Source organism: Quercus lobata, chromosome 2, assembly GCF_001633185.2.
Source record: "Quercus lobata isolate SW786 chromosome 2, ValleyOak3.0 Primary Assembly, whole genome shotgun sequence".
Taxonomy (NCBI): Eukaryota; Viridiplantae; Streptophyta; class Magnoliopsida; order Fagales; family Fagaceae; genus Quercus; species Quercus lobata.
In genome coordinates this window covers 66,375,497-66,447,585 of record NC_044905.1, presented here as the reverse complement: position 1 = coordinate 66,447,585, position 72,089 = coordinate 66,375,497, and the positions used below count along the sequence as shown (strand labels likewise).

At 34.6% G+C, this 72,089-nt stretch overlaps 3 protein-coding genes and 1 long non-coding RNA gene across 5 annotated transcripts in view; all 4 read left to right on the top strand.

The window, feature by feature from the left end:
• Positions 1-3,881: 3,881 nt before the first annotated feature.
• On the top strand, positions 3,882-4,810 carry LOC115968677 (metalloendoproteinase 5-MMP-like). The gene has a single exon (XM_031088141.1). The coding sequence runs from the start codon at positions 3,905-3,907 to the stop codon at positions 4,808-4,810; it is 906 nt and encodes a 301-aa protein (XP_030944001.1). The 5' UTR covers positions 3,882-3,904.
• A 33,652-nt stretch (positions 4,811-38,462) lies between these two features.
• Positions 38,463-41,654, top strand: LOC115976266. 2 transcript variants are annotated; one of them, XM_031097444.1, is made up of 8 exons: positions 38,463-38,585; positions 38,678-38,799; positions 38,899-38,951; positions 39,429-39,492; positions 39,589-39,631; positions 39,743-39,790; positions 41,191-41,347; positions 41,534-41,654. In XM_031097444.1, the coding sequence occupies exons 1-7, from the start codon at positions 38,505-38,507 to the stop codon at positions 41,344-41,346; spliced, it is 567 nt and encodes a 188-aa protein (XP_030953304.1). In that variant the 5' UTR covers positions 38,463-38,504; the 3' UTR covers position 41,347; positions 41,534-41,654. The 2 variants fall into 2 exon arrangements, with proteins under 2 accessions (XP_030953304.1, XP_030953303.1); XM_031097443.1 differs by having other exon boundaries at positions 38,464-38,585; positions 41,191-41,654.
• Positions 41,655-56,281: 14,627 nt separating this feature from the next.
• LOC115968654 (metalloendoproteinase 5-MMP-like) lies at positions 56,282-60,395 on the top strand. The gene is made up of 2 exons (XM_031088104.1): positions 56,282-56,555; positions 59,998-60,395. Exons 1-2 carry the CDS (start codon positions 56,282-56,284, stop codon positions 60,393-60,395), a joined length of 672 nt encoding a protein of 223 aa, XP_030943964.1.
• A 7,645-nt stretch (positions 60,396-68,040) lies between these two features.
• LOC115976265 overlaps positions 68,041-72,089 on the top strand; it is a 7,832-nt gene continuing 3,783 nt past the window's right edge. Inside the window, exons 1-2 of the long non-coding RNA XR_004088270.1 lie at positions 68,041-68,268; positions 69,454-69,518. This is a non-coding gene — a long non-coding RNA (uncharacterized LOC115976265). The remainder of the gene's footprint in view (positions 68,269-69,453; positions 69,519-72,089) is intronic.

The following is a 72,089-nucleotide window of genomic DNA, read 5'->3' as shown; positions in this document are numbered from 1 at the left end:
TGGGTTGTGATTTTAATTTGGCTTAGATAGTTTTTCCAATTCCATATTATAGCTTATGTTAATTTTCCACACACTAGTTGTTTGACATAATGCTTGAATTGGTTAAGTTGTAATTTGGGGGTCTAAACGTTCAAGGGTGTTTATACACATATTTGAACTTTCAGTATTGAATTGTAAAACAAAATATGTGATGTTGGGCGTATCCTAGAATGGTGTTAAAATAGAAAAAGTAGGTTTTTAATATGTTAAAATAGCATTTTTTACAAAAGTTGATGCTAGTGCTCTTATATAAACCACCTTTAATATTGAGTTCTAGTTAACTCAACTGGTAAAGTCTTTGATAGTTGAATAAGAGATCTGAGCTCTGGAGTTCAATCCCCACCTACACTAAAAACTTATCAGTGTTTTTGTCCGATAATAAAGAGCACAATCACTAGAAGCAGACATCATAGGTTTAAAACTCTATCAAAAAAAAAAAAAAAAAGTTCAAGTTCAACTATATAATGATTCTAAAATTATTATAAAAAAAGAAAAAAAAAAGAATCAACCATATAACTATGGCAGTATAACTAACATTTTTTTTAGAAGAATATAACTAACAAAGTAAATAACAAAACTTGAATACAATTAAATACTAAACTTTGCTTGACTGGTTGGAATTTCAATCTTGTGTTTTAAAAAGAAAATGTTATCATTATAATATTTTCACAATACTTTTATAATCTATAAATATTATATAATCTATAATCTATAAATACTAATAACTGAAGTTTTTGACTTTATTTATTTATTTATTTTTATTTCATGAATTAAAGCTCTCACAATTTTCCACATCAGCACTAAATTTCTTTATTAATTGAAGTTTTGAAAATTCAAAATTCTAACTTGAAATTCTGACTTTATGCTCTATAAGCACTCACCCCCTTCCCCAACTCTCTCTCTCTCAAACGAGTCTAACTAGATACTGTTTATGACATCTCTCGCAGTCTTGTGTGTTTACCCTCTCTCTCTCTCAAACATCAGCCTCTAAAAATTTATGTTCCGTTCCGAAATTGTGTGGATCTAAAGATGAAGAAAATGAAACAAGATATTCAATTAGGCACTACCGTTGTGGTAAAAAATTAAAGATGAAGTTAAAGATGCTATGGGGGAGTGGTTGTTGGAAGAGGATGAAGTTAAGGAGTTTGTTAGGAATGGATTTCATGAAGTCTATCACAGGAACAACATCCTCTCCAATGATAAGTAAATGGTGTTATTCAATTTTCTCTCTAGAAAGACTTTAGGTTTGAATTCCTATAATCCATTTATTGTAAACCCCAAAAAAAAGGAAAGAACGGTTTAGGCATCAAAGATTGGTTCAAACATTGCGTGAATGTGTGCCTAACATGAACAAAGGTCTTCTTCAATAACTAATAAAATAAAAGTAATAAACCCTCCCTAGAAAATGATTTAAGAAGATGATACTAAAATCATTAAATCAACAAATTTGGTCAACCAACAGAGTTAGCAGCTTCAACTAAACTTGAACAAATCAAACCTAAAAAATAAGAGAGATATATTGATACAACACTAAGGCCAATATTCATTCGTAATTCATTTACTAACCCAAAACAAAAACAAAAAACAAAAAAACAAAAAAAAAAACAAAACAAAACAAAACAAAACAAAAAAACAAATTAAGATTAATAAAGACAGATTCAGGGATTAACCCACCATGACACCAACAAAGTCAGAATTGCCTTTGAAAAGGCTCGCACGGCAGAATCTTCTTAACTTTCCTATCATTTTCTTGTGTTTCACTCCCATATAGTCTAAGCCAAGCTTCAATAATTCCTATTTAATTTTTTTTAAAAATATTTAATACCAATAACCTAGAGGTCAGAGGTCAGTTCATGTTTTGTGTTTTTCAGGGAAAAGATGGAGGTTGAGAGAGAGTTGAAGAAGAAGCAGATATCTTCGATTTTACACGGGTTCAACCTTAATCAAAACCAATTATCCAAATACTTAAATTAAAGAAAATCAAACCAAATCCAAATACCTAAATCTAAAATAACAAAAATTAAATCATATACAACACCAATTTTCTTGTTTAAAAATACCTACACTGGTAGTGGCTTTGGCGATATACGACAGTGGTGGGAGGCTAGCACTTTTTGCCACTGAATGAGTGAGAAAGTGCCCATGGGCTATGGTTTAGGGATTTTGAGAATTGAGAGAGGCAGAGAGAACGGCAAAGAAGAAAGGGTATTTGTTGGTCTCTCTGGAGTGGGTATAAAACCTAAAATAAAAAGAAAAATAAAATAGTGGTAGAATGCAGAGCATCAGGTTGGGTTTTAAAAAAGTTTTATTATGTTTTAATTTTTTTTTTAATATTGTACTGGCGTGGAAAATTGTGGGAGTTTCAGAGGTTTCGGTTATATATATATATATATATATATATTACAATATACTAGCACGTGCCAATTCAGCTACAAAGGTGTAATTCATATTCTTTTTGCATTTTTATTTGTACTACTTGCTTAATAATGGTAGTTTTTAAATGTTGACAATTGAAATGACCAAATATGGTAGTTTTTATTTTGTGTTTCCAAATCGAATGGGTTTAGTCAATGTTTGGATTTTAAATCTGAATTCTAAAAATCAATTTGGAAAATGCAAATGCTTTAATGAGGTGACTAAAGATAGGATCTTTCCATTGGAATTAAACTCTTAAATTTAAATTTAAGTTGACAATTCTATTAGGAAAGTTTTAAATGGGTTAGAATTAAACACTTAAATTCAAATTTAAGATGACATTTCTATTAGGAAAGTTTTTAATGAGTTGGAATTAAACTCTTAAATTCAAATTTAAGTCAATATTTCTATTAGGAATTCTTTTAATGAGTTGCAGTTAAACTCTTAAACTCATATTTAAGCTGTAATTTCTAGTAGGAAAGTTTTTCAAGTAATGCTACTATCTCAAAATTATTTTTCAATATTTTTACAAAATGCTGATTTGGCCAACCTCTTATTAGTTTTCATCTAGGCACATCATTAATATCACATTTTTATTTACTAATAATCACTCATCACATCAGCAGTTTGTAAATTTTTTTTGTAAAATAATTTGTATCTTTAGCATTATTCAAGTTTTTAATGAGTGATTGAATTTTTACCCAAATAATTTTTTTTGAAAGAGCTGTCAAGGGTTTGCAGTCAGAGATTCTGCTATTTATATTGAAATGAATAAATTTAAAAACAAATTTAAATTTAAATTTAATGATGTTAATGTACTGATAGAGTACTCTAGGAAATCTGCATCAAAATGCAACCTACCATTTGTTGGAGGAAACGCATGATAAAATTTAAGGAAATCTACTGATAGAGTACTCTAGGAAATCATTAACTTAAAAGTGGTTAGAATTTAAGGAAATCTACTGATAGAGTACTCTAGGAAATCTATCAGTACTCTATCATTAAAAGTGGTTAGAATTTAAGGAAATCTAGAGTACTCTATCAGTAGATTTCCTTGAATTCTAACCACTTTTTAATAATTTAATGGTCAAGATTCCACCATGTCAGCATTCCACTAACATTATTCTTAAAATAATAAAATAATGTTGCAAAAAAAATAATTAAGATTATTGTTAGTGGAATGCTAACATGGCAGAATTTAGACCATTAAATCATTAAAAAATGGTTAAAATTTAAGGAAATCTATTTAATAGAATACCTTAGAAAATCTAAAATATCTGAATCCCATTAATGAATAGTTATTATAATTCCTTATTGCTGAAGAATAATTATTGTGTCTATCAAGGTCTGGCGGGTCCCTGCTCATAGTCATCTACGGAGGGAGTAGTATATAAACATACCAACTACATTCTAGTTTTCCCATAACCATTACAGACCTACACAACTTAAAATGGCTAAGAATCTACTTTATCTTTCAAAAGCTTCCCTTCTTCTCTTAATTCAACTTCTTGCAACTCAATCTGGTAGTTTTACAAATGCCAAACGGATCCCAGAATTTTCCAAGTCCTTGAAAGATGTAGAGGAATCCCAAGAGGGTCAGAGAGTGCAAGGCTTACGTGAAGTCAAGCACTATCTCAACAAGTACGGATACTTAAACTACGAAGATTCAAACAACTTTGAAGAAGATGAGTTTGATGAAGCCTTGGAGGTCGCCATCAAAACATACCAGACATTTTTTCATTTGAAGGTTACAGGAAAGCTTGACACCGATACCATCAAAAAGATGTCAATGCCGCGTTGTGGAGTTGCTGATATTATCAATGGTAGTCTAACTCATCCACAATTTTCATTTTTTCGTGGTGAACCAAAATGGCCATATTATAAGCGTCACCTCCAATACGCGATTGTATCCAGTGCTATACCTAATGTGAATTTGACCGAAGTAAAAAAAGCTTGCTCACTTGCTTTCGGAGAGTGGGCGAGATTCTCTGATTTCCGTTTTGAATTCACAGATTATGTTGGACATGCTGAACTTATTTTAGGATTCCACAGAGGTGAACATGGTGACGGTAATGCTTTTGATGGGCCTGGTGGCACTTTAGCCCATGCGTTTCCTCCAACAAATGGCAGGTTGCATTTTGATGCAGATGAGATTTGGTCCGACAGTTCTTATCGCGTTCGTTCAAATCAAGTTGACCTGGTGGGCATTGCAATGCATGAGATAGGGCACCTTCTTGGACTTGGTCATAGTCGTGATGAGCTAGCCATTATGTTTCCCGGTATTGCTAAAGGACAATTTAAGAGGAGTTTGAGCTTTGATGATAGGGACGGTTTACTTACTTTATATTCTTGCTGATAACAATATCCCCCAGTTAGGAGGTAGAGTCAACTATTATAATTTGTTTTTATGCTGAATTCAAATAATCGTGCAAAGGGAAAATATTACAGTGGCTAGCTTAAAGAATTTATTGTGCACAAGTTATGCATATGTCACTATAATATACTTCCTTTGCCACATTAATTTATCATTGCATACAACCATTTCAAGGCTATTTGGTCTTCTTAAGTTGCACTATATGACTTTTCTGATTATAAACTCTTTACCATGATTTAAATTTGAGAAAAATTAGAATGCTAGCTACATAAAAATAATAATAATAATAAAATACAAATACAAATACAAATTAATTAGTACATAAAATTCATTAAGTTTGTCCACCTTAAGTCACTAGCAAGCCATCAAAGAAAGATAATTAACCGCTCATGCACATTCAATGACGAAGATTACTCAAATGAGGCTCGCCTAGGTCACCTATAAAAGGGACAATTCACCTCATCACTTGCTAATGTATAGAAAAAACTACAAAAACTATCTATACACAAAATATATGGGTTGATACCGACTCCAACATTGGAGGCTCCTCCATTGAGGCTCACCTAGGTGGTCTCTTCTATTAGCTTTCTTATTCTTGCAAATCTTAAAAGTTCATCAAAGGCTTTGAATTGGACGAGTGGCGCCATTTGTGGGGAAGATTAACCATTAAGCTCTTCCTACTAATAGAGGGTTACCCAGTGCAATTTTTTATGGTCTTTAAAAAGAAGAAAATGCTAAAGTTACAATTTTTTTTTTTTTTTTTTTTTTTTACAAATTACTAATGTGGTAAGTGGTTATTGGTAAGTAAAAAAGTGGTTTAAGTGGTGGGCCTAGATACAAACCAATAAGAATCTACTACCTCAAGAGTTTGCAAAAATATTGTAGATAAATTTGTGGCTATAACATCACTTTTAAAAGAATTAATGATATTATTAAGGGGGTAAAGTATAATTTTATAGAACAAAATTGCTAAAATTAATACCTAGTATATATTCTAATATTTTGCTAAAATAAATATTTTTGGGCCCCCCCCCCCCACCCCCCTCCCCCCAAGTCAAAGGCTACCTCTGTCCTTGCTATCAACCCATGCTGCCATGCCCCATGTTAATTCTTATGTCAATTGAAAGGAATCACTAAACAAACCTTTGACTAATATAGACAGAAACCAAAAAAAAAAAAGGAGGAGATGTTGCTTCGGTTAACATCTCCTTATTTTCTATTTCCGAATTTTCTATTTTGGAGACTAAAAAATTGTTTGGCAACTCAAAATGGACAGAAAACGAAAACTGTTCTCAAAACTCAATTTGTAAAGGAATCTGAAAACATGTAAAAGACTGTTTTCAATTTCGAATTTTTAAAAGTCAATGAAAAAATACATTTAATTTAATGAATCTGTCTCATTTAATAAGTTAGCATTAGAGTTCAAATCCTAGTAATAACATATTTTAGTATTTTCTTTAAAATAATTATTTTAAAAACTTAATTATCAACTTAGGATGAGTTTTATCAAGAATATGGTTCTAAAATACGTCCAAGTACCTTTTTTCAACTCAGAAATCGTTGAAAAGAGTCCATAAACGTGTAAAAAAATGAAATTTGGATGAGTCAGGTAAAAGATATTTTTTTCCAGTTTAAAACTCATCAGATCTATTTTTTTTTTTTTTGGGGATAAACCTCACCCAATTCGTGTCTATTGACTTTCAAGCCAATTTTAGCTTATTTTCAAGCAACTATCACTCCTATAAATAAAGAGAAAAACCCAAAATTCAGTACCCCTTCGCTAATGTAAAAGAACTTTTTGAAGTCCATTAGAACTCCTGATCTTCATTAGACTAGAGAATTCTAAAGCTTATTCACTTCAAGACTTTCTTTTGTGTTAGTCAGCTTTCTTTAGATCTAAGAGAAATCCCTTGTCTCTGATTTCTGAAGAAATTCCCCTTGGTTGAATTTATTCATGCAGGTATGGTTTTGTTTTTAAGGGCTTTTGAATAATATGTATGTGTGTTCTTGATATGTCATTCCTTGCATATTCGTATATAATTCTCATTCTTTGCATGATCTTCTTTTCTAAATCCTGATTCATAAGATTAGGATAAGATTTCTTGTTGATTCATATGTGTAGATCTAGGGATAAATTGCTACTTAAAATCTTATATCTGCAAATGGTTTCGTGCATATAGTCCTTGTTCGCTTGTTTTCTATCTCAAAAAACATATTTGAAATTATTTTTATAAAATTCATTCTTTTGTTTTCTATCTCCCAAAAAAAAAAAAAAAACCAGATCTAAAGTTCATTATATAATATTCATTCTTTTTGCATTACAAAACCAGATCTGAATTTTCCATATAAAATTAATTCATTTTTACATCTCCAAAAACATATATGTATTTTCAATCAAAAAATCGTTCTGTTTTACATCACAAAACAAGATATGTATTTATCTATTCAAAATTCATAGGTTTTCATCATAAATTCAATCTGTGATTTTCTATCATGAATTCATGGTTTTCTCAAAACAAAATAAATCAAACTTTTTTTGCATGTGATTTTTCAATAACATTTAGCCATAGATATAGGAAAACTAACATAACATATTGCATCTCGTAATCTGTTGCATGCAATGAAGTTAATACCATACTGTACTGGCCGGTTTTTTTCGTACTAGTGAATTGACCGGTACCAAAACCCCCCTTGATTCATACTGCTCTGAGTACCGGCCTATACCGGACTGTTTTGGCCTTACCGACGAAAATTGGATGTTTCAGTCGGTAAATCTAAACTGGGTTGGTACAAAAAAACCCAAAAATCATTAGTTTTTGTCATCACAGCCACTCACCACCACATCGCCGGTCACCCTATGTCTCCAGGCACTTCCATTTGTTGGGTTTTTGTGGAGCCTAGTTTTGTTTGATTTGGTTCGATGACTCGACTCAACTCAAATAATATTGTATGGTTTTTAATGGAAGATTTATTGAGGCTTAGTCTATGGAGTGGAGGTTTTGGGCTGATACGCCTAAGTTGGAGTGCTTATGGATAAGCTTTTTGGGGGTTCGGGGGCAACGCCCCCGGGAAAAATTTTTTGGCCCGTTTAGCCCATTGTGGAACCGACTTTGGTAATTAGGGTTATTATTGTGAGTCGGTTGCCATGTTTTTATAAAAGAGAAAAATTGTAGCCGCACTGTTGTATTGTATTTTTCCCTGATAATAGTGAAATCCCTACAACTCCGTGGACGTAGACAAATTGCCGAACCACGTAAATATTGTCTTGTGCGTTTGATTGCTTTCTTTGGCATGTGTTTTCTCTATTTTTTTTTTTTGTTTCTCACAGGTTGGGATTTCGGTTAAATTCCCTACAACTGGTATCAAAGCCTAGGGTTAGGTTTGAGTGGGAGCAATGGCAGAGGAAGCAGGAAAGGCGTTTGAAATAGAAAAGTTTGATGTCACAGACTTTGCGTATTGGAGGATGCAGATTGAAGATTATCTCTATGGGAGGAAATTGCATCTGCCACTTTTAGGGACAAAACCTGAGACTATGAAGGCTGAGGAATGGGCGCTTCTTGACAGACAGGTTTTAGGAGTTATTAGGTTAACTCTGTCTAGGTCTATTGCACACAATGTTGTAAAGGAGAAGACTACAGCAGATCTGATGAAGGCTTTATCCGGTATGTATGAAAAGCCGTCTGCAAACAACAAGGTGCATCTGATGAAGAAATTGTTCAATTTGAAGATGGCAAAGAATGCATCAGTAGCACAACATCTGAACGAATTAAACACTATCACAAATCAATTGTCGTCTGTAGAAATTGATTTTGATGATGAGATTCGTGCTCTGATCGTCTTGGCTTCTTTGCCAAACAGTTGGGAGGCAATGAGGATGGCAGTAAGCAATTCTACAGGAAAGGAAAAGCTCAAGTACAATGATATACAAGATTTAATTCTGGCTGAGGAGATTCGCAGAAGAGATGCAGGCGAAACCTCAGGATCTGGTTCTGCCCTAAACCTTGAGACAAGAGGCAGAGGTAATGACAGAAATTCAAACCGGGGCAGATTAAAATCCAGAAATTCTAATCGGAACAGAAGCAAATCTAGATCAGGCCAACAAGTACAATGCTGGAACTGTGGGAAAACAGGTCACTTTAGGAGGCAATGCAAAAGTCCTAAGAAGAAGAATGAAGATGATTCTGCTAATGCTGTAACAGAAGAGGTACAGGAAGCATTACTTCTTGCAGTAGACAGTCCACTTGATGATTGGGTTTTGGATTCAGGAGCTTCGTTTCATACCACTCCACACTGAGAAATCATACAGAATTATGTTGCAGGTGATTTTGGTAAGGTGTATTTGGTTGATGGTTCAGCCTTGGATGTTGTAGGTATGGGAGACGTTCGGATATTGTTGCCCAATGGATCTGTTTGGTTACTGGAGAAGGTTCGACATATTCCTGACCTGAGGAGGAATCTAATTTCTGTTGGACAACTTGATGATGAAGGACATGCAACACTATTTGTTGGTGGTACTTGGAAGGTTACAAAGGGAGCTAGGGTATTGGCTCGTGGAAAGAAGACTGGTACTCTGTATATGACCTCATGTCCAAGAGACACAATTGCAGTTGCTGATGCAAGTACTGATACAAGCCTATAGCACCGCAGACTTGGTCACATGAGTGAGAAACGGATGAAGATGCTGCTGTCAAAAGGAAAACTACCAGAATTGAAGTCCATTGATTTTGACATGTGTGAAAGTTGCATCTTAGGAAAGCAGAAAAAGGTGAGCTTCTTGAAAACTGGCAGGACACCAAAGGCTGAAAAATTGAAATTAGTACATACTGATTTGTGGGGGCCTTCTCCGGTTGCATCCCTTGGAGGTTCAAGGTACTACATCATTTTCATTGATGACTCAAGCAGAAAGGTATGGGTTTATTTTCTGAAAAATAAATCTGATGTATTTGAAACTTTTAAGAAGTGGAAGGCCATGGTTGAGACAGAAACAGGTTTGAAAGTAAAATGTTTGAGGTCAAATAATGGAGGAGAGTACATAGATGGAGGGTTCAGTGAATATTGTGCTACATAGGGAATTAGGATGGAGAAGACCATTCCTGGGACATCACAGCAGAATGGTGTGGTTGAGCGCATGAACAGAACTCTCAATGGGCATGCTAGGAGTATGAGGTTGCATACTGGACTACCAAAAACTTTCTGGGCAGATGCTGTTAGCACTGCAGCTTACCTGATAAACCGATGATCATCAGTTCCCATGGAGTTCAGACTTCCTGAGGAGGTTTGGAGTGGTAAAGAGGTAAAGTTTTTGTTGTAAGGGTAGTGAGTGAGATAGAGTGTTGTTTGCTCAAGAGTGTGCAAGAAAACAGAAACTCGCGGCTTGATCTCGCGGGTGACTCGCGGCTGCAAGCCGCCAGATGCAGCACACGTGCCAAGCATGCCAGAAGGTGAACAGTCATGCTAGCTGGAGCACTACAGGACAAAACAGGACAACTGGCCATACGGTTATCTCGCGACTGGGTCTCGCGACTTAGTCAAGTTGCGAGGCCAAGCTGCGAGCCACCCCTGTTTTGAGAAACCTGACGTTTCACATTCTCCTCTCACCCTAGTATAAATACCCCTTTTACCCACAAATGAAAGAGTGCTTCCAAAGAGAATTTTGAGAGAGAAACCTTAGATTAAAACAAGATTGATTCACCTACAATCTATACATTAGAGTCTCTTCAAATTCCTCAACTCTCTTCCTCTCCATTGTCAAACCCTTGAGAGGCATTTTATCAAAACCTAGTTCTCACCATATTCATCACTGTGAGAGGGCTGTTTGGTGTTCTGGGAAGCAGTTAGGAAGGAACCAATTTACATTGATTGATGCTATGGTCTAGTAGCGGAATCCGAGAAGCTAGAAAAGAAAAAGGTTCGGCACAACCTCGTTGGAGCAAGAAGCTTGGAGGGCTTAGGTGCACTGGGTAGATTAGGCTTGGAGGGTCTATTGCTGTCCATGTATCCCAACTACATTTTCTAGCGGATTGTTTACCGCTTGGAGGGCGGCGGAGAGGTTTTACGCCGAGGGCTTCGGTTTCCTCTTCGATAACACATCGCGTGTTGTCTTTGTGTTTGCATCTTCCTTTCCTTTTATCTTTGCCTTTTATTATCTGCTGTGGGTTGTGATTTTAATTTGGCTTAGATAGTTTTTCCAATTCTATATTATAGCTTATGTTAATTTTCCGCACACTAGTTGTTTGTCATAAAGCTTGAATTGGTTAATTTGTAAATTGGGAGTCTAAACGTTCAAGGGTGTTTATACACATATTTGAACTTTCAGTTTTCACATTTAAAAGTTTTTGATTGTGTTTCTAATGTTCATATTGATTCTGATGCTCGTAGTAAACTTGATGCAAAGTCTAAAATATGATTTTTCATTGGCTATGGTGATGAGAAATTTGGCTATAAGTTTTGGGATGAACAAAACAGGAAAATCATCAGAAGTAGAAATGTGATATTTAATGAACAGGTTATGTACAAGGACAGGTCAACTGTAGTGTCAGATGTTACAGAGATAGATCAAAAGAAATCTGAGTTTGTCAACTTAGATGAATTGACTGAAAGTACTGTTTAGAAAAGGGGTGAAGAAGATAAGGAGAATGTAAATTCACAAGTAGATCTGAGTACACCTGTAGCTGAAGTTCGCAGATCTTCCAGGAATATTAGACCTCCACAGCGTTATTCACCTGTTTTAAATTATCTCCTGTTGACTGATGGTAGTGAGCCAGAGTGTTATGATGAAGCCTTGCAAGATGAGAATTCAAGCAAATGGGAGTTAGCCATGAAGGATGAGATGGATTCCTTGTTGGTGAATCAAACATGGGAACTGACTGAATTGCCAGTAGGAAAGAAGGCTTTGCACAACAAGTGGGTATACAGAATAAAGAATAAGCATGATGGTAGCAAACGTTACAAGGCCAGATTAGTTGTTAAAGGGTTCCAGCAGAAGGAAGGAATTGACTACACAGAGATATTTTCTCCAGTTATGAAGATGTCAACAATCACACTGGTACTGGGAATGGTGGCTACAGAAAACTTACATCTTGAGCAGTTAGATGTGAAAACAGCATTCCTTCATGGTGACTTGGAGGAAGACCTTTACATGATTCAGCCAGAAGGGTTCATTGTTCAGGGACAAGAGAATCTAGTCTGCAAACTGAGAAAGAGCTTGTATGGCCTAAAACAAGCTCCTAGACAGTGGTACAAGAAATTTGACAGTTTTATGCATAGAATTGGGTTCAAGAGATGTGAAGCTGATCACTGTTGCTATGTTAAGTCTTTTGACAATTCTTACATCATATTACTATTGTATGTGAATGATATGCTTATTGCAGGGTCTAGCATTGAGGAGATTAATAATCTGAAGAAGCAATTGTCCAAACAGTTTGCAATGAAGGATTTGGGAGCTGCAAAACAAATCCTTGGTATGAGAATCATTAGAGACAAGGCTAATGGTACATTGAAGCTTTCACAGTCAGAGTATGTGAAGAAAGTTCTCAGCAGGTTCAACATGAATGAAACTAAACCAATGAGCACACTCTTGGGTAGTCATTTTAAACTAAGCAAAGAACAGTCACCGAAGACAGAAAAAGAAAGGGACCATATGAGCAAGGAGCCCTATGCCTCAACTATTGGCAGCTTGATGTATGCTATGGTGTGTACAAGGCCAGACATTGCACATGCAGTGGGAGTCGTGAGCAGATTCATGAGTAGGCCTGGAAAACAGCATTGGGAGGCAATCAAGTGGATTCTGAGATATCTGAAGGGCTCATCAGATACATGTCTTTGCTTCACAGGCGCAAGTTTGAAACTGTAGGGTTATGTAGATGTTGATTTTGCTGGTGATATTGATAGTAGAAAGAGTACTACTGGGTTTGTTTTTACTCTGGATGGTACAACTATATCATGGGTTTCAAATCTACAGAAGATTGTTACTTTGTCTACTACAGAAACTGAGTATGTTGCAGCAACTGAAGCTGGAAAGGAGATGATTTCGCTATATGGTTTTTAGATGAATTGGGTAAGAAGCAGGAAATGGGCATTCTACACAGTGACAGTCAGAGTGCAATTTTTCTTGCTAAAAATTCGGCTTTTCATTCAAAGTCGAAGCATATACAGAAAAAATACCACTTTATCCGTTACCTTGTTGAAGATAAGTTGGTAATACTTGAGAAGATTTGTGAATCTAAAAACCCGGCAGACATGTTGACTAAGGGTGTCACTATTGAGAAGCTGAAGCTGTGTGCAGCTTCAGTTGGCCTTCTAGCTTGAGGACAGGAGGATGAGTTGCAGGGATAAGGGGATTGTGCTTTTGGAGGATTGCGGTTGATGTTGGTGATTGAACTAGTCTCCAAGTGGGAGATTTGGTTGGGCTTTTGTGGAGTCCAGTTTTGTTTGATTTGGTTTGACGACTCGAATAATATTGCGTGGTTTTTAATGGGAGATTTACTGAGGCTTAGTCCATAGAGTGGAGGCTTGGGCCGATAGGCCCAAGTCAGAGCGCTCATGGATAAACCTCTTGGGGGTCCGGGGGCAACGCCCTCGGGAAATTTTTTTTGGCCCGTTTAGCCCATTGTGGAACCAACTTTGGTGATTAGGGTTATTATTGTGAGTCGGTTGCCGTGTTTTTTATAAAAGAGAAAAATTGTAGCCACACTGTTGTATTGTATTTTTCTCTGATAATAGTGAAATTCCTGCAACTCCGTGGACGTAGGCAAATTGCCGAACCATGTAAATATTGTCTTGTGCGTTTGATTGCTTTCTTTGGCGTGTGTTTTCTCTATTTTTTTTTTTTTTTTGTTTCTCACAGGTTGGGATTTCGGTTAAATTCCCTATACCATTTTGTCAATCGCAGTCTCCCCACCTGCTTCAACTTCTTCTTCCTCGCCTCTTCACTTCTCCGTTCTCTGTTTTTCTTCAACTTTTCAGCTTCTCTATTCTTTGGTTTTTCTAGTTTGGAACGCCTGGTATATCTTGTTTTGGACACTAGAGTCCCACTCCCACATGAATATATTGAAGTCATTAAATGAGTCAAGTTTTCAAAATTTTCAAACTTATCTCCAAGCACCCATGTGTCCTAGTTTTAACTTTTGCACATGTTTACTGAAGAAAAAAAAAAAAAAAAAAAACTTTTGCATATTGTTTTTTATTTCTTTTGTTTTTTCATTACTGCATTTAGTAAGCACATGTACTTAGTGCTATTATTAAACTACAACTCTTCTTAAAATAAAAAGTTATACTACAACCATAATTATTAATATTTAAAGAAATTATTATTATTGGTCAAACTTTAAATTATTTTATATTTTTAAGAGAATATATAAAATTTTTAAGAGAATATATATATTTAGCGGTAATCTCGAAACGGTACACCGGTATTAACCGGTACCCGAAATATATCGTACCACTGGCCAAACCGATACAGCCTTCGGTACGGTATTGACTTCCTTGATTGCATGTCATTAGAGTTGGGTACTTGGTCATTTAGAATCTAGAAGATCGGATCTTATCCGGGCAGAATGGGTTTCTAACACCTTTCCATTAGTCAGGAGGGAAGAAGAGTATATAAACAAAATAAGACCTAAGGTACGCAAAATATATGCAAAACAAGCCATTTTCTCTTGATTCAATTTGGAATTCAGAACATGCTTCTTCACTTTTCCTAACTTCATCGTTGAAGAGCCTTTGACCAACATCACAATGGTGTTCATCTCTTCATTTGTTTTCTTAGCTATTTATACAGGTTATCATTAAAAGCATCAAGTTAATTTGTCGTCCATTGTCATATAGAAGGAGCTAACTGACGATTTCTAACATCCTCAATTCTCATTGTCCTCGTCTTCTTCTTTTTTTTCTTTTTTTTTCTTTTTTTTCTTTTTTTTTTATTGAAGTTTCTAATACTCATTTTGAGCCTTATCAAAGATCTGAAACAATCTGTTTGATTAGACACACAGAGTTGCGGTAAAGATTTAATTGAGGGACCAATTAATTGGGTATGGACATATTATCAATTCCATTTTACCAGGTCAAATAACGTATAGCCTTTCAAGTAATAATAATAATAATAATATTTCAATAGTTGGGGAAGGGGGATTAGAACAACGGTGGAGCCACTTGATGACCAAGAAGGGCTTGGGTCCCCCCAAAATTTTTGAAAAAAATATTTTTTTTTTTTTCAAAAATATCTTTGGTGCTTTGATAATTTTTAAATAATCTTATCATCTTGGCCTCTGATACCTAATAATATACATACATATTTAAGAAAGTTTAAAAATAAACATAATTTTCATTTAAATAAAATACAATCTATAAATATATATGTCAACAAATTACAATAATTAAATATTCATTATCTTTAAAATAAACACAAAAGTATATATTTTAACAATTATGTCAACAAATAAAAGGGAAAAAATTGAGTTATGTAGTATTGCATATTACTATTTTACATTTCATACACACAAAAAAATAAAATTATATATGACCTCCTCAAAGATAAATTCCTGACTTCGTCACTGGATTAGAACCTTAAATATCTCAATAGAAACACTAGAAGGTACCAACCAGCTGAATTATAAACTCTTACCTTTCCAAACATTAAACGATATTTACAAGACTTTCCTAAAACTATTCCACATGTGACAAGTTTCAAAACAAATTAACCATATCCGCGTAATGTATAGCCTTTGAAACTTTAAACAATATTTACAAAAGTTCCTAGAAAATTGTTCCACATGTGACCAACTAGCCTCAATTTAACTAACTAAAGTTGTGCTCGATCATAATTAAATTAATAAGGATAAATTGCAAAGTGTGGCTTAAAGTTTGAGGTTATTTGGATTTTATACCTTGAAATTAGGTTTTGTAAGCAAAACCTCACTCTCTGTTAGTTTTAGCTATTAAGTGACACATTGGCGTGCTTAAGGTATTTTTTTGTCAAATCAATCTCTCAAAATAATTTCGTTTCACTTAAAACAAAGAGTCTGACTGTATATGACTTTTAGACAAACTAGTTATGGAAAAGAAAAAAGTTTATTAGTTATGAACTTTGTGAAAATATTGTTAGAACAAGATTTGGGTACAAACATCTTTTTTCCTTTTTTTTTTTTTTTGAGAAGAAGTTTGGTTACAAACTTAATTGTAGTTTAAGGGTACAACTTCCTTTAAAAAAAAATTAACATTGCTACATATTTTGAAATTTAATATTGGATTACATGTTCTTTATACTTATAACACACATGTCAAATTTGTGTCAATCGGATGTTATTTACTATATGATTCATAAATAATTTTCAAGCATAATTTTAGACTACAAAATTTGTAATTTAAATACTTGATTGATGACATAACTATTGATCTTTAATCTCTTAAAAATTTTACATGCATAAAATATATAAGAAAATAGTGTAATCTAATGGTAAATTTGTCAAAATTCACATTCAATAAATAAATATTAAGTGAAGTTGTAACTTTAAACTACAACCAAGTTTTTAACCAAACTTTATTTATAATATTAGACCAATTGAGCTTGAGCATCCCAACAAATTGTTTCAGAAAAAGGTGAGTAAAAAAAAAAAAAGAAAATGAAGGAGAAGGATAGCCTATCGTCCATTATCTCTTGAATTTTTTTTGGGGTAAAATTATCTCTTGAATTTGTCCTTTGCCTGAGCTAGCTTTCGGCGGAAATATAATGCCCCACAAGACATAGAAATTGAACGTAGGATAGGAGATGGGAACTCAACTAAGGAAAGGATGTTTTGCAGTCTGCTTTGCGGTCATACTGATTTCATTCGGCACAAATGTGTCTGTAGCAGCCGCTGCTCTTGAGGCCAACCCAAACGTCTCATGCGATGCTACAATCGCTGAATGCAATGGAGATGAAGAGCTCTTGATGGAGTCCGAAGTGAGCCGAAGGATCCTCGCGGGAAGCAAAATTACTTACAAAGGTTTCAAGCCAGAGAAACAAGTTTGTAATGCTCAATTGTATGGCAATTGCATACAGGCCATAAATATGAAAACTCGGCCTTGCGCGATCTACAATCGTTGCCAACGTGGCAAGGAATTATTGTGAGGGATGAGAAGGCAAGGCCCGCAGTACTTAATATTTTCTGTTTATTAGAACTCAGAAATTTGATTTCTGTTTATTAATTAGAAGATATATATGTATTTGAATAAAATAAAATAAAAAGCAATGTAAGTCGTTTGATTTGATTTCTGTTAATTGAAAGATATATGTATTTGCATTATGATTCATTATAATTTTTTTTTGAGTTACTATACTTAAGTTGCAAAAAAATTAGTCGCGTTGGACAGCCAAAATCCTCCAAACCATTTTAAGAGTTGATCAGTTTTTTACAATATTTCACCCTCGTTTTGAGTCATTGCTCAGGTAGCTTGAGTCATTTAAAGTTTTAGAATGACAAATGAAATGTGCAAAAGAAGGGAAAAAAAATGAAACTCATGATCTGGGTTCTGGATTTGTCACTGCTGGGTTTTTAGCAAAAATAAAAATAAGATGAAAACAATCATGATAGAAAACTCATTGGCGAACACGGTTTCAAGGGAAGAAAACAATAGAAAACAAGTTTTGAAAACAATTTCTCAAAACGCTTCTGTTGATGCCTGAAAAGGCTGAAATGAGAGGGGTAAAAAGTCTCTTGACACCGAATGATTCACCAAATTTTTAACAACCTCTTTGTGTTTTTGTGTTGAGATCGATGTACCCAGCCGAGAGCATTTTCAAAAGCATGTTACTGAGAAGTGAAATAGTCGGTGAAAAATTGGGTGTATGAGTGTATCTATCTAACAGAACTTAGAAGAGGATAGAGGCAATGAAACTAATCAAATCGTAGAATAAGGTGGACAGGGCTGAAGCAATGCCTCAAATAAGAGAAAATCTATTCTTTATGGTATTATCATTCATGATAAAATCAACCTAGAGTTTGCTTTCTAAAAATCAAGTCGTTGTATGACAATTTTTTTTTTTCCCAATTAAAATTACACGACAGTCGGTTTTCCGCAGATATTTTACTCAGCTGATAAGAATTGATCAGTGATAACACACGATAAATACTTGACACTACTTTAAAATTATAACCTAATCAATAAGTTTTTTTTTTTTTTTTTATAAAAAGTCGAGTCACTTTCTATAAAACTACGATTTCAATTATTGAAACATTCTCATAAAATAAAACTACGATTTCAATTATTGAAACATATATTAAGTGGGACAAAAAAACATTGTCATAAAATGAAACCAAGATTTCAATTATTGAAACAAATTGTAGGTGCATGTTGTGTAGGTAAATAATATACAGATATTAAAAATAGGACAGTCTAATGAAGGACAAATTATGAGGTCCTCTAGTCATCCATGATGTCTGACACTAGTGGAGGACCTAATAATTTTTCTACAAGTGTAGGTCCCCTCTCTTCTTCTCAAAGAAAAACACAAAAAAGAGAAAACGTGTACTCGTGAAGCATGATAATTAAACAAATACTTCTTGTTTCATATATTTTGTACAATAAATCAGGAAAAAAAAAATCGTACTATAATTGACACGAACGCTGTTGAAGTAAAAGTCCTGATGAGATGCCTAGAGGGCAAAATGTCTAGTGCAGGGCAAAAGTTTAATCCAATGTGTTGTTGGAACTTGGAATATTGGACCCAAACCAGGTTGCAAGTTGCAAGCTAACAGTAACAAGCGCACTTGCCGTGTTGGAGATGGAATTTTCTACGTAGGATTAACCTACAATGAAGGTGTTATAGAGTACATCCATTCCACATAGCCTCATCCACATCTCCTCAATCAAGATCTACTTCAGTCTCATCATCTCAGTTCTCATTCGATATTAATAAATTAAACCTTGTCGTTAAAGACAGTTTTCTTCTCTGGCAAAATAGGTTAGGTTATCGTTGTAATCGAATCTTACATTCTACATTACCTGACTGTCAAAAATTGATGTATCCACTAAGTCCATGGATATGAATGATCTTTGTAAACATTTTACATGTACTAAGATGCGCAAACTTCCTTTTAATAAAGTTGGGATGTCTTCCACTGCTCCACTGCATATGGTTCACAGTGATGTATGGGTACTCCATTTCATATGTTAGTGTTCTAGATTCTGCATAATCTTTGTGGATGATTTTACATGTTTTACATTGTTGAATTTGTTTAAGCATTGATAAGAAGCTGTCCCAAAGCAAGGTCCCCACCAAATATTTTTTTTACCCTCTAGGAAAAAATGCCTTATCCCTCCATTGTTAAAGGCCCAAAATTTATAAAAATATAAATATTTTTTAAAATGATTATGTATTTTTTTTTAATGAGTAATGCTATGAACACCATAGATTTTACTATAGGCTTACAAACCGACATATTACCAATTAATTAAAAAAAATTAATGTAGATACTTATTAATTAGGTTGTTAAATTAAAGTTCATCAATTACAATTATTGTTATATCATTTTTTGAAAATTTTGTAGTACTTTTAGCATTTTTAGTAAGGCTTCCAAAATAGGAGACCAATAAAAACCTAACCCAATTGAAACCCTAAAATGTTTCCAAAAAAAAAAAAAAATTTGTGGCAATTGTGTTTGATCATCAATGATGATTAGTCTTTCCAAATAATTTGAGATTTAAATTTTTGTAAAACAATCTCCTACAAAGCCACATGCCAAACAATCTCTCTCTCTCTCTCAAACAATATATAAAATTAAAAATTAGATTACCACTTTACTTAACTATGCATCATCATATATCCAAGATAAACTAAGTTTTTTTTAAAAAAAAAATTATATTTTTATTTCTTTTTGTTAAAATTTATGCTTCAACTATAATATTCAATCATTTATATGAAATTAACATTAGTTTAGTTAGTATTATTCATCAATTTTTGTATTTAATGCATCAAATTAATGTTTGCATATAAAAGACCTCACATAAATTTCTCACCTTTGGGCCCAAATTATGTTGGGCTAACCCTGAGAAGTCTGGATATATTTATTCATTAAAAAAAAAAAAAAAGTTGTCTACTAAGCTGAAAATTTTGAAGAAAATCACTAATCAGCATTCTTTTCCTCCTGATTCTCATCTTTAACCTTCACCATCTATCTCTTCGGATTCTTCACCTACACCCGCTTTCTTGTGTCACCTACAGTTCCTCCTCCTATCCTTGTTCCTATAAGCTCTCACCCTATACACACTTGATTGAGCCAACAATGGGATCCTTAAACCAAAGTTAGGATTCAAGGCCACCATTGACTATACTGTAACTAAGCCTCCCACCTATCAAATTAGTTTTAAAAATCCAAAATGAATGAATGCTATGCCCTCCAAAAGCAGAAAACTTGCTCTTTGATTTTTGCACTTGCCACTATAAATGTAGTGAGATGTAACTGGGTGTATAAGCTCAAGCACAATTGTGATAGGTCTATTGCCAGGTACAAGGTTAGGTTAGTAGACAAGGGTTATCATAGCATTGACTACGATGAAACCTTTAGTCCATTATTAAAGCCTGTCATTGTTAAAAAATGATCATTTCTCTTACTATCTCATGTGGCTAGACATTGAAGCAATGACCATAGAGCAATGCCTTCTTCAAGGTATTCTAAGTGAGGAAGATAATATGATGTAAAACAGATAGCACAAGCCTTTTTGGAGCAGCAGGGGGCACTGGAAGCCACAATGCAAGATCAAAAGGGGTGCCAGTAGAGGCCATCGAAGCGACTGTGTCGAAATTGCATAAAATTTGGCAGGTTGAAGAGAAATGACATTCTGATCCAAACTCATATAAATATGAGCATCACCCCAATTTAGGCAAATTCCTTCGTTAATGCTCTAAAAACAGTGTTTTTGCTATTTATAGTAATATTTGTTTTTCCATAATAACTTTTAATTTAAAAGTCAGAATAAGGTCCTTTCTATTTTGGGACATCTCTTAGAGACAATATTTTCAATTTCCACAATTATCTAAATTTTGCTATTTTTGGCAAAAATCACTATTTTGCTACCTAATTATGCGATTAGCGTGGATTAGGGTTTCTAAGCGTTTTCATAGCCGCCCTAAACTTTTTTTTTATACTATTTAAATATATTGTAGCCTTCAGGGTAATTTTAATTTATTTTTTTTCAGATTTATAAAATATATACTTTGTCTATTTCTCTCTGGTGAATTTCAAAACCCTATCACCTTGTGGATTCAATGGACTTCTCATGGATTCAAGGTTTTCATTCAGAAGCTAACTTGTTTAGTTTTTTTTCTATCCAAAAAACAACATGTTTATTTTCTTGTAGTTTCTGCAACGTCATAATACGTCTCAACCTCAAGATATGTCAATCAATCATTCTCTTGTCATGTTTGTCATTTTCATAAGTCAATTTATGGTCTAAACAAATCCCAAGAGCCTGGTTCAAATGCATCACAACTAAATGACTATATATTGACTTTGAAGCTTCTAGAGTCAATTTTTTTTTTTTTTTTTAATTCGTAGTTGAGTGAGTGATTTTAACTCTAGAGGTACTTGTTGGAAACATAAAAAAGTGTCAATTAGTCTATTATTAATAGTTATTTGTAGCAAATCTTCCTTGATTTTCCTTTTGGTATATTTTGATGATATGATGGTCCGTAAGAACAGTTCTCAATTAATTTATGACCTTATTCATCAACTTAGTTCCTCATTTGAGCTTAAGAACCTTAGAGCATCTCCAACAGAAACTGTATCTCTATTTTTGGCAGATAAAATGCTACTGTTTACACTCCAACCGGTTCTCTAAACACACAGATTCTCCAAATTTTTTTTTAAGTTGCTACAGTACTTCTCTTAATTTAGAGAACACTATAGCAACTCCAAATCAATTTTTCTGCTTAAAAAATTATCCCAGCTACTATTATATCAATTCTTTCTCTCTCCTCCGGATTTCTTTTTTTCTCTCATTCTCTCCATTTCTCACATAATCCAAACACAAAACACAAAACAAAATCCAATTCTTAAAATAAAGTTGAATCAAAACAAGCAAATATGGAAAAAAAAAAAAAAAAAAAAAAAAAAAAAAAAAAAAAGATCTGACCCAGCTTGGTGGTAGGGAGGACGACGAGCAGCGGTGGGGCGGCAAACATGGTAGTGCTACATGGTGAACGCCAATCTCCACTAGCTTTGTCCTTTCGACGACCTCGATCTCCACCGGCGGTGGACAAGCTCTCTCTCTCTCTCTCTCTCTCTCTGATGTGAAGCAAATGTGAGATGCTGGAATGTTCTTGAGGTGAAAAAGAAAATAAAAGAAGGGGGGCTGGACACTTGTGTAGAGGAGAAAAACAAGAAAAAGAAAAAAGAAATAAAAGAAAAGAAACATGTATGGATGAAAATGAAATGAAAGGAAGAAAAATAATAAAAAAATCCTAATTGAAAAATACTACCACAATATTTTCACAATATTTTTACAATAAATTTTAAGTAACAGATTGTTATTAGTTAATATTAGCGAGTAAAAAAATAATTTCAGCAGTGAGTTCAAATTAGAACTAATAATAACTTTTCACATAAATTTTGTTGTAAAAGTATTGCGTAAAATGTTGTGAACATAACACTTCTCTTTGAAAAATATAGTTGTTAAAAAAAGAATAAATGATGATTAAAAAAAGAATAAACAATGAATGAAGAAATAATATTTAAATGAGATAGAGAATCTGTTGGAAAGTGTATTTGAAAAAGTGGGTAGGTAAAAGCTAATGTCACTGTTCATTTTCCAAATAGTACAAAAAATTTGGAGAAGCTGCTGGAGATGCCCTTAGCCCATACATTATTTCCTTTTTACAAATTGAGAATACTTATTTATACGACTTTCAATGAAACTTGGAGTTCAAGTTCAACTATATTACGATTCTCCAAAAAAAAAAAAAAGTTCAACCAAATAACTAAGGCTATATAATTAACAAAGTAAACAACAAAACTTGAATACGTTAAATACTAAACTGAACTCGGCTTGACAGGTTGGAATTTCAATATTATTATTTTGAGCATTCATATTGGTGGTTGTATTTTAGGAAAAAAAAAAAAAAAAAAAACTATTTTACCACTAAAGAACCAAAAATCAAGGCTTTTTGTATTAGCAATGGGATTGTAAAACCCCCCCTTATGGCTATTTTATTTGGGTGTGTATTGCTAAAAATTTTTAGCAATCGTGAAAGTAAGGTTGTATTTATAACAATTATGAAAGCAAGTTTGTATTTAATTTATAGTCATTTTTATTCTCACTTTTCTCCTCTCTCCTCTTTGACCCTCTCATTCACTCTCTCTCCCTTCCCTCTCTCTTTTTTCTATTATTTTATTTTGTTGTATGTAAAAATAAGAAATTGGATGTTGGATGTATTTGTAAATGAGTTGGTAAAATAGATAAAATAGCTTTTTAGAGTGTAAAATAATTAATTTTTTTAGAAACTCGGATATGAATGCTCAACGCTAATTCTAAAGTTTTTTCAACTCAAATATAGTAAACTGGTATAGAACCAATTAATTGTAATGCGTTATTAAAAATAAAGCATAATATTTTATTAACATTCTCTCTCTTCCTTCAATTAAAAAACCCAAATTTTCTTTCTTCATTTTGTCTCACACCAACACCACTTTTCTCTCTCTCTCTCTCTCTCTCTCTCTCTCTCTCTCTCTCTCTCTCTCTCTCTCTCTCTCTCTCTCTCTCTCTCTCCATTTTCTTCTCTTCTTACTTTATTATGACGATTGAGTATGTGTTGGTTGTAGTGGCAAAGCCACTTGTGGACCGAGGGAGGCCTTGGCCCCCCCAAAATTAATTAAAAAAAATTAAATTTTCTTTTAAGGAAATATCCTAAATAATTTGAAAACTTTTAAATAACCATATCATTTTGGCTCCCCATACTTGATAATAAACAATATATTTAAGAAAGTTTAAAAATAAACATAATTTTCATTTAAATAAAATACAATCCATAAATACACATGTCAACAAATTACAATAATTAAATATTCAACATCTTTAAAATGAACACATAGGTATTTTAACAATTACCTCAACAAATAAAAGGGAAACAAAATTCTAATTTTCATCCCAACACATCTAGGGCTTACTTGTACACAACAATAGAAAAATTGAAAAGTCAAAAACTTCATTGATGTGTCGCACCACCAAGTCCCCCACACAGTTACAAAAACATTTTTCCTCACACACGGTGACTCTCTCTCTCTCTCTCTCTCTCTCTCTCTCTCTCTCTCTCTCTCTCTCTTTGTTGGCAACTTAGCGTTTGCCTTCTTTTTTTTCTTTTCAGTTCTTTCCTTTTTCTCCCTCCCACTATTGCTTTAGTTTGTTTAAAAGTAAAAGTTCTATATTGTGTGACTATAAACACTCAATTTTGCACCTATAATTTAACTTTGGAAGATGACCAAAATAATCATTCTAAGTACCCAAAAAAACCATGGTTACATTTCATATATTAAATCATTCATCACATATCATAAAAATGATCTTCAGATTCTAACGATCATGATGTTATGCCCAGTTCCCAAATTAGACTATCGGATTAAAAGATATCACAAGATCAATTGTCACGGTTTGCATGCATGCATTTGGGTGGAACTGATCACATGTGATTAATTGAAATTAGTTTTTATTGGTGAAACCCTAGGGCATGTGTACGCATACACGTGTATGAGCACGCATGCTTAAGCTCTGCATACGCAATCACGGGCATGTGTACGCATGTTAGGGTTCTAGAAACTATGAAAGACAAGTTTTTAGCATTAAAGTTTGGTTTTGGAACGAATCTCACATCGTCTGAGAGCCGTTCCAAACCCCCATTTTTCAACTATAAAAAGCCATATAAGGTGCCTTTTCAACACACACAAAAAATCTTAAGAGAAACATAAGATTCACTAGAAATAGTGAATCAAAGAGGGAGTTTTTCACAAAACATCCTCAAGCCAATATTTTTTTGATTGGGACCTATTCTGGTCTTGATCTTCGGATTTCAAGGTTTGCTAACTAATCTTATTTTGGTTGTGAATAGATTGACTGAAGGGAACAGTCAAAATGAAGCTAAGGAGCTTTGTGTTTTGAGGTATAAGTTCTAGTAAAAATAACTCTATCCAAAGCATTAGAAGAGGTACTACAAGAGGAGAGAGAGTAATTATACCCGAGATCTGTTCTGTTAGATGTTGACTTCTGAACATTCAAAATTTCATCCAATTTGGCACTTGAAGTCCTTTCCAGTTGTGCTTTAACCTGAAACAGTTCGGCATCCAGTTTCTTGGCCTTTTCAACAAGAAGATTGTTCTCAAATATCAGTGCTCCAATGGTCTGATTAGCTTCATCAACCTTGGTGGAGAGTTCCTCACGTTCTAACTCCACTTCACTGAGCTTTCTTGTGGCCAACCTGTAGAGCTTCTCATGCTTCTCAGAAACCTTGCACAGCTTGGTGTAAGTAGTGTGGATTTCATCTTGATCATCCATCTTTTCAAACTTTGACTCCATCAACTCTTCTCCCTCATCAACTACCTCTACTTCTCTCTTAGTAGACTTAACAATAGCTGTAAAAGTACTTACATCGAAATCTTGGTCACTCTCATCGGAATCTGCTTCTGGTTCTGAATCACTTAAGGTGGCCGCTAGGACTTTGCTCTTGCTAATGGATTTGAGGTATGTAGGACACTCTTGTTTCATATGTCCAAATACATGACACCCATAGCACTTTGGTTCAGCAGGAACACCGTTGCCTTAACCAGCATCCTTGGATTCTCTCTTGCCCTTGTCTTGGGACTTATATTGAGAGAAAGCATTCTATTTGCAATCCTTATCATCAGCTTTGACATTCGCATTTTTAATGAACTTCTTTAATTGTTTGTGTAAAGTTTTGATTTACAACTATGTTTTATGTTGGCTTTATTCCATGACAAAAAGTGTTGTAATTGCTTTAATTTTGTTCCTTGTATTTTGTGGGATTTTACTGTATTGGGTTTAGTATTAAGTTGGTGAAGAATTAAGCATGAATTAAAGAACAATTGGATTTCGCAAGAAGCTAACTTGCGAAAGAGCCACGTGAGAAGCACATGCTAGAAGTTGAAGAGTCATACCAGACTGTCATTTTCGCGAGTGTCTCGCGGGTAAGGCCTTCCCTCAAGATACTCATAAAACTCTCTGCCTGGAGGATTTTTAAGTGTGACTTTCTTACCCTTCACCCATACTATATATACCCTCATTACCCACAAAAGTATAGGAGGCCATTCAAAGAGAAAAACCCTAGATAGATTTTCTACAACACACACACTTATCTTTTAAAGAGAGAGCTACTCATCCTTAGTGAGAAATCATTCTAGCCTCTTCTCCTTCCCTCTCCCATTGTCATACCTTGAGAGGAGATTTGTACCCAAACACAACCCACACATTTTCAAAGTGTAGAGAGTGTTTTGGAGTTTGGGAAGTTTTAGGGATTTACCAAAAGAGGGATTTGCTAAAAGAAGCCAATGAGGCTTGGCGGATGCAATCGGGCATATTGTGGGATTCAGAAAGTTAGAGAAGACATGACTCCGAGAAGTTCGTTGGTAGCAAGAGCTTGGAGGGCTCAAATACATTGGGTAGACTAGGTTTGAAGGGTCTTTTGTTATTTGTGTACTCCAACTTTATTCTCTAGTGGATCAATTTACTGCTTGGAGGGCGGCAGAGAGGTTTTTCGCCGAGTTTTTCGGTTTCCTCTTCGATAACATGTCTTGGTGTTATCTTGTGTTTGCATCTCTCTTCCCTTACTCTTGTACTTTACTTTTATTGTTTGTTGTTCATGTTTATGCACTAGCGTAGTATTGGTTGTTTGCGCTCATTTCCTCTTGTTTCCGCACTTAGTTTAAGTTAGTGTAAAAACAACCGAGCCGTAACTTTTAATTGGGGGTCTAAACAAGTTCTTGTATTTTCGCACAAATTCAAGCTTTCAATTGGTATCAGAATGGATTCACTTGTTTTGGTTTCATTACCTAAGTGTGATTCTTGATCCCTTGTGTGTTTTGCCATGGATAATGCTTTGTATGCTTCTATGGATGATGTTGATTGTAACATGCCATGTGTTTGTGAAAATGCTTCTATGAGTGTTTATCCTCATGCTTGTGATGACATGTTACATGAATCTATGGGTTTTGTTAATATTCCAAACATCAAACTCTTGAAAAAAAATGCTAATAAGTTTCATAAGAATTTGGGCAAGTTATTTTGTGAAAATGATGTTTTGATTGCTAAACTCAATGAATCCAACAAATTAGTTGAGAAATATAAAAAACTTGCTGAAAATTCTTGTGAAAAGTTGAAAGAGTTTGAATGTTTGAATATGGACTTGGATGCTGAACTTGTTTTGTCTAACAAACTTGTTGATAAGCTAAAATGTGAAAATGATTCTCTTAAAATGCATGTCAAGTGTTTGATTGTTGTACCTATTGCTAAAAAGGATGAAAATATTTGTTGCAATCATGTTATGGTACCCAATTTTGTGCCTATTGTGTGTTCTACCTCAAATGACAAATCGGTATACATTCCTCCACAAAAAAAAATAAAAATAAAAAGGTGGAAAGAAAGGCTCTTAAGCCAAAGCCTCCATTTAGGTCTCAATCTAAGGTTTTGGATGGATCTAAGTTTGTTCTAACTTGCCACCATTGTGGTGTGATTGGTCATATAAGACCTCAATGTCCAAAGTTGAAGAAAGAACAAAATCATGTTGCTAGATCCCTTCCCAAAAAGCCTAGTAGACCTAAACACATTGTTTGTCACCATTGTGGTGCCTTTGGTCATCTAAGACCTCATTGCTCTAAGTTTCAAGCTCTTAAAAGAATCTATAAAGTTGTAATTTACAACTATGTGTTTTGTTGGCTTTTATTCTGTGCCAAATTTTATTGTAATTTTATTCAATTTTTTGTACCATGTATTTATTGTGGGATTTAATTGTAAGGGTTTTGTGTGTGAGAGAGAGAATGTGAAGACTCAAGAAAATTGAAGACTGAAGAGTTTTTGTGGGTAGCTCGCGACTAAGTATCCCGCGAAATGATGCATATGTCCTGCACATGACTGGAATTCTAAGAGTCAGGACAGGATGGAGACAGCTGTGTTTCGCGAGTAGTTCGCAGGTAAGTCCTTCCCGCGAGACACTTGCGAAACATTTTGTTTTGCCAGATTGTCCTATCTGATACACACTTTCTGTACCCACACTATATATACCCACATTACTTACAAATGTTGAGGAGTGCTTCTGAGAGAAAACCCTAGCTACAAACCTTGAGAGTTAGAGATTGTTAAACCCACAATCTTCTACACAATTGCTTGTGGATTTTCCTCAACTCCTACCTCTCCATTTTCATATCCTTGAGAGGTTGATAGCTCAAACACTTACCACACCCTTTTAGAGTGTTCAGTGAGGTTTTGGTGTTGCTGGGAAGCATTGGAAGAAGCCAAGGATGGCAGATGCAACATGAAGCTTGTTGCGGGATCCAGAAAGCTAGACAAGACACGGTTCCGAGAAGCCTTGTTGGAGTGGGAGCTTGGAGGGCTTAGGTACATCAGGTAGATTAGGCTTGGAGGGTCTCTTGCTAACCCATGTATCCCAACTGATTGTCTAGTGGATCGATTACTGCTTGGAGGGCAGCGGAGAGGTTTTACGCTGAGGACTTCGGTTTCCTCTTCGATAGCACATCGCTATGTTGTCTTTGTGTTTGCATCTTTCTTCCCTACTCTTTTACCTTTCATTTTACTACTGTGCTATTATGAATATGGGTTAGAGTAGCTTGTTTGTTTATACACTCGCATTTACTCTTTTCCGCACTTAGTAAAAGTTAGAGTAAAATCTATCGAGCCATAATTTTTATTTGGGGGTCTAAATAGCTCTTGTATTTTCACACATTTTAGAGCATTCAGAATCAAAAGAAAAGAGAAAATTGAGCTTTTTGGAAGCTGTGCTATAAACACAAAACCGGATTCGGTGGAAAATGGTAAGTTGTCGAGGAAAGTTTTTGACGTTTTTACCTCCTTGTCTATGTGCATCTTCGCTTCTCTTTCTTTCAACCCTCGTCTCACTTCTCATGAGACACTCATTCCAAAAAATCATTCTGTTTGGATGAGGAAGGGTTCCTATAGTTGAGATTTTACTCTTTTTGGTCTTTGATATAATTCTTTCGATCTTTGTAAGACCCTTCATGCATTGGATGCTTCGTTGTCATACATTTATGCATCATGCATCTCTTTATATGCATTATTTTGTTTTTGTTGATCTTACTTTTCATGTTCTGTTTTTGAGTGTGTTGAAAATTCAAAAACCCATAAAAATTGAAAATTTTCCAAAAAGTTTGATCGCTTGTGTTGTGTATATCACATGTGAGTTTGGCCTAGTACTTTCATACTAATGGCATAGTGCATTTACGAGTTTTGCTTGTTATGTATACACATTTATCTTTGTGGGAAAAATCTTGACACCTATCACATGTATGCTAGAAGTTGAAGAGTCATGCTAGGCTATCATTTTCACGAGTGTCTCGCGGGTAAGGCCTTCCCACGAGATACTCGCAAAATTCTCTGCCTGGAGGATTTTTAAGTGTGACTTTATTACCCTTCACCGACACTATATATACCCTCATTACCCACAAAAGTATAAAAGGCCATTCAGAGAGAAAAACCCTAAATAGGTTTTCTACAACACACACACTTATCTTTTAGAGAGAGAGCTACTCATCCTTAGTGAGAAATCATTCTAGCCTCTTCTCTTTCCTTCTCCCATTGTCATACCTTAAGAAGAGATTTGTACCCAAACACAACCCACACCTTTTCAAAGTATAGAGAGTGTTTTGGAACTTGGGAAGCTTTGGGGATTTGCCAAAAGAAGCAGGTGAGGCTTGGCGGATGCAATAAGGCGTATTGCGGGATCTGGAAAGCTAGAGAAGACATGACTCTGAGAAGTCCGTTGGTAGTAGGAGCTTGGAGGGCTCAAGTACATTAGGTAGACTAGGCTTGACTTTTGTTATTCGTGTACTCCATCTTTATTCTCTACTGGATCAATTTACCGCTTGGAAGGCGGCAGAGAGGTTTTTCGTATAGTTCTTCAATTTTCTCTTCGATAACACATCTTGGTGTTATCTTGTGTTTGCAGCTCTCTTCCCTTACTCTTGTACTTTACTTTTATTGTTTGTTGTTCATGTTTATGCACTAGAGTAGTATTGGTTGTTTGCGCTCATTTCCTCTTGTTTCCGCACTTAGTTTAAGTTAGAATAAAAGCAACCAAGCCGTAACTTTTAATTGGGGGTCTAAACAAGTTCTTATGTTTTCGCACAAATCCGAGCTTTTAGTTTGGTGATATATGACTTCAGCTTGGTATCCTCATCTTAGATGACTCATCATTGTTTCTTGGTCTTCAAGGCCATGTTCTTGCCTTTGCCACCTTTGCCAACACTTGTTAACCTTAGTTCATAGGTTTGCAAGTTTCCAATCAATTCTGTCAAAGGAATAGAGTCAAGGTCCTTTGATTCTTCAATGGCAGTAATCTTGGCATGAAATCTCTCCGGAAGTGATCTGAGGATCTTCCTAATAATCTTCGGCTCAGAATCTGTTCTCCAAGATTGAATACTGAATTCACTATGTCCTTGAACTTGGCATAGAATTCATCAAATTATTCATCCTCATCCATCCTAATTTCCTCAAAGCTGGTAGTGAGCCTTTGAAGCTTAGAGTTCTTAACAGCATTTGTGCCCTCATAAGTATTCTGAAGAATAGTCCAAGCTTCCTTGGCATTGTCAATGGAAGAGATCTTTTTGAATTCTTCATTCATTATAGCACTAAACAGAGCATTTAGTGCCCTACTATTAAAGTTGGCAGCCTTGATCTTGGTATCATCCCATGTTGCGAGTGGCTCTTTAGGCTTTATCCAACCTACTTCAATTGCTAGCCAGACTTTCTCATATAAGGACTGCAAAAAAGCTCTCATGGGTACTTTCCAGTATGCATAGTTAGTCCCATAAAATAAAGGAAGAATAATCAAAGATTGTCCAAAATCCATAACAACAGGGGTCAATGGATCACACAGCAAAGATTAAAACCTAATCAGAGTGTGCCCGCTCTGATACCACTTGTTAGGTTAAGATAGCTTGACCCTGGTTAATTATTCAATTACCCAAATTGATTAATTAAGTTCAATTTGCATGAAAAATGTAAAGGCACCAACAAATCACTGAAAATACTATGTGCGGCGAAAAATAAATTAGACACATTGATTTATAGACAAATGGGGAAAACCTCGCAAGGCAAAAATCTCACCAAGTGATTTTAAGGTCACCACTCTCAAGAATCCACTAATCAACAATCAAGCGGTTACAAGTATAAGGAATCTTACCAACTACCCTTGGCCTATCCCGAAATAACAACCTACAGTTGAACCTTTGCTCCAATATCCAATTGGATTTGATCTTGTAGTAGCCTTCTTTTCTTTGATGCATAAACTTCCAATTTGTGACTAACCCTTTGCACAGATCCCAAGTACGTGACTAACTCCAGCAATTTGAACAGATGTTGTTAGCTGCAAAGTTCTTTACTTCATCAACAGTGAAGAACTGGAAACACTTGGTTACAAAACCCTATGGCATACAAACGCAATAGCTTCACACAAAGAAAATAAGTCTCTTTGTCTTTGTATCCGTGTGTGATGGCCTTTAAAAATAAGCCTTATATATGTCTAGGGTTGTGAGAAAAGAAACCCCAAACAAATATACAAGACTGGGCCGAATTTCAGATCTAGAAATTCTGAAATCGTAGTTCTCAATAGATCGAGCTGTTGTCGAGCTATCTATCGAGCTTCACATTAAGTCTCGATAGCATGCATTTGTCGAGCTACCTGTCGAGAATTAATGAACAGTTTTTCTTTACTTGTTTCTTAGACCAATCTTCATGTTTTTAATACTTGACTTGAACAACATGTTTTTTGAAGTACTAAATCCATCTTAAATCTACCTAATTACAAGTAAAGTGCATTTTGTCAAAAGATTAGCCAATTACAAAAAATATAACCTTAACAGTTTGAATGATTGAATATACTTGATGATTAATGCCATGTTGATGTTTCTGCCTTATGATATACTTGCTGCCTTGGATGAAATAGTATGATATGCATCTTAGATGTATGCTAGGCTTGATGTGAGTTGCTATGATAGATGTATATTAGGATTTTGGGATGATTGATGTTATGTTGTATGCTTAGATGTATGCTAGTGTGTGTTTGAGTTTAAGATGCAATATTGAACATGCCTTTAATGAGATTAAGACGTAAGACACAATGACTGGAAGCCATACCTAAAATTCAAACCCATATTTTGGTAGTAAGATCTTAGGTGCCTAACACCTTCCCAAGTCGTACCTAAACTTCGAACCCATATTTTGGTAGTAAGATCAGTCCTTTCACGTAAAGGCACTATATACATGGTTCCTAGGCCATAAAACTAAGTGGCAACTCCATTATCTTTTCTCCACCCCGGTCCACTCGACCGAGACGTACTCCCCCCCCCCCCTCCCCTCCCAGCTACGCTTATAGTGGCGACTCCACTGGGGATAGAGAGTTTAATTCAATGTATCTTATTTATTAATCTTAATAAAGGCTTGTTCAATGCTTGTTTGCACACACTTTACTTGGTTCTTTTGTCCCTTTTACCCTGGTCGGTGATGAGTGGGAAGATGAGTTCACTCCATTTGTGCCAAAGTCTTTCGAAGTTCATCCCACCAACTCACAACCTGTGCCATTGCCTATAATGGGCTTTGAGTATGTTAACTGTTTGCCACCAATCCACAAAGGTCCACTTAGGCCTTCGGTTGGAATCATGGTCCAACTAGTTATGAGTGACCTACTGATCTATCCTTTTTGCTCTAGAGAGCCTACCCACACTTAGAGAGATCCTAGAGCCTATTGATAAGAGGGTACCCTTTATATCTCTTGATTTTTCAACCATATATCTTGTGTTAACCTAATTCTAGAGAACAAATAAAAGATGTAAAATTAGAATATGACCCAAAAGTTATGGCATACCCTAAGATGTTGGGATAAAAGAAAAGAAGTTCTCACATATAAAGGGCTTGTCTCAAGATCCAAAGGTATATCTTAACTTGAAAGGTTCATAATCCCATAGCCTAATTGCTATCATAAGCCCAAATCAAAAGGCCTTTTGAAAAAGAAGGCCTTGGGTCTAATGTAACAAGTATGCTATGGATTTAGCATCTAACATCCTACAAAGTCAATATGAAATTCCCTAATCTTGGGCCTCTTTGTTGCATGCCTAGGCCTAAAATGATGAGAAATTTATGGACTTTGAAAGGAAGGCTACAATATATCCTAGCTAGAGGGCTACTTCAAAAAAATGATAATGATAATGAATGAAAAAGAAGAGCCCAAAGGTAATGGATACATTGTAAGCCCATATTTGAGACAAATGGTTGAAAATCTTTAAGCACATTCTAATGAAAGCCCATGAGAGTAAGATAAAAGCTTGTTGTAAATGGACTAAAGCCCAATGAAAAAGGGGCAATGTTCATCAGAGGAAAGGGAGTGACTTTGTAAGTGGGCCTTCATTAAAATAGACTTAAAGGTTTTTTAAGGACATCTAAGTTAATGAAAATAATCTTTTAATTGGGACATAGAATTAATGGGACTTCCTTTCAGGCACCATTGCACTACCAAGATCAAGAAAGCACTTCCCCACTCAAATTTGGGTTCGAGAAAGGCACGGAAGACGTTTGGCCAAGATTGAGGACACACATCAAGAAGAAGTATTTCAAAAAGGAGAAGCATCTCAAGAAGCAATGGAGACTATGCTAAACATGAAGGGGGACGTGCTCGCCATCACCCTCGAGGAGCCAAGTGATCCTTCTACCTTTATTGTGTCTGCTTTAGGGCAACTTAATAATTGGACTTGGGTTGAGTGTTCTAAGAATATGGGAAAGAAATTTTGTAATGCAAGTTCGGATGTATTTTTCAACACATTCAATAAGATGAATTATGATTTGGCTTATTTTAATGTGTCCCATAATATTGAAATTCTACACTTAAATGATTTTAATGAATTTGAAAATGAAATTAATAAACAATTGGAAAAGAAATTTGAAACTATGGAACCAACTCTTGAAACTCTTAATTTGGGCAATGATGAGAATCCACGCTTAATTAAAAGTGGCTCAACCCTAAATGAGAAGGAAAGGAAAGATCTCCAAGAACCTCTCACATAATTCCAAGAGGTGTTTGCATGGTCCTACATAGATATGCCTGGCATTGATTCCAAGATAGCCCAACGCCACATTGATACTCATGCTCACATGATACCCGTCAAGCAGAAGTTGAGACATATGAGGATTGAGTGGCTTCTCAAGATCAAAGAAGAGGTCAATTGAATACTAAAAACCGATTGATGTCTTGGTTTGATAATAAAGAGCACAATCATCAAAAACGGACGTCATAGGTTTAAAACTCTATTAAAAAAAAAAAAAACCACTTTTAATCAAACTTAAAACTTCAACATCCATATAACAAGTTCAAGTTTTTCTACATATAAAAAAAAAATATTTCAAGTTCAATTATATCTATTCTAAAATTATTATTAAAAAAGAAAATCAACCATATAACTATGGCTATATAACTTTGAGAAGAATATAACTAACAAAGTAAACAACAAAACTTGAATATGATTAAATATTAAACTCGGTTTGACTGGTTGGAACTTCAATCTTGTGTTTAAAAAAGAAAATGTTATCGCTATAATATTTTCACACCACCTTCATAATCTATAAATATTATATAATTTATAATCTAAAATTTATAAATACTATATAACTGAAGCCTTTAACTTTTTTTTTTTTAATTAATTGATTTCATGATTTAAAACTCTCACAATTTTCCATATCAATACTAGATTTCTTTGTTAATTGATGTTTTAAAAATTCTAACTAAAAATTCTGACTTTATACCCGATAAGCACCCACGCCTCCCCCGACTCTCTCTCTCTCAAATGAGTCTAACTAGATGTTTATGGCGCCTCTTGCAATTTCGTGTGTTTGCACTCTCTATCTCTCAAACATCAGCCTCTAAAAATTTCATGTTCCATTCCGAAATTGTGTGGGTTTGACGATGAAGAAGATGAAACAAGATATTCAATTAGGCACTGCCATTGTGGTAAAAAATTAAAGAGAAGAGACAAAATTGAGAGTCTGAGATGCTAAGAAAAACCAGCAATGTAAAGAAAGAAATAAACATAGGATGACTCATATTTTAGAGTTTGGGTGTGAAATTGTTATAGTTGGCCCAACTCAAATTTTTGGATTGATCCAAATAACCCAAAAGAAACTAATCACCTAAACCTTTCTTTGAGCCCATGGCCCCTCCATAGTCCAAATACAACACAACAAAAAATCCCCAAATCACCAATATCATAATTCAATAATTCATAACCAAAAAAATCTCATAGAAAAAAAAAAAAATTATGGGAAAGTGAATTACAATTAATTTTTTTCAAAAGATAAAATGAAAAATTCTTTTAGAAGCCAATATTAATGATGTAGCATTGCCAACTCTTAATATTAATATCCCAATATTTTAAATCCTCAAACAAAGTTCTGAAAAACTTTGTTAGTGTGATTTTCATTCGCATCCAAAAGTATAGGATTATCATATTGGTGAGTTGGTCAATGTGATAAAATCAACATATTAATTTTAGTTATCAAAAATCTGGAGATCCGAAGTCCTCTTCTTCTTCTTCTTCTTTTTCTTCTTCTTTGAAAAAGGTTAGAATATGATGTTGTAACTTTCAACTTTTTTTGTTCATATTATTTCCTTCTTGACTTAAATATTTAGGTAATAAAATGCAATTTTTTGTCTATCATGATTTTTTTTTTTTAATAAACCATGTCACTTGAAAATTTTTTGGTTTATGCTTTGGCCCTCTCTAGGTTCAAATCCTAGTTCCGTCTCTGATGCAATGGGAAAGTGAGTAGCAAAGGAGGTCACGTGGGTGGGGACTTGAGAATGGGAAAATTGAATTGAATGGAAGGTTCTAGGAAGGTTTTTGATATTCAAATACCCTAACATGGTAGTTTATTTACAGAAAAACCACATTTGTTCTTTTAAAACACTAAAAATTTTTAAAAGAACAAATGTGGTTTTTCTGTAAATACATTATTCTAAAAAAAAAAAAAAAAAAGGTATTAGAGCTTCTTTCTGCCTTAATACTACCTAGATCATTTCTAAGAGGTCAGGTTGAATATAAGTGGAAGTAATCATTTGCTTACTGCACTTTAGATGGCAGTTTAATCACCAACTTCAGCAATTCCCACATTCACTAATTCCACTGTATCATTTTCTAAGTTGAAATATTTGATTTAAAATGGAGAGGCTTTCTCAAATACAAAATCTATATAACTGCCCGTATACAAGGACAAGCTAAGACCTAAGCGATGCTCAAAAGCTCGAACACACACCATGGCTACGAGTATCAAATTCCAGTAAGATGATATTGTGGAGCAACAGAAGAAGATCTAAAGAATTCTCTCAATTTTTAGACAAAAATCTCTTAAAATTACACTTGCAAAACATTCACATAGATTTAAAAATCAAATTTACTAAACATTGTGCTCTTTTAAGTTTCTTTTTCAGCATAGTTCTAATATGACAAAACTTAGTATAATTCCTTATTTGTTGCATTTGGTCAATTGGATAAAATCAACTTGAATGAGAACTATTCTATAATACTTACAGTCTTAATTATTGTTTATATTATGATTACTAATATCTAATAATTGTATTCACTAATGAAGCATAAATGCTGTTATCTTTTCCAATGATGATTAAGTTTAATGTAGATATGTGTTTGAAATTAATTGAAGAAAACACCTAAAAAACTATACATTCTTATATATGTTGGATAAAAATAAAATTAGTATTTATACTTGTAAGGATCAAAAAATCTGGCAGCCCAAGCTCACTTAGAACAGTAAGTGGCACAATTAAACCTTGGCCCAAATCAATAGAACCTGTAAGAGAGGGAAACAAACAACAAGAGGGGACTCTGCCTGAGGATCAAAATAGAGAAGAAAGGGTTAATCTTATAAAATAAAGGGGTATATATCCCTCCACAAGCTTGCCCGAGGAGGCTAAGTTTGTACATGTAGTTACACTGTTCACTCTCCTTTCTCTCTCTTCTTCTTCTTCTTCTTCCCTTTTGTGCTTATCTCTTTTTGATGCCTCTGTCTCGATCCTTTTCTCAATGCTCATTCTTTTCCTTATATACTTCTATCTCTATCATATCTCAACCATCCATTCTCACCTAACCTCTCTCCTTTCATGACACTTGTTGCTTTTAACATTTGAAGAAGATGGTGGAAGGAATCTATTTAGTTGTGACTTACATTGTTCAGGTCACTTTCTCATCAATGCGGCTAATAAAGCTGTTGCCCACCATTTAATGGATACAACAGGCTACACTAGACCAGAAGCTTCCCTAATGTCCATTGATTTCCTCTCTCTTCAGATTCCAACTCCCACTTAGAATACTATAGAATACCTTAACTCATTTCTTCCTTTCCTCGGGCCCGTGGCATTCCCACACCAATGCTACAACCCTTCAACTTCATCCTTAGTTCTCGGGCACCCACAATACTTATATTTAGAATTCAAATTTGTTTTAAATAAAAATAATGACAATTATTTATATGAGTTGGATCGTTTTGGATTAATTGTGGGTTAAGCAAGTCAACACAAAACTACCCTATTTATTAATTAGGTAAAGTGTGTTGACCTGCTTTGACATGAACCCTTTTACTCTAAACACTAACTTGCAAAAAGCCGTGTTGTGCCAAATATTGTCATCCCTATTTCTAAGTATATTATACAATTATACAAATTTTTTATACTAAACTCTCAAAATATAAAGAAAAATGTGAGATATTTAATTGAAGAAAAAAAAAAAACTTTTTAGATCTAATTTGTAATAATTTTTCCATGTATTGCACAAGTTTGTGATTAGTAAATCATAAGTGGTAAGTTATTATTGGTTCTAATTTAAATCCATAACTTTAATTACCTTTTTACCCACCCATAATAACCAATAACAACCCACCATTTAAGATTTGTAGTGAAAGTATTGTGTCTCTCATTCGCTTTGTTTGTTTCAGCAATAATGTTTTCTAGAAAATGAGTCATTTTTCAAGAAACATTTTCTATAAAATTATCTCATTTTCTAATTTTTGGTAGCAACTTTAAATGAGTTGAAAAACAATCTCTTAATTTCCATTATTTAACTTGCTGTGAGATAGAGTTGTTTTCCAAAAAAATTTAATGGAAAAAAATCTCTAAAAATAAGTCGTACTTTTTATGTTGATCAAAGATAGTTTTTCGTTGACTCATCTTTTTTTATGCTACAAAATAATGGAAAACTATCTTTACACAAGGTTTTCTATAGAAACAAACAGAAATTTGGGGCATGATAAGGAAACGACACGTCGTGTCGTTCATACTACAGCAATTAGCAAAACGGTTAGGTCATCCTTTAAAATCAAAACCCCGGACTAAAACCTCTTTAAATAAGACTATATTCTCCGCGGAAGCAAAACCCTCAACCCCCCAAAAAACAAAATGGGCAGCAGGAAAGGACCCCCAAAGCACCAAAACAAATTCGCCTGGAAACCCAACGCCGGCGTCAAGATCAACGAAACGGTATTACAACAAATAATCGAATTTTCTCTTTCTTAATTCCCACTTCTGGAAAAACATTTTACTTAGGAAAAAGGTATTTCATATTATAACAGGAAGTCGGCGGAAGGTTCAGGCCGTTGTCCGAGGTTACGGGCGTGTGCCTACGTTGTAAAGAGCAGATCGAATGGAAACGCCGTTACGGAAAATACAAGTCCCTCACCGAACCTGCCAAATGGTATTTTCTTTTTCTTCTTTGTCTTCATATATAATATATTGGAAATAGTTGGATTTTAGATTTCAATAACATCTCAATTTGAATTAATATTTGTGGCAGTCAACGATGCTCCAAACGCGCCGTTCGTCAAGCTTACCATAATCTCTGTCCTGGTTTGTGTTTCACAATCAAAGCTTTTACAATTGAAAATAGTAAAGCATGTTCTGAAGTTTGTTGAAATTTGTATTGGAATATACTACCAAATAGGCCATTTGTATCTCTGCTTTGTTTTGTTAAATACATTTTTCTTTTTTGGTGCTAAATTACAAATTGCACTCTCTGATTTTGCCCAAGATTCAAGTGTCTTATAACTTTTGATTTATTCATTTCAGTTCTAAATTCCATTCGTTTTCTACTTCCTTTAGAGGGGTTAGAATAGAAGTAAAAGATTACATTGATTAAAAGTAAAAGTAATTGGACTGAATTGAATTTTGGGCAAAGATTTTTTATTTTTGGCTAGTAATTTGTTGGGCAAATTTAGATCTGGCTTTAATCTGTCATTTAGCCTCAATTTTTTTTTTTTTTTTTTTTTTTTTGCTATTGGGTTTTGGTTAATCTAGAATTTAGGAATTGGGTTGATGTGGATGTAGGTTGTGCTAAGGAGCAGAGTGTATGCGCAAAATGCCGTTGCCGTGTGGGTCGTATAGTCGGAAGGTTTTGTTTGAAAATTTTATTGCTTTGATATATTTATATTCATTATTTATTTTGTGGGTGTATGAAATTTTGTTCATTTGGTGTTTGTTCTTGTAGAGATTCTTCAGAAGTAGAGGCCGAGCAAAAGTTGCTTGACGAGGTGGTTCTTTTATTTTATTTCCTTCCCACTGTCAAATGATTTGTATGAATTGTGCAGATAAGGCTTGGTTTTGTGTGTTAAAAGCTAATAGGTTTGGTGATTTTGTTGTAGGCCATTAAGAATGCTCGAGAAAGGGACCGGAGGACTCTGCTACGTGCAGTAAGCTCTCTAAAGCAATGCTTTTCAGCTATTTGATATTTTTTTATAAGGCTCAAATGCACTTTTGATCCGTTCAGTTCTTTCATTCTTTCATACTTGTATAGTATATGGGTAATGAGAAATGAAATCCTATATAGTCCTATATATTATACAGTTAAAAATCAACGTAGTTTATGATGTGGATCTACTTTTTGTTATTCATGAAATCCTTTTATCATCAATGCTATACTGAGAAATAGGTAATCATGTTGTAGCTTCTAAATTTTGATCATACACAGCGACATATTCCAAGAGACTAATTTTCACGATACTCAGCTTAAATGGGACAATGTCTCTTTCGTTTTAAAACTTCTAGATTATTTTTGGCAGTTGTATTGATTATGTGTGAACTTACTAGGACCCCTTCCACAGAAAGAAGAGTGGAAAGGAAACATGTTTTTGATAAGTGTTAGGGAAATTAACTTTAGAATTTTTAGAACCCTTTTGTTATGACTCTTAATTGAGCTAATTAATGTAGGCATTCAGAAAATACTTAATCATGCAATATATAGAGAGTAGGAAAATAATCAGCTTTCTAGACTCCTGGAAAATTGCAGCCTCCTCATTGATCAGCTTAGTAAATCTTAGGCTAATAGTGAGACTAAGATGACTGTACTCCTTTCTTGTCTGTTTTATTGGACAAGAGATAAGAATAAGATACAAGTTGTAAATTGCTATCTTTTTGCCTGGTCGGCCAAATTTGCTCCCAGGTTCAAGGTGACACATCATCTGTTTACTTTGAATGTTATTTTGCATTATGAATTCCATATTGATATGGTTTTTGCATTTATATAATATTTTCCATTTCTCTGTGCATTTTATTTTGTGTTTACATGTATCTCTAATCGTGTTGCCTTTTCCAGTTATTGTTCCATTTACATATACTTCTAGTTCTTAGCAAGTTGAGCTTGTTTTCATGTGCATAGTTTTGGATTAGATCCTGTCCTGTGCCGTGGTACTTTACTTATTGCAGGGTTCAACTATTGCTAATGACCTCTATCTTAAATCATACCTTCTTCTTACAGAAGAATGGGTAGAGGATGTGGTTGTGGGTTCAAAACCTACTTGTTACTCCCCATGAGCTAATTCAATTGACACTTTCTCTTCCTATAATAATGGGATGAAGGGTAAGGCCTTGGATTTAAAGCTTAAGCCCACTAGGTGCATGTGAAACTCATCAATCACCAATCACCAATCACCATTTTTTTTTTAAGTAATCTATTGGCTACTTGTGTGACATATAAAAAGAAAAAGAGAAACTATGCTAATAAGAGTGCTCTGTATTTGTTCCCTTAATCCTTATGCTTTTGTACCACATGTGTTTTCTTATTGTTTAATTTTTCCCCCCTCAATTCCACCAGATGAACAAAGATAAATCTAAAAGTTCAGCGAAAACTACAGCCAATGAAGAAAACAAGGTTGGGGAGTTAATTTCCAATATCTCACTTGAGGAACATGCTGAGCTGAGTGGAGATGATACTGGTGATGAGGGAGATGAGGATCTAGGTTTGAATTAAGGTGTGTGAATTCCCAATTCCGAACAACGACATGTACTATGAGGACACCAAATACTTTTTGTTCCCTGATATACTAAAATATCACATTTACCAGAAATGTAGTCTCTTTTTAAGTGGGAGGGGGGAGGGGGGGCATAGTTAAGATTTAGTAGTATTAATGCCTTTCTCCCATTTTATGTTCCTGCAGGTTGCTCATTCTGTATAAGTGCTTAAGTCTCTATAACAGTGAAATGTGAAAATCTGACAAACGGGTTAAATTGATTAGTAAAGTTAAGAGCTTGAATTCCCAGTCAGATTTGGGTCAAAAACGTGTTCAAAACAAGTTACAAAATCTATGATCTGCACCCAAACTTTTTGTGTTTGGTTCAACCTGCTATAACGCGTATTTTTTTTCCACGTGCAAAAAAATAACAAATTTGATTACGTTGTCTTTATATTTCTTTTAATAAAATAAGAGAACAAATAAACACAAATACTCAAGTTAAATGGTTCCCAATTTTTTAAGTTTATGATTCGCTAATGTTATCATTACCCAAAAAATAAATAAATAAAATTAAGGGTCCGTTTGGATACAGCTGAAAACTGAAACTGAAAACTGAAAAACACTGTAGCGAAATAATTTTAAATGTGTGAATAGTATCGTGGGACCAATTTTTAATGAAAAAGTTGCTGAAAAGTGAAATTTGTGGGTCCGTGAACAGTACACGATGTGCTGTGATTGGTCTAAAAAAATTTGAAAAGTCAAAGTTTGTGGCTACTGTTTATTGAACAGTGCATGAACAGTAGCCGTAACACCCAAAACGCTCCAAAACGCGTGAAAAAAAAAAAAAAAAAAAAAAAGCAGACAAAACGCAAACGCAGTTTTTTTCAGCCGAATCCAAACGCTCTCTAAGTGTCATGAACCATATCTAGTTATCAATGTCTTTGAATATAAATTTGGCATGTAAAATGTAAATATATAAATAAAGTTACTTGTAAGTTATAATGATAACTAAATAACTAATATAAAAAGCTTTTAAGAATAAAACGTAAATTACAAAAACTGTTAGGTTAAGAAACAAGTAAATAGTTAAATATGAATCGCATCTTAATCTACTCAACGTTTGTAGTAGATACAATAGTGGAAATCTTCATGTTAGAGAATTGCACCTTATGCTGGCAAGTATAAAGAAATTGGGAGTTTTGATTTTTGAGAGAGGATGAAGAAATTTACCATCATTGTATTACTAAATCTAAGATCTCATGGTTGTGAGTTATGGTCATGTTTTTCAGCCACTTTTAATCTTCTTTTTCTTTTCTACGCTTTACCGTTCAGATCAGTGGCAAAAAATACGGTCAAGGCTATTGAAAAAGAAACAATATTAGGGTCCGTTTGTTTCAATGTAAAATATTTTCCGGGTGTAAAATATTTTTAGGTGAAAATATTTTCGGGAAAAGAAAATATTTTCTAGTGTTTGGTTGCATTCTGAAAATATTATTTTCCTTCTAGTTTCTCACATTTTCTCAGCTTCCAAACAAATTTCATAATAGAAAATTTCAATAATAAACTTAAAAGAAACAAAAATCAAAACAAAACATTCATTGAACTCAAAAATTTGGTGAAACGGAGAGAGAGGGAGGAAGAGAGAGTGATCAACAATTGAGGGAAAGGAAGAGGTAGATCGAGTCCAAATCTTCTGTCTCACTTTTTGTGCTCTACTCTATACTCTACCAATAAAAGCTTGCAACGTAGTCACCTAATTAATTAAATACTACCATTAATTAATAATGATAATATTAATAAGTCAATAATGATAGTATTTAATTAATTATGTTAACACCTAGCAAGCTTTTATTGTTGGAGTATAGAGTGGAGTAAGAAAAGTGAGACATAAGATTTGGATTCGAGGTAGATCGAGAAAGAGAGAGATTGGGCATGAGTGGGTCATGGGTGTGATCTCGCCGATGCTGGGATGCGACGAGATCGGTGCGATTTAGGGTTGGGTGCGGTGGTGTGATTTGGGGTTGGATGCGGTGATGCGATCTGGGGTTCGGTTCTTACTCTTGGTTTTTTTTTTTTTTTTTTTTTTTTGGAAAGCTTGGAGATGGGTTTTGGACCATGGGGCGGAATGATCTGGGCTGGTCGGAGCTTGGCTAGGCTGGCCGAAGCTTGGTTGAGGTGAGCTTGGATATAGGTTTTGGACCGTGTGAGGAGTGTGCTCGAGCTTTCTCTCTTCAGGTGTGATTTTCGAAAATTGTTTGAAGGTAAAATCAAACCGTAAATGATTTTACGCCCGTGAGCCCTTATTTTACAGTCAACACAGAAAACATTTTCAGTTTGACCCAATTTTCGGTAACTACCAAACACACACGTTTATGGAAAAGCATTTCCCGAAGTGGTTTGAAGCCAAAACTCACTAACCCAACAAAACCATCCCAATATAGAAATTTTAATTTAGCTTATTAAGGGGAGAAAAAATTGTTGCGGCATCCTTGTAAATAAAGAAGTTTCTAGGACTATACTTTGAACAAGGAAACTTCCTAGAAGTAGAGGTGTGTATCAAACCCACTACCCCAACAAAACCAACCCAATATAAAAATTTTAAGATCAAAATTAATGTTGAAATGAAGAGAGAGGAAAAAATGTCCCTTCTTTAATGGCAATATTTTAATTAATGGAAATGTTAATTCAAAATTATCTCCATAATCATTTACACCACACGATTGGATCCATGGACATATTTCAAATTAAAGGAATCATAACTGCCACTATTATTGTGTATTAAATCAGGAAACCAATCCCATCAAAAAAAAAAAAAAATAGGAATCCCAAAAAAATAATGATATATATATATATATAGAGGGAAATGCTAACGAGTGCCCTTAGGGCACTAGTTAAAAATCCAGTTAAAGAAAATTTTTATGGGAAAAGAAAAAAAAAATTAATTGGCCACAATAAATGTGAATTAAAAGGAATTAAATATTTTTTTAAGATCAAACTGAATTAAATATCGTTACATAAAATAATTAATTTAGACAAAAATGAGTGGTTTTTTTTAAAGGTTTTTTATATTGTAATATGATTTTACTCTCAGATTGATAATTCAATATATGACATTCAAGACAATGAAAATGGTCAGATATGATAAATAAGAGTATTAAATACTCAATATTTGTAACCTACCATTAATTTACAATTAAATGTATTGGTAATTTAATACATGATAGTTGTGTATGTTATGTACAAATTCCTGCTTATTATGTGGTATTATTTTATTTTATTTTATAATATATAGGATAATAATAGTATAGGTTTAAAATTGAACAATTATCTATAATAAAAAAAAGGTTGAAAATTGTACAATACTATAAAGATTTCTTTTGTCAATAGCAATGAATCTTACAGTGCAATGTAATTTAAGAAATTTCAATATATATATAATGGAATAATTAGATTTTATTCTCCTTCATTCTCTCTCTAACAAACATTGATCCAGAGGCAATAACAAAGATGGACAATAGAGAAGCAAAACCCGAAGATCCAGCCAAGAACATGTTGGGAAAAAATTCTAATCCCCTCAATGTCTATGTGTGAATTAAAATTAATGACTACCAAGTAATAGCAATATTATGGAAACGGAAAAATTTCAGCAAGCACCACATAAATACAACCACACAAGGACACCAAATCTTACGTTGAAAACCTCCAGTGTAAAGGGAAAAACCATAGGACAGCTCCGAAAAATATCCACTATGAAATAGAGATTACAATTATCAAGTTTAGCAGTCCACAATAAATTGGATATACAACAAATAAATCTCAAAGAGTAAATACAATCTCACCACAAAGCCATTAGGAAAATCTTCCTTTGAATACTCCAACTCTCCATGGTTGTAGCACTCAAAAACTCCATGAAAACTCCACCAATTTATCTTCCTTGTGTGTAACTTGAGTAAAGAAAAATATCTCCTTTTTCTTTTTCACTTTCTCACACTCACACTCTCTATCTCTTCATTTGAACTGCACCACTCAAGCTGAAGCACTCTTTTTCTCTGTGTCTTGTTCTCTTTGAAACTCACACACAAAATGTCCGAATGGCTCTCTGTTTTCTTTAGCTTCCCACAAGACCGAATGGCTTTAGTTTCTTTTTTTCTTTTTTTCTTTTCCTTCAGTATGTCCCACACGCCTTGCATCACTTCTCAAAAAAGAGAAGTCAGACCTGTCCCATGCTTTGGTCATTTCTCAATAAATGAAAGAGTTAGCTTTGAAGACTTTTGGAAATTTGCAGGTGTGATTGGAAATTTGAAGAAGGACTTGTTCAAGTCATTTGATATGAAAGACTTGGGTCAAGCAAGACAAATTTTGGGTATGTAGATTCTGCACGACAGGAAAGCCAAGAAGCTATGGTTATCACAAGAGAAGTATATTGAGTGGGTTCTTGAAAGGTTTAATATGAAGCATGCCAAGTCAGTCAATACACCTCTTGGTGCTCATTTCAAGCTAAGAAAGAAATCTTGTTCTTCATCTAAGAAAAAGAAAAAAGACATAGCATCAACTATTTATTCCTTAGCAGTTGGGAGTTTGATGTATGTTATGGTTTGCACACAACCAGATATTGCTCATGCAGTTGGTGTTGTGAGCAGGTTCATGGTTAATCCTGGTATAGATCACTGGGAAGCAATGAAGTGGATTTTCAGGTATTTTGAGCGGTAGCTCTAAATTGTGCTTGATTTTTTGGTGATTCTAAACTAGTTTTGGAGGGTTATGTAGATGTAGATTGGACAGGTGACCTTGATGGTAGGAAATCTACATTGGGGTATTTATTTACTTTTGCAGGGGGAGCTGTATCATGGCAGTCAAGATTGCAGAAGTGTGTTGCCTTATCTACAACTGAAGTTGAGTATATTACAAGAAATGAAATAGGTAAAGAGATGCTTTGGTTGAAACAGTTTCTCCAAGAATTAGGTTTGAAGCAAGATGGGTATATAGTTAATTGTGATAGTTAGAGTGCTATAGACTTGAGCAAGAATTCTATGTACCATTCACGCTCGAAGCACATTGAGGTGAGATACCATTGGTTGAGACTAGTTGTTAAACAACAATCATTTGAATTAAAGAAGATTCACAGAGATGAAAATCCAGCTGACATGTTGACCAAGGTTGTGTCTAGAGAAAAGCTAAAGCTTTGTGTCAGGTTGGCTGGCATGAATTCTAATTGAAGACTTGGGTTGAAGATCTCCTCCATAGTGTGCTGGAGGGGGAGATTGTTAGGTGCACGTGACACCTTTTGCATTCCAGCACACACATTTGTCAAAGCTCATTTAAAAATATTAATTGGCCACAATAAATGTGATTTAAAAGTAATTAAATATTTTTTTTTAAGATCAAACTGAATTAAATATCATTACATAAAATAATTAATTTAGTTAAAAATGAAAGGTTTTTTTTTTTTTTAAAGGTTTTTTATATTGTAATATGATTTTATTTTCATATTGATAATTTGACATTCAAAGTCGATGAAAATGAATGGTCAGATATGATAAATAAGAGTATTAAATACTCAATATTTGTATCGTACCATTAATTTACAATTAAGTGTATTTATAATTTTTCTCAAAAAAAAAAAAGTGTATTGATAATTTTCTCAAAAAAAAAAAAGTGTATTGATAATTTAATACATGTATGTTATGTACAAATTCCTGCTTATTATGTGGTATTATTTATTTTATTTTAAAATATATAGGATAATTGTAGTATAGGTTTAAAATTGTACAATTTTCTATAAAAAAAAAAGGTTGAAAATTGTACAATATTATACAGATTTCTTTTGTCAATAGCAATGAATCTTACAGTGCAATGTAATTTAAGAATTTTCAATATATATATATATATATATATATAAAATGGAATAATTAGATTTTATTCCCCTGCATTCTCTTTCTAACACACATTGATTCAGAGGCAATAACGAAGATGGACAACAGAGAAGCGAAACCCGAAGATCCAGCCAAGAACAGTACCCAAATAGAACCAACGAGTTAAAACTCAAACCCCTCATAATATCTCCATTTCGGTTCCTTTGTTTGTGATTAAATCCTCATCTCTATAGACTATACACAATCACTGAATCACACGCACACAGAAAATTCACGACACCAAGTACTATTCACACATCCTTACAGAAAGTTTCAAATACAGGACGCTCTAATTACTAAAGTACAATTTTCTGTCACTCATTCATGATTCATGCTTCTATTTGATTTTAAAGTGAGCTTATATTCATATTATGTTTCTGGTAATAAAGCGTTTACTAGGCATTTGTGATGAAATTCATTTGTTGTTGTTTCGACTTTTAGATTCGCTTTGTTTTGGCTTTAATATATGTTTCATCGTTACGACACGAAGAATTTGATTTGATTTGCTTTGTGTTTGTGGTAAATTCTTTTGATGAATAGGAATGACTCTTTTTTCAAGTTCAATATTAGGTAACTTTTTTTCCCCTCAAGATAAAAAAAAAAAAATAAAAAAAAAAGAAAAAAAAAAAAGAAAAAGATTAGGTAACTTTTACTTGAGTCTTTTACTGCTGCTCTAACGTGCTTAATGTGATTGTTTTATAATGAAAATGTTTTTTTTTTTTTTTTTTTAATAAATGTTCGAGATGTGTTTTTAATTTGAAATAATAGATATAGACATTATCTTGCTATTCTGGACTGAGAAGTGTGAAATTGGAGGCAAAAAATAAGGATAAGTGATGATGCGAATTTGATCAGGGTGCCAAAAGGTTCTTTTTTTTTTTTTTTTTTTTTTTTTTTTTTTTTTTTTTTTTTTTTTTTTTTTTGAGAAAAAGGTGCCGAAAGGTTCTTAAAAGCCTTGTTGTGGTTGATATTTTCTTTTGTCAATGTACTTCTCTCTCTAAATGAAATAGTAGGGCCTTACTTTGTTCAAATTTCTGTGTTTCTTTTTTGATGTGCTACTTTATGGTATTTGATATCGTGCATTTTTAGGATTTCTGTCTGTGTTTCTTTTGTTATATACTACTTTATTGTATTTGATATCGTGCATTTTATGGGATTTCTGTTCTTTTTTGGGTGCAAATCAGGGGACCTGGGTAGTGAGCTGTTTGATTTGAATGGGCTTGAATTTTTATTATATTAGCTTATTATCTTCTGTACTAACAAGTTCGGATTTATAACCATCTCATATCAAATGTGGTGGCCTTTATTACAAACCTTTGATCTGGTTTAATGCAAGTTTTGGTGAGCAACAAATCTATATATATATATATATATATGTTTTTGTTTTTTAGAAACGAACACACACACAAGGGAGAGACAAAAAAATTCTAACACATAAATTTTCTTTTATTATGAAGTTGTGATTTTCCTAACAAAGTGGAGGTAAATTTACTTTTTTTTTTTTTTTTTTTGAGAAACCAGTCTGTGAGAAGACTGGGCTTTTATTCAGGAAAACAAACCTCAATGAATGTCAAAAGCTACAAGAGAAACAATGTCATCAGGAAGGGAAACAGTCCAAACCCGAGACTCTCTAGAGAACTCGGCTTTTTTGGCTAGAGCATCTGCTACAACGTTGCAGTGCCTAGTATTAAAAATAAAATCATGAGAAGAAATTGCAGCAACTTGGGTACGAATATCCTCAATAATGTGACCATAAGATAAGTAATCCAACGTTTCTTGTGAGATAGCTTGAATCACTTGGAGAGAGTTACCTTCGAACACAACATCCTGAAGTCCTAGCTCCACCGCAAACTGCACCGCTCTACGACAGGCAAGGGCTTCTAACTCCACGACTGACTGCGTTGCAGGAACTGACATGGATAATGCACCAACGACTTCACCACGCCAGTCCCGGATGATCACGCCTATCCCTGCATGGTTGGAATTCTTGAAGACTGCGGCATCGAAGTTGGCTTTGAACGAGCTTTCATCTGGTGGCTGCCATTACTGGGGCGAAGGATGGTCCATGGCAACTGGAGTCTGGTCAAGGGTGTCCAGGAATTCTTGAAGATAGCTTCCAGCCAGGGAACTAATATGGTTGATGGGCTGGACTGTGAGATTGAGCCTCAATGCATTGCGACGATTCCACAACATCCAGGCAATGGTGATGAAGATTTCGGACCTATAGTCTTCCTTAACCTGCATAAATCTATCAAGAAGACCTTGGAAGCTTGATGTATGAGTATTAGCGCAGGGCTGAGACCAGGACAGTGGACTCCAAACCGGTTCAAGTGTTGAGCAAGACCAAAGAGCATGAAGAGTGTCCTCGGGCTGGGCTTGGCATGCGCTGCAGATTTCATTTGTGGCAATGTGTCTCCGGACTAGATTTGACAAAGTTGGCAAGGCATCATTACAAGCACGCCAGGCAAAGTGCTTAAGTTTATTTGGAACTCTAAGCTGCCACAACTTCCTCCAAAACTGTCTCTGGTTCACCGGCGAGGATGTACCTGCATGATTAGTAGCATTGCGAGTAACAAGAAGCTTATAGGCACTCTTGGTTGTAAACATATCGGTGGGAGTAAGGCTCCATATAATGCGGTCAGGCGGAAGTCTTGTGCTTAGAGGCATGCCGCAAATGACAGAGGCTTCATGAGGGAGAAAGATCTGGTTTACCAGTGTTGAATTCCACCCTCTCAGATCTGAATCAATGAGGGAACTCACTTTGGCTCCTGGTGCAACTGTGGGCAGTGGTGATATGATCGATCTGTTTGTTTTAACCGGTAGCCACTTGTCCTCCTTTATTCTTACAGAATGCCCATTCCCAATCCTCCAAACCATCCCTTCCCGAATCACATCTCTAGCACCTATAATGCTCTTCCATGCATAGGACCCTAAGGTAGAATCCTTAGCTTCAAGTATTGAACAGTCCGGAAAGAAACGAGCTTTGAAGACTCTATGACATAGCAAGTCTGGATTATTAATCATGCGCCACACCTGCTTTGCCAACAAAGAATCATTAAATTTTTCAATGTCTTTAAATCCCATCCCTCCCTTCTCCTTATCTTCACACAGTCTCTCCCACTTAACCCAATGGACTTTTCTATTTTCCCCACTATACCCCCACCAGAATTTTCGAATGAGAGTCTCCAATTCCTTTATCAAGCCTTTGGGGAGCTTAAAGCAGCTCATAGTGTAAGTGGGAATCGCCTGAATGACAGATTTGATTAACACCTCTCTACCAGCTTGTGAAAGGAGTTTCTCCTTCCAACCTTGAAGTTTCCTCCAAACCCTTTCTTTGATATAGGTAAAGCTTTATTTTTTGGCACGCCCCACCAAAGCTGGCAACCCCAAATATTTTTCATACTGACGGATAGCTGGCACACCTAAGAGGTGTTGAATCTGATGTTGCATGTCAGGGTGGGTGTTGGTACTGAAGAAGATGTTTGTTTTTTCCCTGTTTATATTTTGCCCGGAGCCTTTTTCATAGACTGAAAGCAAATCAAGGATCCTCTGGCATTCCTCCACTCTTGCTCGACAAAAGAGGACACTATCATCTGCAAAAAATAGATGAGAAACTCGTGGACCATTTCTGCAAATAGATACCCCTCTGATGTCCCCATTATTTTCAGCTTTTTTTATCAGGCCCTGCAAACCCATAGCACAAAGGAGAAACAAGTAGGGTGATAGTGGGTCACCCTGTCTAAGCCCCCTGGTAGGTTTAATGTGACCCACCGGTTGGCCATTGAGAAGGACAGAATAGGAGACAGTGCTCATGCAAGATGATATGAGGGAGATCAACCTACTCGGGAAGCCTAAGTGTTCCATAACCTTCACCAAAAAAACCCATTCCACCCGGTCATAAGCCTTGCTCATGTCCAATTTTAGAGCCATGAATCCCAATCTACCTTGGGTTTTTCGTTTAAGGTAGTGCAAGGTTTCAAATGCCACAAGGACATTATCAGTGATAAGTCTACCCGAGAGAAAAGCACTTTGAGAATCATCAATTACATGGGTTAGAATTTTTTTCAGGCGGTTGACCACCACCTTGGCAATTAATTTGTAAACAACGTTACACAAACTAATTGGTCTAAATTCTGCTACTCTTTTCGGATTTTTAACTTTAGGGATCAATGCAATGAAGGTGGAATTAAGAGACTCATGGACCATACCCGAATTTAAAGCATTAAGAACAATAGAGATAACATCCTCACCAACAATGTGCCAATAAGTTTTGTAAAATATGGGGGACATACCGTCAGGCCCAGGAGCAGTGAGTGGGGCCATTTGTTTAAGAGCAAGGAGCACTTCTTCAGCTTGGTATTCACGGCTTAAGGAGGCACTCATTTCAGCTGTGATCACTGGTTGCAAGCCCGCAAGAATTTCCTCAAACTGACTTGGGTTGGATGAAGTAAACATATTTTGAAAATAGTCTTCCACCACTCTTCCCAAATCTTCTTCCTCATCAACCCATTGGCCGGCCTCATCTTCCAAGCCCAAAATAAGATTACGTTTATTTCTTTGGGTAGCTCTACAGTGAAAATAGCTAGTGTTTCTATCACCTTCCTTCAACCAAGCTGTACGTGAACGCTGCTTCCACATGCATTCTTCCTTGCTTTTCAGTTGCTCAATTTCAATTCGAAGCAAATACACACGGGTAGGATCTGAAACATACCCACCTGATTCCTCCACTACCTTCAGTTCCTTCAGTTTTTTGGCTAGGGAATTACGGACATGACCAAAAGATTGACGGTTCCAAGTTTTCAGACTACCTTGGACAGATTCGAGCTTATTATTAAACCCCCAAACCGAGGTTGCAAGCCTTACCGTACCCCAAGAATCTTGGATTACCTGTTCGCATGAATCATCCTTGACCCACATGGCCTCAAATCTGAAAGGCCTGCCCCGCCTATAGAAACGTTTCAATTCTGAATCTGTGCATAGTAAAATAGGCTTGTGGTCTGAATGAAAAGCATCCAAATGATGGATTCGGGAAGTAGGGAACCTCAACATCCATTCCACTGTAGCAACACCTCTATCTAAGCGGATCCATACATTGTGCGCCCCAGGTCTCCTATTGCACCATGTAAATGGGTAGCCATTGAAACCCAAGTCCTTCAATCTACAATCATCCAAGGCATCTCTAAATAGTTGCATCTGTCTTTCAGGTCGATCAAGCCAGCCAAGTTTCTCCTCACCCAACAATATTTCATTAAAGTCGCCCATACAAAGCCAAGGAAGAGAGAAGCGACTATTTAAAGCACGAAGCAAAGACCAGGAGTTTTCCCGGCTAGCGGTGTCAGGGTCTCCATAGAAACCCGTAAACCACCAGGCGTCATCAACTCCATGGTCCACAATAGCATCAATGTGATTCCCAGAAAAAGACTGGACATCCACAGAACAATCTGCCTTCCAAAGTAAAGCCAAACCACCACCTGTGTTTACATGAGGAACAATAAAAATGTTAGCAAACTGCAGTTTTCTACCAATTCTTTCCATAGTATTTTTTTCAACTTTGGTTTCCATCAGGAAAACCATTTTGGGATCTTTTTTGCTCACCAACGTGGCAAGCTCTTCTTCTGTCTGTGGGTTCCCAAGCCCACGACAGTTCCAGCTAAGTCAACTCATTGAGATTGGTGGGACTGGACACCAGTCTCCACCTGAAAATTTTCCTGCTCAAACCACTCACACCCTATCCTTCGCTTCTTTTTGGACCCCTGATCATCTTCTGGTTCCAACCCCGATCTTCTATCTGTACTACCCTCTGGTGGAATAGCCTGTTGTTTTGTGTTAACCTCACGGGCAAGCCTTTTGAAAGACTTAAGTGAGTTAGGTGTGGGCTGTGTGCCAACTACATTGGTGCACTCACGTAGGGGGGGACGTGCTAGCATGGATTGTGCATGGCTTTTTGTGAGGTCCACCACCTCTTTAGCTTTTAAGCCAATATTCACTTCAGCACCTTTGCCCATGCATTTGTCCATGCAAAGCCCTTGAATACTCTTAGTCAAACCATCCGTACCTCCCATGTCACCCACATTACAATTGTTAAATTCTTCATTGACCCCACTAGATTCCACATGTTGAATATTAATTGCTTGAGTCTCCTCCATAACCACTTCCCTCATGAACTCACGCACATTCACAGCAACCGAAGTGTGCTTCGTTGTTGAGGAGTTTGTGCCAAAAGCTTGGGCTGAGGCAGAAGCTCCTTTACTACCCGTTTTCCTCCACCAAGGAGCCTGAGTGCGAGCAGAACCCTGAATAACAGTTACAGTCTTTCGTGTAGGTCGTATCATATCAGCCCTCATCCATTCTCCAAATTGTTGATTTTCCTTTTTCAGATTTTCCTTACCTCTAATCCACAGTTCACAATCCCTTTCGACATGAGAAAGTCGACCGCACCAATAGCAAAAATTTGGCAGACGTTCATATTTGAGTCCTACCCAACCTATCTGTTTGCCCTCATACCATAACTTTCTACACCTCGGCAGTGGTTTCGAGATGTCAATGGAGATACGCACCCTCAAAAATTCACCTCCGTTACCATCATCTTCAGGATCCGCAACCTCAATGACCTTACCAATAGTATTACCAACGGCTTCCCCTGTGGCTTGGTTCAAGCTCTTCTCGGGAATATTATGGAATTGCACCCAAAATATAGCCCGTAAGAACTCCAAAGATGAGATTTCTTCCACTGTTGAGACCCTCTCAAAAATCACTATGTGTTTGTCGAAAGTCCACGGTTCATACTCCAACACCCGTTCGCGATCTAAGTTATCCTCAAATTCAAACAAAAGAATATTATCTCCAATATCCCGTATCTTGAGTTCACCCACCGGTTTCCACAGGGGTTTAAAAGTGCGAGCAACAGAGTCTACATTCACCGTTCTTTTTGTGAAGAAACGTCCTGCTAGTCGGTGAACGCTCTCCACCACCGGTTGTGGGGCTTCCACCCCATGCTCCTCATCTTCATCCAGAGTAAAGCGCGACCATAAACTATCCAGACCAGCCATGGTTAGATGCAATGAGATGAAAAAGAGCAGAACCTCTTAACCCTCGTAGACCTCTAATGGAAACGTGAATAGAACAGACCACCTAACAGCCAAAGAAACAAACCAACCTACCAGACGCTGGAGCGGCTAGAGGGGACAAAAACCTAAACACAGTAAGGGACGATATTCTACAGGCGGCGTAGGAAACCCTAGCAGCCAGAGAAACCAAGAAAATAACCCGGAGGTAAATTTACTTGGCATTGTTAAACTTGCAACAAATAAATTAATAAATTGTCTTTGATTATGAAGTTATGATTTTCCTAACAAAGTGGAGGTAACTTTATTTGTCATTGTTGTGGATTGTGAAAACAAAAATTATTGTGGTTAATATGCAATCACAGTGGGAATGAGGGAGTGCGGAGTGCCACAAATATAATTACATTTTGGTTATCCCATCACAAATAGAGGCCTATATAAGAAAAATTTAGAGAGCAATGAAAGAAAATAAACATACCTCTAACCATAGTTGTTTAAATGTTTTAGGAAAAGAAAGATTCACTACAAGATATAGTGAATAGATAAAATAGGTCTTCTAGTCTGTAGCCTTTACCTCACGTATATCCTTTTGATGGAGACACAGACTATATATATAGGAAGAAAATAAACATACCTCTAATCATAGTTGTTTAAATGTTTTAGGAAAAGAAAGATTCACTACAAGATATAGTGTATAGATAAAATAGGTCTTCTAGTCTATAGCCTTTACCTCACATATATCCATTTAATGGAGACAGACTATATATATAGGCTAGACTATGGACTCTTTGGTTTAAGATTTAATTCTTCTTCCATCAAGGTGTTTAACTAATTGTAACTCCTTGGTATTTACTCACTATAGGAGTTATACCAATTGAGAGTTGCCTATAGAATGTTACACCTAACATATAACTTCCGTACATAGAAAACTTAAAAACATGAGTTTTTCATCTATCACTCAAATGTGGGCCACATAAATTGCCCTAAAGGAGATATAATTTTACATTCTCCCACTTGACCCACATGACATTTAAATGACTTGATAAGTGATATTCAGTTTAACATGACCATGATATTACCTATGTCAACTACTTGTGAAATACCTTCACTCAAATAAAGAATTTAATACATGAATTATAGCGGTCATAACTTTAATTATAATGAATATTTCCTTTCATGTATTACAATGTAATGTAATCCTTTATTATTATAATTGAGGTGATTACATGGAAGGAAGTACTCTTTATAATTTAGGCTACTATATCATAATTCAAGTATTGGATTCTTTATTTGAGTAGAAGCATTTCACAACTAGTTGACATGGGTAATATCATTGCTATATTAAAGTGAATATCACTTCTTATGTTATTTAAATGTCATGTGGGCCAAGCGGGAGAATGAAAGATTATATCTCATTTAGGAGAATTTATGTGGTCAGCATTTGAAAGATAGATGAAAAACTCATGTCTTTAAGTTTTCTATTTGTGAAAGTTATGTGTTAAGTGTAACATTCTATAGGTATCCCTCAATTGGTATAACTCTTATGGTGAGTAAACACCATAGAGTTGCAATTGTTTAAACTCCTTGATGGAAGAAGAGTTAAATCTTAAACTAAAAGGGTCCCTAATTTAGCCTATATATATGGTCTGTGTCTCCATAAAAAAGATATATGTGAGGTAAAAGTTATAGACTATAAGAACTCTTTTATCTATACTCTACCTTATAGTGAGTTTTGTTTTCTCTAAAACACCTAAAAACAATTATAGCTAGAGGTATATTTATTTTAACCAAGGTATGTTTATTTACTTCCGCTACAAGATAGTGTATAGTAGAAAAGGTCTTCTAGTCTATGACCTTTACCTCATATATATCCTTTTGATAGAGACAAATGCTATATAATTTTAAAGGGTTAAGCAGCTCCTTTATATTTATAAAGATTCCCTTCTCCTCTTAATTCATCTTCTTGTAATTTAAGCATGAAGTTTACAAATGCAGCGGGGACCCAAGAATTTTACAACTCTCTTGAAAGAACTAAATCTACAGGGATCCCACAAGGGTCAGAAGGTGCAAGTTTACATGAAGCCAAACGCTACCTCAACCAGTTTGGGTACTTAAAGTACGAAGATTCAAACAACCTTGAAAATGATGAGGCCTTGGAGCTCGCCATTAAAACGTACCAGACATTTTATCAATTGGAGGTTACTGGGAAGCTTGACTCCAACACCGTCAAGCAAATGACAATTCCGCATTGTGGATTACCTGATTTTTATTAATGGTAAATTGGTAATCTAGAAGACTAGAACATCCCCAGTTTGCATCTTTTGCCTGTAATCTTAAATTATAGTCGCTCTAGTTAAATGCTCAAAGACTAGTTACACCAAACTATATTAACCTTTGCAATAATGCTACATAAGCCTATAAAGACAAAATATTTTACCATAAATTATATAACTGCTGATCAGTTAACAAGCTATTATCAATTCTCATATAGTTCCATTAGTAAGACACTGACACAACTTTATCATTTACGATTAATACAATATCTCATCAACAATTAAGAAGTATGTTGTGATCTTAAGCTTATTATAATAGTTATTTTTCTCTATTTTGAGAATATTATATATATATATATATATATAATTAAACCTATTGGTCAAACACCTTAATATTGATTATTGAACGCATTATGATTTATGATTAAAATTGCTTTACTATTTGTGTTTAAATCCCATAAATTGACACTACTGTAAATGTAAAACGCATTAACCCCTTTCTTGCTTTATCCATTATCTGTAATCATGCGTGGGAAGGACTGAGAATGGTCGGGTCGGGTTTTGTGGCCCAAAAATCTGCTCACTCGCAGGGCTTGGGCTAGGTCGAGTCTCAGGCGGATTTTTAGGAATTGGGTTAGGTCCTTTTTTTTTTTTTTTAGGTTAATAATATTTTTTTATATTTTTTTTATATATAGATATAATTACAATAAGCTAGCACGAGCCAATTCAGCTACAAAGGTGCAATTCATATTCTTTTTGCATTTTTATTTGTACTGCTTGCTTAATAATGGTAGTTTCTAAATGTTGACAATTGAAATGACCAAATATGGTAGTTTTTATTTTGTGTTTCCAAATCGAATGGGTTTAGTCAATGTTTGGATTTTAAATCTGATTTCTAAAAATCAATTTGGAAAATGCAAATGCTTTAATGAGGTGACTAAAGATAGGATCTTTCCATTGGAATTAAACTCTTAAATTTAAATTTAAGTTGACAATTCTATTAGGAAAGTTTTAAATGGGTTAGAATTAAACACTTAAATTCAAATTTAAGTTGATATTTCTATTAGGAAAGTTTTTAATGAGTTGGAATTAAACTCTTAAATTCAAATTTAAGTCAATATTTCTATTAGGAATTCTTTTAATGAGTTGCAATTAAACTCTTAAACTCATATTTAAGTTGTAATTTCTAGTAGGAAAGTTTTTCAAGTAATGCTACTATCACAAATTATTTTACAATATTTTTACAAAATACTGATGTAGCCAACCTCTTATTAGTTTTCATCTAGGCCTATCATTAATATCACATTTTCATTTACTAATAATCACTCATCACATCAACAGTTTGTAATTTTTTGTAAAATAGTTTGTATCTTTAGCATTATTCAAGTTTTTAATGAGTGATTGAATTTTTACCCAAATAGTTTTTTTTTGAATGAGCTGTCAATGGTTTGCAGTTAGAGATTTTGCTATTTATATTGAAATGAATAAATTTTAAAACAAATTTAAATTTAAATTTAATGATGTTAATGTAGTAAGTCCAAACTAGGGAACCAATGGTAATTATAGAATACTTCCGGCATACTGTAAATGCATATTACCTTTTCTTAAATAATAATGAGTCCCATTAATTATATTCATGGAGGCAAATTACAACTTACCCACCTATGGTTTGACCAAAATTTAAGTTGTTTACTTATGGTTTGAAATTTGACACTTTACTAACCTGAGATTTAACCAAAATTTAAGTTGGCTACTTGTGGTTTAAAATCTCATGATGTAATTGTTCCGCTGGATTATTTTTTATCTTATTTGATCTTTTATTTTTATGTTTTTTGTGTTTTTGGAGGGAAGAGACATAGAAGTAGAGCAAAATTACATATCTAGCCCAATTTTTAACAGAGATGAGATACAAAACTCTAATTGAGCTAACCTCAGATGGATAAAATGTTAAATTTTAAACCACTGGTAGATAATTTAAATTTCGGTCAAACCATAGGTGGATAAGTTGTAATTTGCCTTATTTATGGTAGAATCCACAATTCATGTAAAATAATATGTATTTATGATACTCCCAAAGTATTAAATAATATTCTAAAAAAAAATACCACTATAAGTCAATTTATGACTAAATGGTTATGCTTAGGTCTAAGCACAACCATTTAGGGCATGTTTGGTACACTGAATGAGGATTACAATAGGAATTGTAATCTTTATTACAGGGAATAAAGTGCGTTGTAATAAAATAACTAAATATATTCATAAGTTTGGTTGTGAATTGTAATATTAGAATACAACTTAAAGATATATTTTAGGAAATATCTTTCTCATACAATTATATTTTCTTAAAAATTATATTTTTTAAATTTGAGAGAGAGATGAGTTATTTTTTTATTTTTATAATTATAACGTATATATGGAAAGTTTGTTAATTTGGTAATATATTGATTTTAGAAATTATTGTATCTATATAGGTAATTGGTTAGCTAATACTCCAAGCACAATCATTTAGGGCACGTTTCGTACACTAAATAATAATTATAATAGGAATTGTAATATTTAGTACAGGGAATAAAATGCGCAGTAATAGAATAACTAAATATATTCTTAAGTTTGGTTGTGAATTGTAACATTAGAATACAACTTAAAATTTATTTTAGAAAATATCTTACTTACACAATTATATTTTCTTAAAAATTATATTTTTTTTAAATTTGAGAGAAAGATGAGTTATTTATTTATTTTTTAAAATTATTACGTATATATAGAAAAATTTTTAATTTGAAAATATATTGATTTCAGAAATTATTACGTCTATTAAAAAATATAATTATTACAATCATTTTATAGAAAAATATTTACTCCTTATTTTAAAGAATAATTATTGCGCCTATCAAGGCCTGGCGGGTCCCTGCTCATAGTCATCTACGGAGGGAGTAGTATATAAACATACCAACTACATTCTAGTTTCCCATAACCAATACAGACCTACACAACTTATACTACGGTCAGAGAGTGCAAGGCTTACGTGAAGTCAAGCACTATCTCAACAAGTACGGATACTTAAACTACGAAGATTCAAACAACTTTGAAGAGGATGAGTTTGATGAAGCCTAGGAGGTCGCCATCAAAACATACCAGACATTTTTTCATTTGAAGGTTACAGGAAAGCTTGACACCGATACCATCAAAAAGATGTCAATGCCGCGTTGTGGAGTTGCTGATATTATCAATGGTAGTCTAACTCATCCACAATTTTCATTTTTTCGTGGTGAACCAAAATGGCCATATTATAAACGTCACCTCCAATACGCGATTGTATCCAGTGCTATACCTAATGTGAATTTGACCGAAGTAAAAAAAGCTTGCTCACTTGCTTTCGGAGTGGGCGAGATTCTCTGATTTCCGTTTTGAATTCACAGATTATGTTGGACAGGCTGACCTTATTTTAGGATTTTACAGAGGTGAACATGGTGACGGTAGTGCTTTCGATGGGCCTGGTGGCGCTTTAGCTCATGCGTTTCCTCCAACAACTGGCAGGTTGCATTTTGATGCAGATGAGATTTGGTCCGACAGTTCTTATCGCGTTCGTTCAAATCAAGTTGACCTGGTGGGCATTGCAATGCATGAGATAGGGCACCTTCTTGGACTTGATCATAGTCGTGATGAACTAGCCATTATGTTTCCCGGTATTGCTAAAGGACAATTTAAGAGGAGTTTGAGCTTTGATGATAGGGACGGTTTATTTACTTTATATGCTGATAACAATATCCTCCAGTTAGGAGGTAGAGTCAACTATTATAATTTGTTTCTATGCTGAATTCAAATAATCGTGCAAAGGGAAAATAATACAGTGGCTAGCTTAAAGAATTTATTGTGCACAAGTTATGCATATGTCACCATAATATACTTCCTTTGCCACATTAATTTATCATTGCATACAACCATTTCAAGGATATTTGGTCTTCTTAAGTTGCACTATATGACTTGTCTGATTATAAACTCTTTACCATGATTTATATTTAAGAAAAATTAGAATGCTAGCTACATAAATAAAATAAAATAAAATAAATACAAATAGAAATGAATTAGTATGGAAAATTCATTAAGGTTGTCCACCTTAAGTCACTAGCAAGCCATCAAAGAAAGATAATTAACCGCTTATGCACATTCAATGACGACGATTACTCAAATAAGGCTCACCTAGGTCACCTATAAAAGGGACAATTCACCTCACTTGCTAATATATAGAAAATACTACAAAAATACAATCTATACACAACATATATGGGTTGATACCGACTCCAACATTGGAGTCTCCTCCATTGAGGCTCACCTAGGTGGTCTCTTCTATTTAGCTTTTTATTCTGGAAAATCTAAAAAGTTTGTCAAAGGCTTTGAATTGGATGAGTGTTACCATTTGTGGGGAAGATTAGCCATTAAGCTCTTCCTACTAACAGAGGGTTACCTACTGCAATCAAGAGCTATGAATGTTAATGTACTAAGCTCATCCTAACAAACTTAGATCTTTAACATGATCGAAACAAGTCACACAACCGCTGATGCTCTATCATGAACAGTTTCACTCATCGCCAGTGTCGACGACAACAACGAGCTTCGCACCTCAATGCCGCCTTCAATCTGAATTGAAATTTTCTTCAAGCACACTTCTTGGGCATTTCATATCACTTAAGAGTGTCAAAATGGTGAAGGTGGAAACACCCTTTACAAACCCTTGTGGTGCTTGGTACCTTATCTAATAATCCCAATTCAATTGCCTCTATCTAGCAAGTCTAGGCTATCCATCTGTTAGAAGATGGGGGAACCCTAAAGCCCATATGTTATGACTCATGAGGCTAAAGTGGATAACAAGATGGTGGTAAGCCATTAGGCTTTACTATCAACCAGGGATGGAGCTAGGACTTGTAATTAGGTGGGGCAACTTTGGTACCGGTCGTGTACGGTGGCTTTGCCACTTAGATGTGTGTGAGTGTGTGTGTGTGTTTTTTTTTTTTTTTTCCTGACTTTGATGCATATTGTTGGGTAAGGAAAATTATTTTGTTTGAAAGTTTTTAAAAGATCGAGTTGTTTGCTTTGGGTAAAATTAGTTGATTAGACTTAATTTTTTTTTTTTTAGTTTTACTGTTTGTAATTTTTGTTGTTAGGCTAATTTTTTTGGGCTTGTATATTTTGTTTTAAAATTTAAATTTATAGATTTTTTATGCTCTTTAAAAAAAAGAAAATGCTAGAGCTACAATTTTTATTTTATTTTATTATAAATTATTGATGTGGTGAATGGTTATTGGTAAGTAAAAAAGTGGTATAGGTGGTGGGCCTAGATGCGAACCAATAAGAATTTGCTACCTCAAGAGTTTGCAAAAATATTGTAGAAAAATTTGTGGCTATAACATCACTTTTAAAAGAATTAATAATATTATTAAGGGAACAGTGTAATTTTATAGAACAAAATTGCTAAAATTAATACCTAGTATATATATTCTAATAAGGCTACCTTTGTCCCTACTATCAACCCATGCTGTCATGCCCCATGTTAATTCTTATGTCAATTGAAAGGAATCATTAAACAAACCTTTGACTAATATAGACAGAAACCAAAAAAAAAGGGGGGAGATGTTGCTTCAGTTAAAAAATAAAAACTAAGATTCCTCAAATATTCTTTACATGGTGAACTAGTCACTAGCCCGTGTGATGCACAGGAATAGCTACTGGATGAGTTTTAGGGGGAAAAAAAACCATTTATTTTTAGTTGGAGTAGTAAGCAAAATTGCATGAAATTAAAAAAAAAAAAATTGATATTGAAAGAAATAGCACAAAGTTTTATTAGTTAAGTAGAAGAAAGTAATATTGTTTTATTTATTAGTTTTTTGTGGGAAGAAATAAGAGATAGAATGTTGAGTCTCTAGTTTAATTTGTGTTTTATATATAGGTATATAAAATATATGTTATAATATATATACTAAAAGGTACCTATTGAAAGTTTATAACCCTTTATATTGGATATACCAAAAGATGCCTATTGAATGAAAATGTGATTATTGAATGAAAATGTGCTTATTGAATGAAAATGTGTGTATTGAATGAAAATGTTCCTATGTAAATAAGTATGGAATGGTGTTTGTAAATCAAGAACCTTCCAAAAACACTCTTAAAAAAAAAAAAAAAAAAAAAAAAAAACCTTCCAAAAAGCTTTATTTTTGACTTTTGCAAAAGTATACCCCTACCCATAGGACTATCCCCAGAGATTCAAGATTGAATAAGAAGACATTTTGTTAATACCTTGAACTGTTTCGAAGTTACGGCTAATTTTATATACAAATAAATATGAGAAAATTGGCCTTTGCCCTTTTTTTTTTTTAAAAAAAAAATTCAGCATTTTGTCCACTTTCCCAAACTAACTAGGGAAATGCCCCTGTTTTGAAACTCAATTTTCTTAAAATCAAGTTTCAACGTCACTATAGGTTCCTTAAAACGCCACTATAGGTATGGGGTGATCAAACTTTAAAAAAAAAAAAAAAAATTTGCATGGAACTCGAGTTCCAAAACGCCACTATAGGGTCCATAAAACGACACTATAGGGCTCCTTAAAACACCACTATAGGGCTCCATAATTTTTTTTTAATTTTTTTATTTTTAGTTTGTTATAACTTGATTGTCTAAAAATCGAGTTTCAAAACAGGGGCATTTGGGAAAGGGGGCAAAATGCTAGATTTTTTTTAAAAAAAAACAAGGGCAAAAGCCCATTTTCTCCCAAATAAATAAATAAAAATAATTATTTTTGCATTTATATAAATTAAAAGACTAAAAGCACCTATTTCCATATTTGACACTTGACAGATGCTATTAGAGCATTTACATTCAGTTTCTTTAAAAAAAATTCATTTTACCATATCAAAAACTACTTTATTATTTATACCATACCATTTTATAACACACCTAACATTCCAAACTCTATTTTTTTCCAGTTTATTTAAATATTATATTTTTACTATTTCTCTCTCTCTCTCTCTCTCTCTCTCTCTCTCTCTCTCTCTCTTTTCCTTTTCCTCTCTTTCTCCCTCTACCTCTAGGCTCCGGCCACAACTAAAAAAAGAAAAGAAAAAAAATAGAAATCCATAAACAACACACCACCACACCAAAAACCACCAAACCGGCCAAAAACCAAAAGAGCCTAGAAAAAAACACACACAACAGCCGTAATAGTTCACATCAGCTACCACAATCACAATAGCCACCACCACACCACCACCATGCCACCCACCAACACATTGCCACCCCCACGTATCCTAGCAACACCCACCGAACCATCAAACCAAAACCAAAACCAAAACCACATTAGAAAAAAAAAAAAAACCATTAGTTAAAACCAACCCAAAACCCCACATATCCCAACAAACCCATTTAAAATTAAAAAAAATAAAATAAAAAATAAAAAATCACCATTGGAGCCACCAACGAAGCCACCATTGGAGCCACCAACGAAGCCACACACACAACACCCAAGCCTAGAAGAACCACCATCAAATAACCAAGAGAAACCCACCAATGTCCACACCATAACCCCACTTGACCCATAGCTCCAAACCCACCACTTGACCCATGACCCACACAACCCACTGATCCAAACCCATGCCACCATGCCACCACCTGACCAACGATACATCAATCCACTGATCCAAACCCATCACCTAACCCATGACCCACACAACCTACTGATCCAAACCCACGCCACCATGATTTCCGATCTCTGTCGATCCAAAATCCAAAATCCATGCTAATCTCCGCCATGTCGTGACCATGCCGATTGCCATGCCGTGACCACTCCAAATCCAACCTAGCATTGGTGTAAGCTTTGAACGAGATAGAGAGATATGAGAGAAGGAGTAAGGAGGGAGGAGCTCTGAGAGAGAGAGAGAGAGAGAGAGAGAGAGAGAGAGAGAGAGAGAGAGAGAGAGAGAGAGAGGAATAAAATAAAATATTTTGGTTTACAATTGTGCTATAGTACCATCATACATTTAGGATGGCATATAGAAGACCGAATGTGAATGCTCTTAACATTGGAAATGTGCAAAAAATTGAATTACAATCAATTCATGTAGTGTGTCAAACAGGTATGGGCACGTTTAACAAAACATCACACTAAAAAAGTTAAAAAGGAAACCAGACTACACAAACATTAAACCTATTTTCTCCTATACAAAGCTAAACAAAACAGAGGTTAGAGAGACGTCTGGGCAAAGCAACATCAAGAGAAAGAAAAAGAATGAAAGCAGGCAGGATGATGTCAAGGTATTGGTATGAAAAATTTCATCTCTTTCTCACTGTATCTTATGTAACTATCTCTTCTAGCCTCTTTCTTTTTCTTTTTCTTTTCCTGACAATCAAATCCTTTGTTATCTTTCTCTTGTAGGAGTGCTCTTTTCGACACTGATCCTTCTCTTGTAGTACTGCTCCTTGTTATCCTTCTTTGTGTTCTCTTCAAGTAGTTAAGCCATTCAGTAATGGAAGTTGTGGAGATTGTGGGTTGGAGTAAATTGACCTAGGACCACCAAAGAGATGTTTCAAAATTGTGTACAGAAAAATAATTTTAGAGGGAGGGAGAGAAGAGCGTACTGAGAGAAGTGTTGTTTTGATACTTTTTATGTTTTAGTTTTTGGGTTTGGCTTACCTTTCGTTTTTTAGAGACGGTCACATCACTCACTAATTAAATAAAATGTGAAAATTAAAATCCACTACCACTTGTCATTGTATATTTAAAACAAAAAAGATATGTCTAGTAAAAAAAGTACTGAAAGTAAGCTAAATCCTTAATTTTTTTTTTTTTGTGGGATCCTATACGTAAATGTGTTTGTAACTGCTATCCAATAAGCAGAATGCCTCTCTAGTTTAGATAAGTTTCTATGACACCTATATCCACCTACTGCACATGCACCTTCTGTTATAATGCTTAATGTTAACATAACCCAATATAATTTCATGTACAAATGACACGTGCAGGTTGCCCAAATAGATGAATGAAATTGCTACGTGCCATGTTATGGGTTATCCAAAGTTAACAACTGGCATAGCCTTGGTAGAGGCTTTTGTACGTGTGTATATAAATATAAAATAACATGTCATAATCGTATTGGACTAAATTTAAAATAATCATGAGGATACATACATTATCAAGTAAATTTTTTGATAATCTTATATATATATATATATATATATATATATTTATGACACGTTATTAATTAAAATTAATTCTCCATTGAACCAACGACATTAATTGTTCATATCACATCACATGTTACTAAATTTAATTATATGAATGCATCCATCCGTTTTAGCTTGATATTTGGTTATAATTTTTGATTTGGTGGTCTGGTTGGAGATTAAGACCTATTGTTTTGAAGATTATGACATATTGTTTTGACATCATTAAGACTTCTAGATTTGTTTTACATGCTGTAAAACAAATACAAAAGTTTTATTTATACACAATATCAACATCCCAAAACATAAAACAAAATTACAAATACCTTATTAGATAAGTAATTTGACAAAGAATAAAAACATATAAGAAATTTACAATCTTGAAAACTAATTTTATAATCTATTATCAATTGTGGTTGGCTCTCAATTTCAATTTGAGAATATAGATTAAAGCTTGATTGTTTACTTATTTATACATGGTCTCTCTTATGAATATTATGTTATTGTTAAGCAACACACACTCCAAAAAATATCATAATTTATTTTGAAAAACCGTTTATTTTGGACATGAATTATTAAAATATAGGCCTAAACATTCATAATTTTATGCTAATTTCATTGATACTTTAGCTTTACTCTTTTCACATTTATGAATGTTTCTCATACATGTCTTTAATTTTAAGGGTAAATTGTAAATTACGCCCCTAGAGTTTGGGGGTGATTGGATTTTACATCCTGAAGTTTTAGAATTTGGATTTTACCCCCTGAAGTTTGGTGATGTTTGGATTTTATACTTGACGTTTCAAAATTTGAATTTTACCTCCTATATTTTAGGAGTGTTTGGATTTTACTTCCTAAAGTTTAGGGTTGTTTGGATTTTAGACTTTATAGTTTCAGAATTTGGGGGTGTAAAATTCAAACAACTCTAAACTTTAGGGGGTAAAATCCAAGTTTTGAAATGTTAGGGTATAAAATCCAAACACCCCAAACTTCAAGGGGTAAAATCCAAATTCTGAAACTTTAGGGTGTAAAATCCAATATTTCCCAAACTTTAGGGGTGCAATTTGCAATTTATACTAATTTTAAATATATGTTTTTAATTCTACAATAACCATATTATCTTGGCATTTGTTATTTAATATCTAAAAATATTTACTCACTATAGAATGCTTTAACCATTCATCTTTCAATTCATTTGCATGTAGGATCTCAATTGTTTCCTTAAATCTCACAACAAACAGTTAAATCAATATTGTTTTAATTTTATTATTTTTTTTACAAAAAATGGTTTTAAAAAATGGTTCGGATCACGAGTTGGGTCGGGTTAGGTCGAGTCATAGGTCAACCCATTCTAGCTTTGGATAAAAAATTCGGGTTCGGGTCATGTATTTTTTTGGTTGGGTCTACAAATTTTAACCTGTTTTGCCATGTCTATACTTAGCCCCCTTCCAAAATATTTACAAATTACACATGAAACATAAAACAAAAAAAAAAAAAAAAAATCCAACCTTCCCTTTTGCCCCAATGCCCTAAGAATAAATTGAAAAACCTTTAGAAAAAACCTTAAAATCCGAAAAGCAAACCACACCCCTCGCTTATATCTCTCTTTGCGATGTGTTTTGTGAGGAAGAGGCTCTAGCTACTCTGTCCTTTTTTTTTATTTTATGAAACCCAGTCTCCTTCTCTTAACTCTTCTTGCTTCTCTCTTTGCTTGTATGCAGCTACAAATTATAGAATTAGTAGCGGTACTGTCACTACAAGAAATCTGTACTACTACTGTGGGTGCAAAAACCGCTGCTATATGTCACATATTGCAGCGTTTTTGAGACCGCCGTTGTACATAGGGTTTGTTGCAACGTTTTATTGGACCACCACAGTAGGTTCTAGTCTTTTGTAGCGTCCTACAGTAGTGGGACATAGAATCGCTGCAATATATAAGTTTTAGCGGCGTTAACTTAAATATAGCGGTGCTCCAAAATCACACCACAATAAATATATCATTTTGCGTAGATACTATATCGGTGGTATAGAAAATCGCCACAATATGTAAGTTATAGTGACATTGAGATGACTGTCGCAATAGGTACTCATTTTTGCGACGCTTTTTCTTAGTTATAGCAGCGGGTTGGACCGCCGCAATAGACCTATAAATTTCCCCTCACAGCCCCAAAATTTCCCTCTGTTTTTTTACTTTCCCACTTATTAGGTTTTCACACTCTCAAAATAACATTCCTTCTTACTCTCTCACTCTCTCCAAACTCTCACTTCAGCCAAGCTTCCGCTGTCAACTCCATCTCTGCCACTGCCGTTGCCTCGCGTCCTCACCATCGCCACTCTCTTCAAGTCCGGCTCTGGCCCCGGCCCAGGCTTCGCACTCGCATTCTCTCCCACTAAAGGTTTTAATCCAAGCTTTCAGTTTTGAAATTAGGTTCGCTGGAGACTAACCCACTCGCTGGAGACTAACCCACTCATTTCTGGTAATTTTCATTCAAATGCTAGTTTCATTCTTTGCATTTTATCTTTCTTAGCTTTCATTCTCGGTGCTTCTTCTTCATCAGATCGATTTGTAAGGTTTTTTTTTTTTTTTTTGGTTGATTAATGAGTGCCTATGTGCAAGGAATATTCTTCTAGAGCTCCATGTAGAACCTTCCTAACCTTCCTAAACTAAAGCTTGTCGTAATAAACCCCTTATTTCCATTCCAGGTACCTGAGGTTACGGTACAAATTCTCTTTTATTTTGTTATGCTGTTTTGGTTTTTGTTTGAAATGTTTAATTTATATAGTGTAAGCTACTGAAGTGAGTTATTTATTATTATATATTGTGTTGTTGGCATGTATTATGTTTCTATTTTATGAGAGCACATTATGACATTTGCTTCAAGACTTTTTATTTATTTATTTTAACTAAGACATCAATGAGTTCTTTGATGTAGATGGGGATTTTATTACAAAAAGAGTTAACTTGTTTAGCTAACTAATGTTCACACCTGACTTCGTATGCAAACATTAGTGCTACTACAGGTAATAGCTGCGTTTGATGTTAATCATTACTACTCCTTTGAAGCCTTAAATCCATTGTCCATGACAGCATAGTGGGTGAAGCTTGTCTCTTGGAGAGACGAGTTCGGTGCTTGAATTTGTCTTTTCAAAGGACAAGTTTAGCAAAAGGCTATTTTGCAGCAACTTTAAGTTTAAAACAATGTTACTTTACTGAATAATTTTTAAAATAGCATTATTGATTAACAAAAAGTCCTATAATTGTGCTATGCGTTGGTTGAAAGTATGTGATATAAGATGGTATTAACTGATTGGTACATTACTAATTGTTGTATATATTTTGAAAATTTTCATATGTTTATTGGATAACCGTTCAAACTTGTAACATTGGTTTCATTTTTTAATGTACAGGTTTTAATGCTTGTCACAAATTTGATTACAGTATATTCTTCTTCTTGAGCATTGTACACAAAACTCAATAAAGCATTTTATACTAGTTTGAAATTTGTTAGTTCAGTTCACTTAATTTTGAAGGTAGATTCCATTTATGGTTCTTTGTGTACGTGAATAGTGAGTGATTCATGTCAACTAGTGATGTCATCAATTGTTACCTATCCTTCTATTTTCCTAAGAAAAATCTCAAAACATAAACTTCTTTTTTATAGGTTTTGGCTTGGCTTGCCATCTAGGTGTTTTGGCTGACCTCCCTACAATTGGGATTGGAAAGAATGTAAGTCCTTTTTTATTTTTTGATAAGTAAAAAATGTAAGTTCTAACCATATTAGAGATTGATTCTTCTTGAATTAAATCCAAGTCCCAATATATATATATATCAAGTTCTCATTTCGACTTGAGAACTTGATCCCTGCTTACTTGTTCCTTTGGTTAAGTTATGACAATGTTCGAACTTATATATCTAAGCTGCATCATATGGATGGTCTTACTTATTTTGGAGTGAGACATCTACTAGAAACCAAAGAAAATTGCACTGAAGATTTTATTACTTTGAGTGGATGCTCCGGGAAAATATGGGGAGTGGTAAGAAACCAAGTGTTATACTTTTGATGCATTATTTAAATCTCTCAGTTCATCATTTAACTTAATACATGGCAAACTGTAATGGACTACAAATAGTTGGCTAGCTAAGATAAGGCAATCTGAGAAATTTTCCTTTTTTCTTAGACAAAGTAATCGAAGTATGATTTTTTATTTTGTTAGGGAAGCTCAGAATCCTACTTATACACTCCTTTTTTACTTCTGGGTTGAAAAGACCTTTGCTCAACATGTGATATATCCCAATGACTACAATTATAGGGCTGCAATAATATGCTTCTCCTCTTGCGCTGTTGTTGTTACTCTTTAATCTAGAGAGAGACCCATGGCAATTGAATCTAGGTATAATACAAATGGCTAAAACTTAGGTATTGTTTCTTAATCACACGATTGTAAACAATGGTCTTAACTGTTTTATGAATTGATTTTTGCTATTCCACATGTAAAAATAGTGTCACAACCATGGCACTTCCAAACATTTGATTTATGCTCCTGAATTGCTCTTTTCCTTTTATCTACTTCCAAATTCAATGTTGGATAGAACAAGCATGCAAAATATTTGACCTTAGATTGAGGTTTTAAACCTGAATATTTTATTCTTAGGTCCACTTTTTGACATCTAATTTCATGTGTTCGAAGTAAGTGAAGTTTGTGAAAGACTTAAGGCTCTCTCTCTCTCTCTCTCTCTCTCTCTCTCTCTCTCTCTCTCTCTCTCTCTCTCTCTCTCTCTCTGTTTGTGGTGGGTTGTTGAATTAGGGCAAGCAAGTGGCTTGCATGGAGTAATAAGGTGGTTTTAGCTGATATTGGGAGTGTAATATTGGATGATTCTTGTTGAGTTGTTTTTATTTGATTAATTCATTTTAGGCTATTACTAGTAATGATGTTATAGTTACAAAATGTATTGATAACTTCTATATGCGTTCAAATTCATTGTTTTCTTAGGAATATAGCTCAAAGTGAATGATTAAAGATGATTTGTTTCTTAAATTAAAGTGAAATTTTGTAAATGAAATGTGTGTTAACTCTTGCTTTGTGCTTTCATGAAATCACATTATAGGTATTTCTTGTAAGCCACTTTATAGCAATGGATAAGAGTTGGATGAAAATTACCAATAGAAGGTCACAAAAATATTTAGATGGAGTCCAACAATTTTGAATTTTGAATCTAACCATGCACACCTGGATAGAACGATTTCATGTCCGTGTAGAAAATAGGTGCATACAAATTCGTGGCCTATAGATGTTGTACAGGCTCACTTAGTGTCAAAAGGGATTTGTAAGGGTTATAACCCTTGGGTTTTTAATGGGGAATCATCATCTGCACAGACTTCTACTGAAATTCCTAATAGTCATGTCCAAGAAAACCTGATAGAGTATGCCAATCTTCCTGACATATTGCATGACATGTTCCCCATACAAGATATGGCATCTGGGCCAATGGAAGATGTCCCTATTGTGCAACAACTCACAGAAGGTCCTGCAGAAGGTCCTAATGAAGATGCACTTCAGTTTATGAAATTGCTTGAAGATGCTAATCAACCTTGTTATGAGGGTTGTAAGCATTTTAGCAAATTGTCAGCCATTGTGCATTTGTATCACATGAAGTGTCTTAATGGTTGGACCAACAAATCATTTACCATGTTGTTGCAATTTTTGCTTGATTTTCTTCCTTCAAATGCTAAGTTGCCGAAAGATTGTTATGAGGCTAAGAAGATTATTAAGGATTTGGGCTTGAGTTATGAGAAGATTCATGCTTGTCCTAAAGATTGTATTTTATATTGGAAGGAGAATGCCATCTTTAAAGCTTGTCCAAACTATAACCTTTCAAGATGGGAAAGTAATGAGTCTAAAGGTCAACAAAGTACTAATGCTTCCTCCAAAAAAATAAAGAAGAAAGCTGCAAAGATCCTAAGGTAGTTCCCCTTAAAGCCAAGATTGCAACGACTATTCATGTCTCCTGAAACAAGAAATCATATGAAGTGGCATGCCAATGGTCATGTCAATGACTGGTTAATGAGGCATCCTGCTGATTCTGAAACTTAGAAATCATTTGACTCTAAGTACATAGAGTTTTCATCTGAGCCTCATAATGTGAGGCTTGGATTAGCAGCCGATTGATTAAACCCGTATGGGAATATAAGTAGTACTCATAGTACATGACCTGTCATTTTGATCCCATACAATCTCCCCCCATTGATATACTTCTTTTATGCTATCATTATTGATTCTCGGTCCAACCTCGCCTAGG

Excerpts from the sequence above, each read along its gene's own strand:
- LOC115968654 (XM_031088104.1), top strand. The coding sequence starts at position 56,282 with ATGAAGTTTACAAATGCAGCGGGGACCCAAGAATTTTACAACTCTCTT. Across the intron at positions 56,556-59,997 it reads GCAAATGACAATTCCGCATT|ATTATGTTGGACAGGCTGAC; the intron begins GTGGATTACCTG and ends TTGAATTCACAG.
- LOC115968677 (XM_031088141.1), top strand. The coding sequence starts at position 3,905 with ATGGCTAAGAATCTACTTTATCTTTCAAAAGCTTCCCTTCTTCTCTTA.
- LOC115976266 (XM_031097444.1), top strand. The coding sequence starts at position 38,505 with ATGGGCAGCAGGAAAGGACCCCCAAAGCACCAAAACAAATTCGCCTGG. Across the intron at positions 38,800-38,898 it reads CTCACCGAACCTGCCAAATG|TCAACGATGCTCCAAACGCG; the intron begins GTATTTTCTTTT and ends TATTTGTGGCAG. Across the intron at positions 39,791-41,190 it reads GGAGGACTCTGCTACGTGCA|ATGAACAAAGATAAATCTAA; the intron begins GTAAGCTCTCTA and ends CAATTCCACCAG.